We start from the raw sequence: 72,089 nt of genomic DNA, 5'->3' as shown, positions 1-72,089 counted from the left end.
ATTTCTTACCTCTTTTTTCAGATCCTTTTTTCTGTTATTATAGTACAAGATGATGTAAAAACACATCATCTGCAAGTAGAAACAAATTATTTTAATCTCATCTTATGTTTTGACTGGTGGAAAATCGGCCTTGCTGATTGTAAATGTAGTCAGAAAGCTCCAGGTTCTTTTCAGCAATAATTAAGGCCAGTTACAGCTGCCAGGGCATGAAATGGTTCTATAATAACATTCGAATTTTTAAAAGATGGCCACCTCATCTTACATTTAATAAGATGCCTATCATAAAGTGCAATAAATTGTCAACAGTATTATAATAACAGCCCTTCCAATGATGTCCCACACTCCACTGTGAAGCATTGTTACATAATACAATTCCACCCCACGTGTCTGCAATATTAACAATCAGTTTTATTAAGCAAATGTTCTGAGTCCATGATGTTTAATGAATGTTATTGATTGATATTGTAATCAATTCGACTAATTGCTCCTTGGCACTTACAGCATGCCGTTGGCTACAGCTTCCATCTCCATGTTATGTAATCAAGTAAAAATTATGCAAATTGTTATGGTAATCAGAGAGCCGGAGGCCTGTGATAGCAAAATCTTGAGACGCTAACCTAATTATGTGCCTGTTGTTCTGTCAACAAAGTGTTTGCTAATGGATCGGCGGCAAGATGATAAACAGCTGACCAACATCAAGATTGTGGATGTTAGTGTAGTTATTTTTGCAGTGTGTGTGTTGCGTACGTGGGAATGTGTACTTCAGAGGAGCAAAATGTATTCATTAGTGTGTATGTGCGTGTGGTCTCAGTATTACTCATGTTGTGGGGACCTAAATATGTTTGCACAGTCACATTACAGGGACAAAAAGCAAGTCCCCATAATGGAAGTCATTAATTTTAAGGTGAGACATATTTTAATGTTAGAGTTTAGGTTAAGGCAAGTAGTTATGATTAAGGTTAAATTAAAACTCAGAAAATGAATGTAAGTCAATGTAAGAAGGTCATGGAGATGTGACTGTGTGTGTGTGTGTGTGTGTGTGTGTGTGTGTGCATTAGCACTTACTAAGCTCCAGTGTATATTTTGACAATTAGAGTGTGTGTACCCAGGTGTGGGGGAGGGGTATGGAAAGTGAGGAGAAATCCTGTGAGACAGCAAAATGGCTAGAGGAGGAGAAGTGGGAGCTGCTATTAATCTTGATTTATTTTCCTTGTTGGCTCTAATGAGAGTTCACTGTAAATTATGTAATGGTGTAATTGCCTTCACCATCCACTCACCAAACTAAATGTTCATATTGGATGATTCTGCAAAGCTCAAGAATTCAGTCAAGATTTTGTACAGTCAATGCCAAACTTTTCAGTCCAGTATTGCTAGTACAGCTGTGATATGGTACAGATGTCTAATACTACATGATTAAAATAAGGAAAATCCAACAACTGACACACACGCATTCACCCCCTGACCTCCACACCCACATTTTCTGCTACTTCCTGTAAGGGATGTAAATCATTTGCATGACAATCTTTCAGTGCAGACTTAATTCCAGGAAAGATGTCTCATTTTCTGTGGCCATGTGTGACATGTGTGTGCATTGATTATGGCTTGTATTTACATAAGCAAATCCTGCTTGCACCACCAGCAGGTTGCTGTTGCATGCTCTGTCCACAGCCTGTGCAGCACAGCGCTTCATCATGCACTGTTATAACTGGGTGTGATCCCAAGATGCAGTGTCCTCCTAATCAGGTTCACGATATCATTGATGCCCATTCATATTATCCCTCTGCAGTGCAGTTTGGACTGCCTGGCTTGATATTCTCAGAGTTTATGTTCAGACACATTCAAACCATAAGAAAATTGTTTGTATAATTAAAGTTAAATGTTGCTTTAATTTCTGGTTCTAACAATCATAAGACTGCTGCCTTTTCATGTTGTTTGTGGATGTGTAAATCAAATTTCCTTTTATGATGTGTGTGCCAACATGAACAGAAATTAGTTTGCATCCCGCTGCAGGCAGGGAGCTAACCCAAAGCCTCTGACTTCCATGCGTTCCCTATACACTCAAACATTTGGATATCATAAATCCTCTTTTGCATGGGTTTTAATGCACCACTAATTTACGCTGAGATCTACAGTGGCTACAGATGGTTTTTACTGTTTTTTGGTGGATGATAAACATTTTGCTTGGGGGGGAAGAAAACATGAGCCAAACCCTTTGGTTCCATCACTTTCTTGCTTTCTGACTCTTTCTCAGCGTGTTTGCGCACGCAAGTTGTAAATTAAATTACATGAATAATTATCTGCTACGAGGAAACTCCCTCACAGAGTTTAGACCACGGTGTTTGTGAGTGTATCCATCTGTTTTTTTGTGGTTACTTGAGTGCGTGTGATGCTCTGTCAGGCGTAACTGCTCAGTATAATCCCAGCTGTCAGATTAAAGATCGATTGAGGTAAACCAGAAATAGTCTGGTGTTACACGCTGATGACATCATGGGGGGTTCTTAAGTGCCAAGGAGGAGAGGAGGTGAGAGGAGATGAGAAACAAAGAAGGAAGGAGATAAGGAGAGAAATAAAAGATAAGCATCCGCACTAAATTGTTGCAGTGTGTGTTTTCTTCTGACATAGCCTTTTGTTAAAAGCACGTAAAACCATCATAACTTGACAGATGTTGCCTTTGCAGCCTCAGGATGTCACCTGTACCACAGAGTGAGCAAGTGAGAGGAAACTGAGGTGTGAAGTTTTTGATCTTTTTTTTTTTTTTTTTTTTTTTTTTTTTTTGTTCTGGGGGTGGATTTTTCACTGAGCTTCAGGGTGTGGTTTTTAACTTGAACAGAGCTTCAACTTTGGTAGGTCCATGTGTTCCATTGGTATGTGACTCATTACCACAAATGAGGTTTGCGGTTGTGTCCAGCCATAATGGGTTCCATTTGCAATTTTAACAGATTTTCTGATCGGTTTTCTAAAGGACTGGTGTGATGGATGAGAGTTTAACACACATGCAGGCCTGTTCCAAGAGAACTTTAATGCTGCCACCAGACTATGGCCAGATATACAATGGAAATCTATTTCATATTAGTAGGCTTAACACATGCAGACAGAATGAATGTTTACACCATGATACAGCAACTTATGAGGAAAATATATTTGTACATATCATATATTACATATATTCAAATGAATCACACATAACGTATTGTGAATCTTTATTAATTAATGTTCAGAAATGACTAAACCCACAGTTCAATATTAATTTTAGTTTTTTTTTTTAATTCTCTAAATTTCTCAAGAGTCTAAATTTGTTCTCATCATATCTATGTGGGACAGGAACCGTTTTGTCGACTGATTGTGTTTTTTACCCCATCAGACAATTTCTTTTTAGCATCTCCCAGATCTCAGCAATTAACCAGGTGATCCCAACATTATATATAAGGAGTTCTTATTTCATCAATTACATTGCTTCAATTAATATTAACATCTATCATTAGATGAACATCAAACAAACTTGAAATGAATGCATAAAGTGCGTGCTGCTCATACTTTATGTGTGTGTCGTTGTCGTTGTATGCTTGTAAGTACCTGTGTATAAGTGAGGAAGAGTATGCATGTGTGGCTTTCTTCCTCTGTCTCAGACTTATTGTAATTATATGTAGCTGTCACTATCCTCGTAAAGTGAATGTATCTGTAGTCAGGGCTGCGCTGGTTCATCTTGCACAATAACAGTAAGCAGGGAGTGCTCTTCTTCATGCTCATTCTGTTTTCAGTTATGATCTTGGTGCACCTCTTCACCTGATCACCTCGCACTTATTAAATAGATGTTGTACTTCGTACTTACTCCTACTGCACTGATGCTTAAGTGTCGTCCCTCACTTGGCAGTTGCTGTGGATTAAAATGTCTGCCAAATGAATAAATGTAATGTAATGCAATCTTCTTCACCACGCTGGAAGTTCTCTCTGATGATGAAAAGCGTTGTTGACTGAAACTCTCATCTTTTCCTAGAAAGCCCCAAAATCTGTCCACTCTCTCTTCCTTTGGCATCTCCATACTGTCTAATACCTGGTAGTCTACCAGCTCCTGCCTCAGCTTACCTGCATCCGGCCTCAACTGAGGAAGCATGCTGCCCAGCCTTGACACTATACACAAATTTCCAGCACATTTAGGTTACCTTGAAGCACTGAATGGGTCCACTTAAAATCATATGACCATTTAATGGGTCCTTAAATCCCAAAGCAACAAGGTCAACCTGTTTCAGTAGAGAAATCAAGACGAGATGTTGGTTCACCATATCAATGTAAAAAGAGATAATATGTCAGTGTTGTTTTCATAACTTGTTTACTGCCCCCAAGTGGCCAAAAAAAAAGTTATTAACCGTAGCTTTGTCACATCATGAAACAGGTTTATTTCTCAACAGTGATGGTTTTGTCCTGCTGACAGCTGTGTCAAGTCAGGAGAGGCGTGTATGTGTTGTACAAAGGAACAGTTACACATGACAGATATGAACATATGTTGTGCTTACCCATCTCCCCACAGGGCTCCCTCAGTGTGTTCCTTGCTCTGCACACCTGATCAGGTCTGAGAGCTGCTGCTAACCCCACCCGTTCTCATTAGTGCCTGAGTTATTGTAAGATCTATCATCTAGTTGTTCTTTATTGGATTGCACCTGCTTTCCTGCCTATCTGTTTGTCTCCTGTTTGCTACCTGTTGACTCTGTTGTGTTTCTGCTTTTGATGGCTTGGCACAGCTTTTTTTTAAATTATTATTATTCTTTTATTATCCTGTACTCATATCTGTGTGTAAATGTTCTTCTCTGCTCAGAGACTTTTCTAATGGCACCAATGTGATACTGATCTTCTGCTGATTTATAATTCAATAACCAAGGCAATGATTAGAATATCATGTAATGTTTTGTACAAATAATTTACTAGCCCAATATTGGGCAAGGCAAAAATTATGTAAATGCACACCACATCAAACTATATAATGTTATATTATATAATATTGTATTATGTTATGTTATTATACAAAGAGGAAATAAAAGAGGATCTTTGTCAATCTGATTTACAGATCGACATCTATCTTTTGAAGGGAATCTGAAAACTAAAGTTAAACTAAACTAAGGCTTGGGAGTCTTAATTTGGCTCTTTTATTTGGATAGTGTGATCAGCTGCGGTACTTCAAGATGAAGTACTGGAACGATTTCCATGTCAAGTGAAAATTGAGGAGCAAGGATTGATCAAATGAGGGAATTGGGACATATTTATTGTCCCCCTCTCAGGTGTGTGCATTTGTTTCCTGGTAAAATTTTGGGAGGGTGTCAGTGCCAAACAAAATAAACAACAGAAACATAATGATGTGAAGAGAGAAAGGTGGTAATCTATAAAAGACAGAAAAAGGCATGCAAAGAGAGAGACACACAACGTAACAGGACAGAAGACAATTCCAGGGAAGGAAAACGCAAGAATAAGATGTAGACAAAGAGCTCCATGGGGGCAAACCACACAATGATTAGAGTCCTAAGTTTCTTCTCATTAAAACCTAATTTAAATTTTCATTTTTCCTTTTTTTCCCAATGGGTTGCATGTTGTTATCATCAAGTGGTCATATTCATCCACACATCCCTGTGTCTGGAGTCCCCAAGGTCTCTTAGTCTATCTCATTCTATTCACTTGCAAAATGCATTACTGAAGCATCAGGAAGCATAATTTATCCTCGATAGAAAAACTCAGTAATTGACAGGATGTTCTGTTTCTCTCAGGGTCATTTCTATACTTTGAACTCTCTCTACCTGGTAGTAAGAGATGGTATGTCATTGGAGAACTGTCTAAAATTGGGTCAAATATTTAGCCTCCTTCATCAGATGTATGTACACACACACACACACACACACACACACTGTGCATCTAAATAATTCACCAGAAACATAACAAATGCAGTTCCTCTCATATAGGGAAAGGGGAGATAACTGAATGTTTTAATATAAAAAATGATGTGAATCATCTACAAGGAGCTTCACAGGGACCAGATTTCAAACCAGCATGTATGAGATTTTTCAGAAAGATAAAGTAGCTACCAAATTAGTAACTGTCTTTCAATAACTTTAAGGATGTGAAGTTCTACACTGAACACTATGGCTTGCTGTCTGTCCAAATCAAACTTTCAGATTAGGTGAGATACTATTGCCATAGTAACAGTGACAAGTCCTGAGACACATTTCACAGTTTTGGCAACAGAGCAGCTTGACTGAGCCAGTGTAACCATGGAGTTCAGTGACACACAACGACAGAGAGAAAGTGGGACAACTGGCTGGATTGGTATTTGGGGAGACAACTGGGTCCAGGCAAACTGAAAAGGAACAAGCAAAATGTGTCAGAAACATGCGGGAGATATTCAGGACAAACACAAATACAAAAATAAAAAAATAAAAAAACTCCCTACACGAGAGCCTTTTTGACATCGCTGTTGTTTCATATTGATATCGGATATGGGTGACATCTTGGAATAAGTATGAGCAGTTATCCAAAGGAAAAAAATCAGTTGTGAGGGACAATGTGTAAACTCAGCATGAAGTCACAACCAGAGACATAGAGAGAGGAAGGTTGACTGAGGCAACAGTGAATAAGTGATGGGAGTGGAGAGACGGAGATTGTGTGACATGCACAGACACACTTAAATGAGTGGCTGTGGGTGTGCATGAAAGACAGCAATTGACCAAGAGAAAGAAAAAAGGAGAGGAGAATGAGAGTGTATATCACTGCCAGCTAAATGACCTCCAAAGAAAAACCGAAATGATCAAGACAGAAACTGCATGGCTTTTACATGAAAACGACTGATTTCACAATATCTCAGTTTTCAAGCCCCTAAAATGGAAACTTTTGGAAACGCTGCTGGCTGCATTTTAATTTGAAAACTCCAGGCCTGCAGTTTAGTCTGTACTGGCAGAAATGCAGACTTCTGGAAATGATAATGGCAGATACCCACGTGTGCTCTCTGATTGGGACTCATCAGTCGTCATACTCCTATCACATGATCCTTTTCCTGATGAAAGCAGAGATTCTCATTGTGTTTTCCATCTTTCAGTCCAAGCAAGAAATCTAGTCTTACTTTTCACCATTGCTGTTTCCCGTTCATAGTATTTTCTGCAACTGAGCAACCAGCTGTAGAGTAGACAATGTACTTCGTATTTACACCAGCAGACACACCAAGGGCCATGTCATAAGTGTTTTCAGGCATGTTAATATGGATGGAGAAAATTTCTGACACCGAGCTAAAACACTCGACGGGACTGAAATTGTTTCAGTTTTATAATTAAAACATATCAGTGCGGATGTATCTTAAAATGCATCTCATACCAACCATCCTAGTTTAGTGTGTTAGCATACTAACATTTTCTAATTAGCACTTAACACAAAGTCCCGAGGCTGAAAGTCATTAGTTTTCAGGTATTTGGTCACAAATTCTTAACTTGATGCAGATGACATTAAATGAAATGTTGATTGTCACCCTGATCTTTAGGATTCATCTGGGAACCATGACTGTATGTACTAAATTTCATGGAAATCCATTCAGCAGTCTGGAACTAAGTGGTGGACCAACCAACCGCTAGCGTGGCAAATAAAAACTTTGAGCTGCAGTGTAATAACGTCTGTCTCCTTTGTTCATGTTTGGTGGTTGACACAGTCATCCATCCGACCGAAGCAATCCGGAGAAAGATGGGACACACTGGCAGTGGTCTGAATGAAATATGATAATGGATTGAGGCTAGACAACAAGGCAGACTATTACACATGCGCACACACACACACACACACACACACACACACACACACATGCATCCACACATGTACACTGAGTGGCACAAAGTTAAAGAAGAAGACTGAGAGAAGGAGCAGGGAATGCTGGGAATAGGCTGACCCACTAAATGTCATTTTGCGTCTGAATGGACTGAGACATTGAACACAATTGATGTCACTCAGCAGACAGACGTTTCGTGTCTGATCTGAGACAGCTGCACTGAGGGGTCCTGTTTGCAAATTGGATAAGTTATAAAATGACCCTTGGAATGAAACTGAGACCGATATTTTGGAACAGATGTGAGCTTGCTGCACTGAGGGACCTGCGTTCTAAGTGGGCTGCAACAAAAGAGTCCGCAGGGAGAAAATAAAAAAACATTTTGGGTCTATAGTCACCTACACGCAATAAAAAGTAATGTTTCTGAATAGGATCGGTAGGAAATCGGCGTTAAGACATGGAGCCAAGTGCTTTTGGGTCTCATAGATGGTAGTTTCATTAAGTGATGGATGAAACTGTCAACCAAGGTGATTTTGGGTGAAAGGAATCTTGGTCCTCAATGGAACCTGCAGAGAAACCAATTTAAGGAATGGGACAAATATATAGGAATTGAGGGTATTATGTGAGCTCATTTCAGTTTGGGACACATTTTTTTAAAAGGGGGTACTTAGAGCAAATAAAATTGAAATGGAACTAATAAGCAGAATGAAGTATACCTTTGGGTAGCGCAAAAACTGTTTTATGGCCTGACCGACAGCAATATCCTGACAGTTGTGTCGTACTTTGTTTTATATATATTTTACTTTTTGAGTTGCGTTAGTAGTGATAGCAAAAATGCTCACAGATACAGATCAGGCTGAGATAATTTTAAGTCTATGTAAAAAGAAATACTGGGATGAAACATTTCCAGAGAGACAAGGTCTGACCAGCATTTTGTGTCTGATTGGAACCACTTGTGGCCAAGTGATAAGTCTGCCTAAATGGAGAGACAAGCATTTATGCATGAAACAACCTAATTGCACTCTCAGTGGTGTTTCTGAAAAAGAATACCAACAAGAAATGTTTCAATGGCCCTGTGATGAGTAATAAGACTGAGGAGATATAGAGCTGATCACAATAATGTATGAGCTCCATCTGTTCTGATGAAGGATCCAGGTGTTATTGGCAGTCCAAAGTTACTTTTATACTTAATTGTTCAAAGTCTGCGAAACTTTCCTAAGAAAATTGAATCATTGCCTGGTTCTTTGTGTCAGAATGAAGAAACAGTTGTGCTGCAAGTTCTGAATTGAAAGACTGTTTCAGAAAGTGAGATGAATAGCATTAACTTTAAAGAGAGAATAACTTGCAACTGATGTTACAGCAGACATGACTAATGGAGAGAAGCTCTGTTGTAGATGCTCAGGGTGGAAGTTTGTGAGTGTTAAACCAATGTCTTCATATTTTAGAAGAAGAAAATGAAATTATGATCACTTGCAATGCTGTCCTGGAATATTTTGCTGAATTTTGGTGTAATAGCAGCATGTATTAGTTCTACACAAGGACTTAAGTGATTGTGTCAGATAATTGTGTGGACCAGACGAGTATTAGTGAACAAATGCGCAATAAGAAATTTTATACACCAAACTTTGCGATAAGATCTGAGTCTAACAGAAGTCAGTGTTTTTGAATAGACTTGCTTTGACACAGTCTGGCAGAGAGAGACAGACAGAGCATATATTTATTTAAGAGTATGTGCTACACAGACAGACAGGCATTTGTCAGAGGAATTTACTTGTCAGGCTGTAGACACCCAAACAATCTGCGGCTTTGTAAATGGAGCGAACACAACAACTTATCAAGATTCCTGCAGCGCTTTGGACAGAAGGTTAAATGAGACAAGGTACTGAAAGTGTGAAGAAAAAGCATGAGATGGTGATTGCAGCCACTTTTTCTCAAAATAGAAGTTGTTCTGATGATGGTGGAGACGTATTTGCTTTTTCTGAACCCTGGTAAGACTGACCCCAAGGATTTATTTTTATTCAAAACTGAAATTACTGGTCCAACAGCTACGTTTTTGTGAAGTTTGGTTCACCCAAAAATCATAGAGATTTATTGGCAATGTGGACTTAATTGTGGGGAACTCTTATGAAAGCAATACCACTGACATTATGTTCTCAGTAATCTTGGCAAGAGTCTTGTGGAAAAAAAATCTGGTCTCATAATAATTTTATTATGTCATAAAATAAATTCAATAAGCTGATTGAGAGTATAAACCCTGCCGCAAACCTACGTAAAAACTCATTATTTGTGCCAAGATGTGTTTGTGTTGTTGCCTCACACAGCTGTGCCACAGCAGCTGATGAGTGTTGCCACCTCTTGGTCACTGGGAGACTTTGTCTATTTGGTGCTTGTCATTGGTGGAATTCTTAGCCAGTAAATGACTCACCGTTGGAAATGATCATATGTTTGCCTCCCATGCAGATTTTCTTTTTGGCTCTGTAGTCCCTGAGCTGGACTCATTTTTAAGAGATCCACGATTGTAGATTATATTTTTGTATGATAACCACTGTTGAATGGGTACTTTGACACTATAATCAATCATTGAGGATAACTACTTTCTCTCGAGTAAACAGGACCCAGGTGCTGGCGCATATCTCACCATATCCCAACCATCAACATTTTTATAACATAAGGGTTAACATCATTTTGAAAAGGCAGGTGTTTTAGCCCTACTTGTCTGAGAAATGCAATTCTCAAGTGAGCTCTTTCATAGAGTGTACATAAAAATGGACGTAGACTCCGGGTCTGAAAAGTGAAGCCGATACAGAAGAGCCTTAAACCTGCATTCTATCTACTGACCATCAGTCACCTACACGCAATAAAAAGTAATGTTTCTGAATAGGATCGGTAGGAAATCGGCGTTAAGACATGGAGCCAAGTGCTTTTGGGCCTCATAGATGGTAGTTTCATTAAGTGATGGATGAAACTGTCAACCAAGGTGATTTTGGGTGAAAGGAATCTTGGTCCTCAATGGAACCTGCAGAGAAACCAATTTAAGGAATGGGACAGATATATAGGAATTGAGGGTATTATGTGAGCTCATTTCAGTTTGGGACACATTTTTTTAAAAGGGGGTACTTAGAGCAAATAAAATTGAAATGGAACTAATAAGCAGAATGAAGTATACCTTTGGGTAGCGCAAAAACTGTTTTATGGTCTGACCGACAGCAATATCCTGACAGTTGTGTCGTACTTTGTTTTATATATATTTTACTTTTTGAGTTGCGTTAGTAGTGATAGCAAAAATTCTCACAGATACAGATCAGGCTGAGATAATTTTAAGTCTATGTAAAAAGAAATACTGGGATGAAACATTTCCAGAGAGACAAGGTCTGACCAACATTTTGTGTCTGATTGGAACCACTTGTGGCCAAGTGATAAGTCTGCCTAAATGGAGAGACAAGCATTTATGCATGAAACAACCTAATTGCACTCTCAGTGGACCATCAGGGGGCAACTCCACTGGTTGTAAAAAAAAAAAAAGGGCAGAAAAATCTCTACTTCTCACTTGATTATTACCTCAGTAAACGTTTTCCTAATGAGTTAATGTTCTCAATTTCTACTTTCAAGTCTTCTTCAATACAGCATGATGTTCATTTTTTTAAAGTATAGTACTATTTAGAGGAAAATAGACGATAAAGCAGGGTGTGCATTAGGGCGTGGCTATCGTGTGATTGACAGACTGTACTACACATGGCGACCTGCCTGAAAATCAGAGCAGGTCGGATTCATCCCTCCTCAGCTCCACTTTGTCCAAATATGGTTTCTCCTGATCTCAAAAAAACAGGATGGTGATGGCCAAAGTACAAACTCTGGGCTTCAGAATGGCAGTTCACAAACCAATGGGTGATGTTAAGGTGGGTTGCCACTTGAGCCCTGTACAATGTCTGACACACATTTTTGCACAATGTTGTCTTTACTATAGTCAAGGTAATACCCCAGATAGAAAATCCAAAACCTGCAATAATCATGAGACTTAAATAATTCAGGAAATGTGTAATTTAACCATAGTATAACATTGTGATGAGTGATTTCATGACTTTTTTCAAAGTTTCCGACATGTCTATATGCAATGGTGTAACAGTCATTGTATCACTGTCAACAGCACGTTGTCCCATAGGTGAAAACACTGTTTTCCATACATTTCTCCAAACAATTTCAATATTCAAAAATGTAGTTCTGTTTTAAACAAAATTACCTGGAGTTGTTTTAATGTATCCTAACATGCTGTAAATGTGTGTCTGTATTTGTTGTGCGCTCTATATGTCTTCCACAGCCCCCGCAGGTTTAATCCTGCCTGTTGTATGTTTATATTTGAAGAATGTTTCCTTGTTCAGCTGCAGCCACTCAGTCACTGACATTTGGTTAATAGAGAATTAAGATATACATCCAAACATGTACCCAAAGCAATGCTGTCTTGCTGTTGAATAAAAATGCCACCAGAGCAGATCCAATTTGCATCAGAGGGTGGTTAACTACATAGCCTTATTGTAGTGATAAAGCTGGCTCTGTGCAGTGCTTACCAATATATACAGAAATATAATCAATCAGTGAACCCTTGGGAATTACTTGCATTTACATATTAATTTATCTTAAATATGGTTAGGTCTTCACCTAAGTTACAGATTCCCACGTTTATCAAGGTATCTTACAGGACAATGTCAGGATGGCTCTCCACCTACTGAAGCTCAGTAGAAGTTTGCTGCTGCAGCAAGACAATTACCCTAAACATCAAAGTACATCTACTTCAGAATGACTTCAAACAAAAAAAAAAATCTACTGTGGAATCACCTCGAGACAGCAAATTAATGCAGAAAACCGGGTCATTCCAAAGGGTTCATATACTTTTTATTGTCACTCTATATTATACTGAAAAAAATATAAGCAGAAAACTTTTGTTTTTTCCTCTCATTTTTCATGAGTTGAAGATATAATGATTTTTCTATACATACAGAGGGCTTATTTCACTTAATTGTTCACAAATATTTTTAAACCCGTGTTAGTTAGGACTTCTCCTCTCCCAAGATTATCTGTCCACCTCATATAACACAATGGAGCAGATGTAGCTTGTTGAGGGAGCATGCAATTGCCTTGCTGAATGTCCAACAGAACAATAGTCATTTCACTACCATAAACCGTCTCCAATGTTGTTTCTGGGAATTTGGCAGTACATCCAACTGGCCTCACAACCACAAAACACATGCGACCAAGGACCTCTACATCCAACCTGGGACCAGCCACTGGGACAGCTGATGCAACAGTTGGTTTGCACAAACAAAGAGTTTCTGCACAAACTGTCAGAAACTGTCTCAGGGATGCTTATGCACATGCATGCTTGTCATCCTCACTAGGGTCTTGCCCTGACTGCAGTTTGTCATCGTAACTGATTTGAGTGGGTAAATGTTCACCACAGAAGAATCCTGGTTTTCCCTGTACCAGAAGGCAGACAGCCTGTATTGCATTGTGTGGGTGAGCGGTTTGCTAATGTCAATATGGTGAATCGAGTGCCCTATCGTGGTGGTGGGGTTATGGTGTGGGCAGGCATATGCAGAGGCCCTTTGTTGTACCATTCATCCACTGCCATCGCCTCATGTTGCAGCATGATAATATGCGGCCCCATGTTGCAAGGATCCATACACAATTCCCAGAAGCTGAAAAAGTTCTTGCATGGCATTCATCGGACAACACAAGACAACAAGCAGTAAAACTAAATGTACAGGAACAAACTCCTACATCAACAACTTTATCTTGTTGTCAAAGTGCTGCACAATAAGCAATAATCGATACAAATTCCAATAAAAACAAAAATATAATAATGATAAATAATAATAATAATAATCCTAAAAAGGGGAAATGATAATTATACATATATACACATTGTACATACAAACCTAAGATCAAGGTTTGTCTATACCAGGGACATACAGCATATAAAGGACAGGGACAGAGAGTTTGAATCTATATGACTCTGTTTTCTTCACCTGATGAGCAGCGTGTACGACAGTGTGTTCCACTTCCTGCCAACATCCAGCAACTTTACAGAACCAATGAAGAAGAGTGGGCAAATATTCCACAGAACACAATCAACAGTCTGTTCAACTCTGTGCAAAAGAGGTGTGTCGCATTGCATGAGGCAACCGGTGGTCACGCCAGATACTGAGTCCTTCTCTGATCCATAACCCTCCCCCCAAAAAATGCACATCTCTCCAAGTCACGCAAAATCCATAATTCAATGCCTAATAAATGTCTTTTTTTTTTTCAAAATAAAACTGCCCATTTTAAAGGGACCTTTTATTGTGACCAGCCCAAGGCGCACCTGTGCGATAATCATACTGTGTAATCAGCATCTTGATATGCCACACTTGTCAGCTGGGTGGATGATCTTGGCAAAGGCGAAGTGCTAATATGGATTTAAGCACATTTGTGATCATTATTTGACAGAACAAAGCCTTTTGTGCCTTAGAGCTTGTATTTCAACTCATGAAAAATGGGAACACGTTGTGTTTATTTTGTTCAGTGTACATCCAGAGGCATATTTGTTGAACTTTGACCCCCAAACTTCTCAAGTGTAAATTTCCTGTGCTACTACATCACTTTTTTGCTGCCAAGGGATACAGCTAGACTGATCTCAATGTTTCCTACAGCTGAGGCAGAAAAAAAAATGTTGTCAACCGAGCTTTTACAGCTCCCTCAGTCTCATTACTAAATAATATATAAATCTCTCTCACACCTCAAAATCTTAACCTGTTTGGCAACAGTATTTTGTTCAACAACTAAGTTCTAGCAAAGTAAAATTCTGCCATTTCCAGTGTAATGTGAACAAAGAATAACTGATCAGGCAGGTATAAACCAGTAAAATGCATACCAAAACATCTCCAGGTCATCAAGAGTCAGGAACAATGGAGAGGATGAGGGAGGAAGAGAAGGGGAGAAGAACTGCACAAGTCAGGCTGGAGGCAGACTGCATCTGGGACGAGCCGACAGACAGACAATAAGTCAGTGCCAGTGGGATTAGGGGAGGAGGCGGAGAGTAAATTGGTAGGAAGTGAAAGAGTGGCTAGGGGAAGAAGCTTTGGATATTGTCAGGCTTTCTCTCAAAGTAGGTGCCAAACTGTTTGGCAGAAAGAGAGATGGGAGGAACAGGGCTGGTTTCGAGGTGGAGGAATGGATTTACAGAGGATGGGAGTGGTGAAATGTTGATTGCAGAGGTAAGTCTCGCTATGGCATCAACCATGATGTCTTAAGCAGCAGAGACAGATGCAGAGAAGGACAACGGAGACTGAAAGTGGAGGATATTTATCAAACCGTCTTCTCCTCTGCCTGCAACGCTGAAGGCTTAACAACATTGCAGGCAGTCAGGGGGTGAAGGAGTAAAGGACAAGGTGCAGAGGAGAGGGGATGGAAAAGGTGAACGACAGGAGAGAGAAACGTGAAAGTACAGGTGTCTATGGAGAGAGCGAGAGTTCTGTCATACGCACATCAGACTGAAATGAGAAACTCTTTACCAGTTTGCACCAGATGTAGGATTGAAGAAATATATCATTTACTGGATCAAAATGTGTACTTGCTATAGGAGCAGCTCTGCATGGATGCAATATTTAGGAGACAGTGTTGCATCTTGATGTTGAGAAACTAAGTTCACCTGAGGGTAAAGAGGAATATCTTAAGAATGAGGTGTCGCTGCTGAGGAGAGGGTGTCTTGAGCATTAATTATGTAATATATAGTGAGGATGGACCGCAGTGAACACATAGAGGTCATATCAGAGAACAGGTAGACATAGAGCACAAGGAAAAACTTGCTTCCTAAAAATGAAATCATTTGTTGCACCGCCATGGCTAAAACAGCGTGCGGCACAGAGAGCCTCAGGTGTTTGTGTGCGCTCTGGGTGATCAGTAACTCGGAGACGGCGAGGGAGTGCAGCGACAGCAGGGAGGCATGAAGCGAGAGGAGACAGGAGTAGCTTTCGGAACAACTGACTGATGATTTCTCAAACAGGATTTTATGGCATTAGGAATTTTCACATCTTTGTCAACTTCTCCTTCAGCTCATTTAAATCAGACTCAACCAAATAACCCCAGGACGTAAGGAGACCCAGAAACTAAATATTGAACTGAAGTCCTGTTGTTGTTGGCTTTTCCACTGCATCTCTCAACAAATACATGAACAGGCTTTGTTATAGACATGTGTTTTTTTTTTTGTTTGTTTGTTTGTTTTTGCATGCAACAGTGATGACAGAGTTGTACTATTCTACTGATGGTACCACCACAGGCAGGGAAGATCCAACTGCAGACACACAGGCTGACTAGTGCAATGAAGGATGAGGATTAGAGGCAGACAGGTGGACAGGCATGCAGGTAACCAACAGGCAGCATGTAACAGGAACAAGAAATGTGAGGCAGGTGTGTAAGTAGGTGGGGGAAGTTCCAGTGACCGGGAAAGGGAAACCGGTGAGCAGGTACATCTGGGAGCAGGAGGAAAGGTCTGAGGACATCTGGTGGACGGGTGGAGTAGTCTATGACAGGAAATAACTGTTTGTACTTTGCTGTCACATCACTCATGGCTGCACAGGTAAAAAAAAAAAAAAAAGGAGAACTTGATTTCAAAGAGCAGTGATCTACCAAATGTTTCATTTCAGATTTAGCACATAACTAGCCTTCATGTTGTCTTGCACCCTGAGGTGTTTATGTCATTTTTGAAATAAAAGTTTTTCAGAGCTGGGAAGTTTTGAATGACTTCACTCAGTTTCTTCTCCACTGTGCACATTATCATGGCCTTATGAAAAAAAAAAGCACAGCAGTTGAGGAACATGACAGTGTGGAAATCTCATTTGCTGTCGCTGCTGTGACCATGAAAGGCTCAGCTGTGCCCAACTGTCCTTGGCCAACGGTTTTGTTGACTTGCCAGTCAGGCCGACGTCTGTCCTTTCCTCACCATTTATATTCCCTCTATGGAAATTGAATGGAATTCTGGAAACTGGATTGTTGTGTTATTCACAGTTAGAATGAATGGTTACTGGTGGATCTGCATCATTACTAAAGACCTACTGGACCATAAAAGTTCTGGACTGAGATCTCATCAAATGAGAAGTGAGGGCAAATGTGTGAATGCAGTTTTCCTTTTGTTTTGTTTTTTTTGGCACACAAGTTGAAATTGATTTAAACACTATTACACTCAATGCGTGAGTACACACCACCTCATGCTCACAGTCATTACACACGCCAAATGCCCACACATAGCAAAATGCTTCCCATTCTCATATCCAGTCAATCACCTGTCTTGTATGGCGCCTAACCCCCAGGATTAGCTGTGATCCCAGCAGTCATTTTCACAGCATTAACGCGGATCACTGGTTCTGTTTGGCCTGAGCTGTGAACTGACTGACCTGGGAACACACACACACACACACACACACACACACACACACACACACAGGAACACTTATATCCAAACAAATGTATATTTGACTAATCTGACTGCTCTCCTGGAAGTCCCCGTTGTATTAGGAAGAACATGACATTTTAAGACTAGAGAAGACAAGATAAAACTTTATTGATCCCTGTGAAGTGAAGTTAGTCGGTGCAGCAGCAAATGAAATATCACTGACTGAGGAAAAACAAAAACAAAAAGATGGCAGTACTTAACTGGAATTGACTAAAATGACTATTTAGAAAGTAGGAACAAGTAAAAGCCATTCAATTTGGTTATGTACACAATACAGTTAAAAAAATAATAATTATACAGAAGTGGGAAGTAGATTTACAGTAATTTACTGATTGCATAGTTTTGTATTTATACAGATACAGTTAAAGAAATACAAATTAAGCCTCATATAAAACATATTTTGCAAATACAACACTATCAAAACATGTATAAACAAATAACATACCGGATTTGCTATTTTGTATAGATGTAATCACTGTATGCAGGGGGTAGATTCATTAACATAATCATATGCGCAATACAATTTACAGTTTACTAGTCAATATCCCTGTTATGAATATCTTTGTGAAACTCAAATTACATTTTCAGATGCTATTATTACATAATGAAGAATCAAATACGGGGGAAGTCAAGAACAAGTGCACCCCAGCAAAGTGAAATGTAATATAATCCAATTAATCTTATGTGTGGGTAGCCTTTCAGCAGGGTTATTGTATTGCTTGTATTTCTCCCACATCATTCTCACACCCGTACACATGTAGATTCTTATTCACCATCACCTCACAGTATTTCTTACTATTCTTTCCTAATAATTGAGGTTTGCTTTTATATTTTTGCATTGTGAGCTCTTGTATTCAGTCACCACACAATGTACTGTATATTTTTTCTAATTTAGTGAACCTCTAACTTTGCCTCTATTTCTTTTCTTTAATTTTTACGTCTTTATTACTCGCCAGTTCTTCATTGTCATGGCTGCACAAATGGAGGGAGGAAATTAAAGCCTCACTCAGAAGGACTTTTACTATGATAATGCATTTCCAGTGCGAAATGAGCTCTCCTCCTTTTTCATACAATAGGCCTTTCTTGCATCCTGCTGATTTGTTTCACTTCCAAAGGAGTAACACACTCCCGTTTTTTATTGTGTCTTTTAATGATTGTGTGGCAGTAATTGTCTTATTAAACGAAAGTTAGCGTCCACATGTCCTTGCATCTGTGTCACCAGGAAAGGGTATCCGCAGGCATTAGCAAATTAAATTAAATGCTCTGCATGACCTTTTTAATGCTACTTTTCATGCCTTTAAATGCCACTTAGGGCCCTGATTAGATACACAGACCATACCTTTGTTCGAGTTAAAGTCAGGAGCAATGATACACTTTTTGGCACTTTAAAATGTGTTCTCATTTATCCATTTTAGTATTCAATTATTCTATGACACGAATACTGATATGAATGAGATATTCATTTATTCATGGAAAATTATTGTCTTTTTGCTCAAGATTTTAGTTTTGAAAGAACCCAATATAAACCTAAACTTACTAATGATATGAGATTCTTATATCCAGCCCAGCACACAAACCCTGTACAACTGTGGAAGAGAATTGAACTGTGAAATTTTATTCGAAAATGATTTAGGAAATAGGAAATCACCTTAAACTCCATCGTCTAACATCAGCCCTGTGTAGTAAATCTTCCATCGTGCATTTCATCTCTGACAAGTTGAACTTTCTCTTGAACCCTATCACTGATGAGGTCTGTGCAGCAATTACGAAGTGACAGAAGGGTTTTGGATGATTTTAACACCACTCATGTCTTTATGAATGCCGGCCACTTCTTAATCAAGCACACGCGTTTTCTTATTTGGTTACTTGCATGCATGCACACATGCACAAAAGAGCTTCAATACACACTCCTTTGCACTCTCTCTCTCTCTCTCTCTTTCTCTTTCTTTGTCACACACTTCTCATCGCCTGCTTTCCCAGACTTGAATTTAACTAGCGTGCATAATATTGTGGTAAAAGTGACGGACTTGGTCAAATTGGCGGCATTAAACCACAAGCCTCACCGATTAGAACCAGATGACGGGTGTGACTCATATATATCTCTTCATAAATCCCATGAAATAAAATGTAAACCCAGGCTACTAAATCAGTTCTCTGTGACTACCTGTCATCTGTCTTTATGTGGAAGGAAGTTAAAGATCACCACTGATCCTGTGATGAACTGCAATATAATCCTTAGTGATAAATCACATGGCCAGACTGGATGTGGCTGTGTGAGTCGTGGCTTGGCCTTCATAAAACATCAAGTCAAACTCAACCATTGATCTTCCATTGATGAGAGACGTAATCTGTGTTGATAAATCACCTCTTTTTATCTTGTTGGGGAGGATAGAACAGCCCAGTCACATCAATATTGGCAGGATGCTGTGGTGGTTACTTTGTTCTATCAATTTAGGCTTCTTGCCATGGTTGGTGTCTATATATTTATGATTAGACCTTGTATTATTGCTCATTTTATGAGATTTTGACTGGATTCCAGTGCCACACTGGTTAAATGGATCCATTAAAGAGACTGAATCATAACTGAAAAGACTTTTGTGTTTTTTACCCCAACATTATTTTCTCTTCAGACTGTGGTCTGTGCATGAGGTGGCAGGCGTTATTAATATGTGCTTGGCTTTAACAACGACACATATAATGGCAGAAGATCGATGTAAATTATTACAACACAGTGCAAACAGTCCTGCAATAGGAACTACCTTATCATTAAGCTTTACTTTTTGAGTGTGTGTGTGTGTGTGTGTGTCAGAGACGGGCTGTATCACCTCTCTGTTAATTTGTGGTGTATTGAATTGTGGTATAACTTCGGTCAGATAAATATTGCCAAAGGAAAATCTTCTCTGCTCCTCAGGGTTCATATTGAGGACACAGCCTTCCTACTATGAAATATCATCACTTGGAAAAGTAATATTTTCTTACATCGCTGCCTTCCATTTTCTACTGGTACTCAAAGACTCAAATGAACTTGGCACTTTCAAGGAACATCACAGTGATATCACAGCATTTTCTGTTCCTAATGAGAATGAATCAAAAGAGACATTTTCTCTGCTTACCCTTCCTCGAGACACGCTGAGTCTTTTCACAATGATGTGAGCTTACTGTTAATGTTAATGCATCAATTAATGACAATTGACTAACTTGCTCATTAATGCACTCGCTCTTTGTCACACTCAAAGACAGCAGCTCAAATATTAATGGCTTATATTCAAACTCGATTAAAAAATAAATTCAGTAACTGTTTAATCATACAATATACAGCTGGGTAAAAACAGCATCAGTGCTGATTGGCATTTATTGTACCTGCTGATGGGATGAACACCTTCCGAAAAGTATTCACTCATTGGTTGTTTGATGGCAGTGGTGGAGGGTATTTTGTAACTTGTCACTTTTAAATCCCCTTTTAAGTGTTCGAGGTGAGTTGAGAGGTGTTGACTGTGAGGCTGTCCTTTCCAGTAAAAGCAACGCCATCAGGTGTTTTAGCAAATCTCCGAAAACAACATGTGCTTGCTTTCAAGTGACAAAGCCCTGCAGCGGCTGTAAGGAATTATGACTCTTGTCTCTCAGGACCAGAGAGGGAAGCAGTGAGATGTTATTATAGAGCCACAAAATCTGCAGGAGCTGGTTCTTGCAACTGTGACAGTGGTCATTCTTGTTTAGGGCTCTCTTACCTTAATGCAATAATTTCATTTCAAACCACGATCCTCCCTGAACTCTAACATAAATACATGCATACATATTTACAATATATGAATATCAATTATGAGCTCATACAACCACTGAATCTGAACCTGAATCTTTATTGGTGAATGTTATTTTCCCCACCACACACACATACACACACACACACACACAATGTTGTGATCTCAGTCAGCAGCGGCAAAGTGTCTCCTCCTGTCCTCTGGCGCCGTGCACACACAGGCAGGTTGATAACCACGGAGGAGCCGGAGGGGAAAACAGAGGAGGAGGTCTGATATTAGGATATATTTTTAAAATCTCAAAAGGAAGTAACTTGAGCCACTGGGTAATGTTGTTTTTTTGAGTTTGCTCTAGTTTGCTTGCTATTCTTAAGGTAATTTGCCTGCCCATAAAAGTTTGCTAGCTGGCTAGGATAGCAGCAGATAAGATAATCCAGCTGCTATCCAAACATAGTCAGAAGAATGGCAACATGTGATTTGTTGACAGCGTGAGACATTTCAACTTGTGAGCCTTTCTGTATTATGTTCCATTAAATTTGAGATTTTCATCTGAATTTTGTGTTTTTCTTTACATAAATTAAGACATTTCCACAATAACATGATGCAGAAAAGGGACAAACTGGTGCATAAAAATTCACCATAATGCTGGAAATGAAGTGAGCACACACAAACACACACACACACACACACACACACACATACATATATACACACACACACACACAAGATTGTTATATAATATTTTTATACTGTATAAGTTGAGAAGAGTATTAGTACTTTTTACTGTGTGTACTGTCTTCCCATCAAAACCTATGCTGTAGCAAAGCATGGTTCAGGAGGTGAACTGTTCTCCACTGAATGGGATTGAGAAGAACTGATCTGAACTACCACAAAGCCTTTTCCCTCAAGTGCCTCCCACCATTTCTGTTTGAGACTATTTGAATGAAGCCAGGAATTCCTGAGGGATTTGCCTGTCGGTGAAGGGAGGACATAAGTCTGAGATCACATAGAAATCCCTGGCTTGCATACAATCTGCCAAGCCTCTATACACATGCCTTTCTTTACTGCTTCTCTTTTCATTTGCACAGGCATTCTTTGTATTTGTAGACTGCTTCATTCATCTCTGTACAGCTTGTACAGCACAAAAGCAGATGGCCATTTATCAATACTTTATGACTCATGACTGTGCAATCTTTGGGAAATTTGTGTTCATGGACCAAAATCTTGGATGTGATGTCTTTGAAATAGTTGCACCTGTCCAACAGAGCCAGAGGAGAGCACTTCCATTGTGTGGTTAATGCAGTATAGCAGGGTAGGAGAGTGAGGAAAGTCTGATGCTTTGGAGCACTGACCCTGATGCCATTCTACATAAATGTATTTTTTTTTTCTTTTGCAGACATTCCTTATATCATTCTACATTTTCCAAAGTTTTTAACAGTATTCCCTCAGCACCCTCCACCCAAGTTCAGCCTCATTGAGGAACTTACACATTCATCCTGATGTCTGGATGCCAGCTGATTGGTAAATCACTGACTGTCCCTGCTTATTTCAAACAAAGTTTAGAGTCATGTCACAGACTTTGGACAGCTGGTCGATTGTAATTTTATTCCAAAGAATGCAGGAGTATTTCTCTGTTGCCATCTGGTGACTTATCTGTGTGAAGGCGATCCCACTTTGTGGATGGCAACAGACATTTTCTATAGGGACCTCTGTAGGATTTGTGAATCTGCCAAAGATACAAAGTGAAAATAAATTGGAACATTTTAAATTGAATATGTCAACTTTTAAATGGTTTAGATTTCAGTGTTTATATTGCAGTAAAGAGCCGGAGTCTGGTAAGGGCCTGATAAATTGGGAAAATATTTTTCACCAACACGTTTGCTGAATAATATCTAAACATGATGCCAGAGGAATGGTCATGATGGCACTTTTAAAGAATAAAGAGTAAAAAGCAGTATTTTTTTTTTCTCTAAAAGTTATAATATGTAACTTTTCCACATGTTTATATTTTTGAGTGGTGTACTTACATTATTGCAAATGTTTCCAGCAATTTTAAGACCTAGAGAAATACATAATTTTGCATGTGCATGCGTTGGTGTTGTGGTCACCTGCCAGAAGCATCACTGACTTTTATCCAGTTTTGAGCCACATTTTGTGGATTCGCTCCTTTGTTGTTTTCAACTATGTATTTTAACCTGATGAATTTTAGCCATCAGATGTGTGGATCTTAAGTTGTCAGAGAAAAAAGCTGGACAAATGTTGGGCAGTTGAAATCCCAGCCGCTCCAAGACGTCCTGTGTTCACTGAACTGCGTCAGTGAATCTCTGATTTCTAATGTGACTCTTTATTCCTTATTATTCGGTTTCAATCCCCTGGTCCGTTTGTTTTGGAGAGGAGGACACCTCTGTGGATAATTAGGTTTCTGGTAAAAATCTCCTAAACGACTAACACTGAAGGAATACAAACGGGGAGAAGCGGACAGCAATAGTGGTGAAGACAACAACTCCCATGATTCCATATTACGTCACGATGTCACCAAACACTGTCTTTTGTTATTGTTTTGCTTGAGAGTCCCCTAGTGGCAGTAGTCACATACTGTGCATTTAAATGAGCAGCCAGTGTGACTATCCATGTACTGTATCTCCACTTCTTCAGCACAGAGAGATCTAAAAAGTGGAAGTGTGTACCATTTTGCTTCCCAGCTTTTGAAATGTCCAATAGGTGCATTTGAAATCAGAGTTCACCATATTTTTGTCATGTTTAACAGAAGAAGAAGACTTCTTAAAATTCTGTACTATTGGACTGTGATGAATTTGTAGAGGGATTTTTATTGTCCCCAAACAAATTACACAGCTTAAAACTTTTAATGCTGCACTATTTTTTAATTATACATTTTAATTTTCTGTCTCTTTAATAAGGCTATGTAATGAATTGAGTCAGGTCTGCACCATAGATTGCCACATTAATCACTCTAGTCATAATCAACTAGAATGAATGATAATGGCCCCCTAAAATCTCTTTCCACTTAATTACAAATCACCTCTGACACAATCTACATCCATCACTGAAAGGGCTAAAACACTCACTCAACACCAAATATAACACATAACATGGATCATATTGTCCATGCCCAACAGAAACTTTGTATTTGTTTGACTGGCATGTTTACAGGTGTAATTACTAATCTGGTATTTGTAAAATTCTTCTTAAATTCTTCTATCAACGGGATTCTGGCAGCAGGAGGGAGTCCATGCTGCTCGCATCCCCGCTGAGGTGATCCTCACCAGCAAGCAAGCAATGAAACATTTTCAGTACCCACAGAGCAATAGTTAGAAATGGTGAATTACATTAACTGCCTTCAAAGCATAAAAAAAAACATCAATAAATACTGAGCCTTGTTGACTATGCTCAATACAAAGCCATTTGAGGCTTGTAGCTAAACACGTTGGTGGGGATAAAACAATCTGAATGCAATTTGAATACATGTTCAGTTAGATATAGCAGAACAGGAAACTGAAGTAGACTATAACATATGCAGTGTCAGACATTCATCAGATTCCACTGAGCTGAACATGTCAAAATGTTCCCCTTGCACATGAGATCTCACAGAAGAAACACGTTTTATTTTGATGGCATCATGACTGTTGTTTTTCATCCGTTGGCAGCTTCAGGAAAAATGTGACACAAGGCTGACAGTCTGAGAAGCTGTCACGTGCTCACCAAACTACATGGCAAGTCATCCATTAGGGTTTGATGAGGTTTTCGTGTGTATGTGTAGAAGTGGCATCTTTGGTCAGTTGGTGCCACCACAGGAAAGCTTCATCCTTTAGGGAGCATGATTGTGTTCAACAGATTAATGGACTGCACTAGAGGAGAGGTCAGAGTTGTCACTGCAAACTCTACCCTGGACACCAAGAACATCAATACCACCTTTCACAGGAAGTTCCAGAACAAGATACAGTATCAGGACAACTTGTGTTTTCACAGTTTGAAGGTCAGATGTTGCCAGTCTAAACTCCACAAGGGGTTTGCAGAAACCGTGGGAAAACAACGTTTTCTTTTTTGTCTTTATTTCACTCCTCGATATGTCCGGTAGCAAGAACATAAAACACATCCTATAATTCAGACATTCTGTCAATAACTTTATTGATCTCTGCCTTTTTGCTTGCCTCGGGATTAAGGTTGGCTACAGAGCAGCACATGTGGGGCAGTTAAAGCAGGTTTGTCGGATAGCTTCTAACAAGGAGAGGTCTGTGTCCGACCATTTCTGTAACTCTCCAATGATTTGACAATCAATCACACTTCATGCCATGATTGGCCAAGCATTGTGCATTCTTTTTTCAATTGTTACACACTAATTTGTGGCACTTTTCATGCGTAAAACAGAGTGAAACACTATGAATATCTTCCTGGAGAGACTGTCTGAAGATGTACACAGTTACATCCATTTTTAAATATTGTCACGTCTCCCCTCACTCTGTAATGACCAGCTTCTCACTCCACCTTGGTGTGGCCCCTATCAACCAAACTTCACAATAAAATAAGATGATTAATATCTTGGTTGAGCATCTGTATATTGAAAGGGTATGTGTGCCTCTGTATAAATGTGTCTGTGTTTGTATGCACTTTACGTGAGTACTCATTGATGGATTCAGCTCAGTTCTTGGTTATGATGCCTCAGCACTACCTGAATGATATTTTGAGATATGACCTCACACTATACATCACTCAGCACCCCATCTATCTGACTAAAAAGGGAGAATTCAGACATGCGTCTGCACATACACACACGCACACACACACTTATCCTGCACATGTTCTGTTAGAATGAAATGTGTGTGTATGCACGTATGTTTGTGTGCCCTGGGAACACCACTATATCTACAGTTTGGCAAGAAAATGAAACATTCATTAGAGTAAGCACAGATGGACAAATAGAGGCTCCATGCTAGTAAAAAGTTGAATTATTAATTAAAGCTTCTGTGGCGCTCATACTGAAAAATAAGGAGCACATAGTGAGAGGGCACAAGGGCACAAAGATGAGATGCTGTAGCACAACATGCAGAACAGTGGATAATAAAGACTACTGAGTCGTCATTAATCCTACAGCGTGTGCAGAACGTATGTGCATAATGGTGATCAGCTGGTCATCAGCTGCAATCTCCGTGGTGTTGAGTACAATTTTTAGTAGAAGGCATAAGATGATGCATCAGTCAGTCTTCTGCTGATGGTTCTTTAAGGTTGACGTGTGTGATGGATCATTCTGCTTTCTCATAGCTGGCGTCTTAATTTGGTCATTGTTTCCGTTAGTGAAGGGAAGACAGTAGCATCACTACAACAATGGAGCAAGAATCAACTAGACCATCATAAAGGTTGTAAACAAAAGTTCAGCCAGATTATATAAGACACTTTATTTGAAGAAAAACTGGGAGTGGATGCACCAAAAATATTTGCAAAAACTATAGGAAAACTGTGTGCAATACTACACCAAGTATTTTTCTCTTCCCAATAAGTCTGCATCACAATTGTGAGAGTGGAGAAATGCAAGTCTGTGGAGGTGATTAAAAACCATTAAGTGTGTCACAAAATGGAAAAATCTGATGTGGAAAAGCTTTGGCTGAAGAGTGAACTCACCCATTTGTGTGTAAAAATATATGCACATTTAGAAAATGCTTTCCCCCTGTCTTAGTCCACTGAGGCACTGACACCTAACCTGCACATGTGTACGCTTCGTTTCTCTCTGTCACCCTGTCTAGTCTTCTCACACACACATACACACACACTCAGATACAGGGACGGACCCATCTCTCTGCATCTGTACATGCTTCCTGCCACCATGCAAGATTTATTGGATTTCATATTTCCACACACCATAAGAGGCAGGGTTCAATATCCAGTGCATGTACAGTGTGGATGTTATATGAGTGTGAATGATCATGAATAACTGGTTCTTCCTTTCAAACACACACACACACACACACACACACACACTAAGTTTTCACATGTCTTGATGCAACACATTGTTAATACTTCCAAAACGTCTCATCCCCAAAGTTTAAGTCTTTCACGTGTTTGTTACTATTTAATGTGCCTTTACCTGCGTTTCATTGTTTACACAAGAGAGTGAAATAAATTAGGTCAAGATGTATAAAACATTCATGCTCAAATACACACATACACATAAACATACACACATTTGTGCGTGGTTGAATTATTCAAACTGAGGGAGGCAGAATTAGTCAGACATTAGATCTACGAATGACACACAAAAACATTTCATGAAATATAGAAGAACCATGGATTCAAACACTCATAACTAGTAAGTGATCTTGTGAGGTGTTTCAGTATAACAGAGAGCAGATTAATCAAGTGACTGTGTGTGGTATTCATCACCTAGATCCATCATCTTGTACTTTCTCATCATGAATCAAATTAGCCTACCGTTGTGAGCTGTGAGTTTTAACAGAGCATTTCACAGCAGAATTCCCATGAATTTGGTTGACAAGAGGTTTTAGAGGGGTGATAGAGAAGATTAAAACTTTATTTTGAAGGCTGGTTTAAAATGACGGCGAGAGGTAACAATTTGCATTTTAAAATAAGCAGAGGTCCCAAGTGAGATCAATACATGAGTCATGTGGTGATGACACTGACATAAGACTTTTGTCTTGCTTTTGTCTTGCATCTACTTCTATCCCTGCAAACAAGCCAGTCCCAGTCCAGACTGTTCTCATCTGTGGTTCCTCAATGGTGTAACAAGCAACCAACACTTTCAGAGCGGGGGCAACCCTCTCTATCTTCAAGAATCTCTTGAAAACTCATCTCTTCTTAAAGAGCACCTCCTCTCCCAAACACCTCTAACACCCTAACATGCCAAACTACTGTGCACTTTCAGTGCAGTTTTTCGCCTGATCTGATTTGCACTTTGCTGACCAGACAGTGGAACTAACACCAAGGGGCCCTACTACACTGAATCTTTAGTTTTGTCCCTCACTTGTAAATCAGTTTGGATAAAAGTTACTTTTGTTAAAGTTCAGTTCATTAATTTCATTATAAAATCCCTTTCTGACCCTTGCTGTAATAATAGGTTTGGCATAATAACAGTATGTAATTTATTCTATAAGCCTACTTTAATTAATTTAGTTTTATAATTAAGTATGACATGTTCCTAACGGGACAAAAATACACACAGTCTTTGCCATTTAATTATTTTACCAAATGACTTTTGAAGACAAAACATCTGAAATCTTTGAAACTTTTTGGTAAAGAAAAGCTGAAAATAAAGATTAACTGTAACACGACATTTAACACATAAAAAAAAGTGTAGAATAAAGGGCAACCATTTCTGTTCCATCACAGAATGTAGTAGAAGGTAGGAAGATACTTGTATTCATGTGCTTGTATGTGTTGATCATGCCTCTTTTAAGCGTTCAGTCCACTTTAGATCTGATGTAACCAAACTTTTCATCATAGCTCAGTTTTTTTTTTGCAATGACAGCTTCAGTTATTTTCTCAGCACACAAATAAACCTGCAAAGCTATGAGCAAATTCTAAGCAGATGCACAAAGGCCACGTACTACAAGCACAGGCATGCACGCGTGATTGATTCCAGTTTCAATGATGCACACACACAAACACAGAAAAAAACTACACTTGCTCCATATGCAGACGTGCGTAGGCCCACTCACTATGCTAAAACTAAGCTGTGGTACTGTCAGTCATCCTGGTAGTAGTTTTTCTTGATTGTATGCACCGCAAATTCCGACTCAGTGGGCTCATTCACACAAAAGACATTATACTGACACTCATCAAAATGACAGTGTGAGGTAGCTGGTGGGTGGTCAGTGTCTTGCTGGAGATAAAGACGGAAGATGGAAAGTGAGGTAAGAGTAGCAGAGGGTCTGGAGTGGATGAGAGGAGGGAGAAAAATGAGAGACACTAGAGGTAAAAGGCAAAGTAAGTACTGTCTTAGCTTACCTCCTTAGGCTCCTGGAAAAGTTCTGTCACATAATGTCACATCTATCTATCTATCTATCTATCTATCTATCTATCTATCTATCTATCTATCTATCTATCTATACTGTGTGTGTGTGTGTGTGTGTGTGTGTGTGTGTGTGTGTGTATATATATATATATACACACACACACACACACACACATATATATACTATATTATTTTTTCATCTTATGCTCGGTCTTTATAAACTGCCTTGATTTAAAAAGACAGTTTAAAAAGACTTTCATGGAAGCCAAATGTGAAGTGTTCTGTTCCAGGGTGAGGATATTAAATATCAAGGCCTCTGTGTAAGTATGGATTTATTGGCAGGGCAGAAATGAGCTGAATAGAGCAGGGCAGACACACACACTCACACACACTCACACACACTCACACACACACACACACACACACACACTGTGATTGTGGGTCCAATCTTGGCATCTCTCTGCTTCTTAATGAAGTAGTAAGTCCCTGTGCTCTTCCTCATAGGCCAGCCAATTAGGACACAGGCCGCTGGGTATTGACCAATCAAGTTGCTGGCTTTGGGCATTTAGTGCATGGCCTTGACGCCAATATAGCTAATCAGTTAGCGTAGAGAAACTCTGCACTGCGTGTGTATGTGTGTGGAAAGTCTTCCAAAGCTGCTGTAGGGTAAAACTATGTTAACAAGTATCGATTCACTGCTACTAAATTGATAGAGGTTGGAGGAGCAGAGAAGGACAGAAATGGACAGGTGAAAAATCGGAGAAGAGTGTGACAAGAAATAAAAATGAAGGAAGAGAGAAGTTGGACTGGAACTTGCAAAGTGCTAAAGACATAAAAGAGTAAAGGCTAAGATGAAAAGAAGAAGCGAGTTGGACACTGAATGACATTGGCGGGTGGAGAAAAGTAGGGGAAAGATAGAGTTAGGCAACACATAGACAGATTCCTCAATCTAATCACCAGTGAGCAGACTGGGAAGCCACTTTGCTTTTGAGATATTTAATCGACTCTTTATAAATGAGGATATTTGGCTGCAATGCACAGGCAGTGCCCTCTTCTCTCCCCCGAGACTGATTATAATTTTCTTTTCAGGGCCTGTTATCAGATGGATCCTTGTCCTTGCACTGCAAAACATAACAAGCTCTGATTTACAAAGTTTTCCCGGTAGTCGGACTAATCCAAGTTCTTGTCCAACTGTTTCAAGTGTTGTGTGAACATCAAATGAATAAATCTCAATCACAGCTTGAAAGGTCTAAACATAGAACTTCTGCTTCATTTTATTATTTGTTGCTTGTACACATGTTTTTTTTTTCCTGAATGAATAAGAGATAATGCTTGACCAAGCCTCACAACCCTGACGCTAACCTAAAATGCCTCAGAGCAAAGCTGACCCAGATTTTAGGGACCTAATATTTTGCAAGCTAAGTCAAATATAATTTGTAATGAAACTCTTTAAACACATATTTCTTAAAGGCAGAGATGCAGTTTAGATAGAAATAGCATCATCAGTTCAGTTAAATCCCAAAACATGGAAGTTTAGATAATCTGGTGATTACATTCTTCACCCAATCATTTTTTTTTCATCCATTAATCCAACTCACTGTTGTGTTTGCTACAGTAGGCAGAGCAGTCTTCTCTCTAGCAACAACTAGAAGCTGCAATATCTCCAGAATGTTCTAACGCTGCCTGGGGGTCTTCTGGGGTGATCATGCCTGGAATACCTCTGAAGGTTGGCAACCAAAAGGACACTTACCATTGCTACTGGGACTTGCTCCTTTAAATGTAAATAAAAAGAGGCTCCATATTATCCTGTTGAATCATTGAGGTTCTCATGTGGAGCGACACCCTGCACCACAGGTTCCATTGTTTTATAGGAACAACAGTTCCAAGGTTGAGGCTAGGGGTCATGTGCAATGTCTGGTGGGTCTGCTGTACAGTTGGGGTAGATTTTCAAAAGGTACTATGGACCTTGGCAACAGAAACTGGTTCTTGATTCTATGTTTCAGCTTGTGCATATTATTTCAACCCAGTTTCGGTGAGAAATTACATTGCATTTCTATTGCCTCTATCCTATTGTCCTTTTATGCTACTATAATGCATGGTGCCAGCTCAACTCAACTTGACTCTACCCCTGTTTTTTTGGTTTTCCATCAGGCAAAAGTTATGGATAGTACCCGGTACCTGGCACTGTTTTTGATATCATCTCCACTAAGGTTCTGGGCAACTGAGACCACTGTAGACTACTGACTGGTAAGAGAATGATCACTACTGTGTCATCATTGTGTAAAACCTGATGTTCTGAACCAACTCGCCATTGTAAAGCCATCAAATCTACACCTCTCATTGTAGTTTGTTACATTTCTGTTAGTTACTAAACTAGACTTTTAGTATGGCAACCCATAAAACCACATGGGGGTTAAGGAGATGCAGACATTTTTCTGCTTCTCTAGTACCAGGTAACAAAGACCAGTAGAATTGAATAGAGTTGAGTAGAGTGGAGTCAAGTTGAATCACTACCATACGGTGGAATAATGCTATAAGGCAAATTAGACCCCATGATTATAAAACAATATGTTATGTCAGTCAGCACTGCAAACTCTGCCTTAAGTTCCTGAACCTTTGGAGAGTACATCCCCTGGAGCAGGAACTTTGGGGACTACCAACTGGAACTAACATAAAGGAAAAATGTAGTCCCCAAATGGAGGATTAGTTCCTGAGTTCCTCAAAAGCTTCTTGGCTCCCTTGGGAAAGTTGCTGCGATGGAAATACTTTCAAAACTGTCATCTGAACAGCAGTGACCAACTCTTACAATCAACAGCTTCATCAAATAGTTAGTGAGGAGGTTGTTTTCCTCTATTAAAAGTTAAGTTCACACTTTGCTGCTGTAAGTGGATATTCTAGTTATCTACCTGAGTATTTTTATCTGTTGTAAACTTTCCAGATGTCCAGAAGAGAAAGTTAATTACTAAAATTAATACAAACATGCCAAGCTGTGTCACTAGTGGTGTTAATGTTCGGCCTCTCCACCTGCTCTATTTTTGTTAATATTGTTATTAATACAAAATCTCTTGCACTCCGTTCACTCTGCTTGGCTTTATTTGAGTTGGATCTTCTAGAGGAGGCCACTCCACACCAAATGTGGTTTGTTGCTGATCATATCTCCCTTGAAAGATGTTTTTTTCCGGCAGTGGCATGGTTGAATCATCATTATATCTGGTACAAATGTTGTTAGGGCAGAATTGTGTGAGTTTCTATATACTTTTTCAATGAAACCCTTCCATACTACATGTGGTGGAAACTTGGTCAGCTGGAGAGAAAGATGGTCACCAGGCGTTCAGATGTCTCAGGCAGAAGTACTTGTTGTAAGCTGGGCGCCAAGGAGAAAATGATGAGCAGTACACAGTCAGCATATGAATCAGAGTAGTGCCACTTCAAGTTGTGAAGATGACTTGTCTGACCATAGCTATATATTTTCAGGTCTCACACGGTTGGAACATTTTACGGCAGCTTATCACATATAAGGATAAACTTCATCCTAAACATTCACACTGTCACATGTTCTTACCATAATTAATATTGTATGCATCTTGTCCTCTCCTCTACTTAGGTCATCCTCGACACTAACTGGATTTGAACAATATTTTCTAAGTTTATGTTTTCCCTCTACCTCCTTATCTATAAGACCTCAGGTACCCTATCTATGGAGGATAGTAGTGGCTCCAGCTAGACACAAACTGTCACAGTAGAAGCTAAACAATGAAACACTGTCTGTCAATGTGAAGGTTCTTATGGCCTGAACTCTTGGAGTGTTAGTGAGAATTAGGAAAACAAGAGGAACGCTGGAGTGAGAAAAATCTCCTTCACACTACATATCTCAGTGAGCTGAAAGTACATATGGAAGAACATACATCCACTGTTCCATAGACCAAACTCAAACAGTGGTTAGAAAATGTAACATCCCTTTTTCCAAGTGTGGGATTTGTCATCGGCATTAGCGTCAGAAAGTTCAGCCAGCACACTTACTCATCAGGTACCGCACACTTGGGAAATAAAAGCTTAAGTTCCAACTCGATGTGTATTTCTTTGCATGACTAAGACTGTCACAGTGCTTGACGGAGATGACAGTTTTGCTGTCACACACTCACTTTAATTCCAGATGAGAGGTTGCACTGCTTTGTCTGTGTGTGTGCGCGTGTGTGCCTGTCATCCACTGGTATTTAATATGAAATGACACGATGTTATTGTGCACTGGTATTCCTGATATCAATGTTGGGGGTTTCTATTATTAGGAAACCATTCTGCAGAGAGTGCCAAAAAAATGGTGCAACCTTTTTGGTACAGTATATAAATGTATAATTCATTCTAGTACAACGGCACCTCTACGCAATGAATGCTAAATCATTAAGCCCTGTTATTTTTGTTTATCTATCCTGCTTTCTTTTTTCTGGCTCTATTATTAGTTTAATGTATGGACACATTTAACTATATTTTGTATATTTGTATTTCTATCAATAATAGTCTCAAAAAACAATACAGAATTAGATTGCATTGAATTGCATTACACTATGCTGGGGTTGTTTTGTAACTTAGATACCACCTGTGTGAAGTTTGTGTCCAAACAACCATCCAGCGAGTGATGGATTACAGAGAGGAGTGAATTCAACTGTGGTCTGAGTGTAAATGTGGTCGTGCGCGCATATGATAGTGGTTTGGATAAATAGTGCAGAGCATTAGCGAAACACTTGTTTGATCACAGTTCCCAGACTTAATGATAGGAGTGAGAATGACTCAATAATGGCTCTGTGGTATTCAAGCATGTACTCTTGTAGTTCAGTCTTTGTGAGGACCACGTTGAGTTCTAGATATCGAGAGAGAGAGAACATTTTTGGAAAGTGAGGACATTTTAGCCGGTCATTACTTCTTGAAAGGGCTGTTTGATGGTCAAGACTTGATTTTACGATTAAGGGGAGGTTTTGGTTAAGAATAAGGTGATGGTTGAGGTTAGGCATGTGTGGTTGAAATGGTTTAAAAGATCATTGTTTCACTTTTTATCAGTTATTTTAACAATGTGCACATTGAGTTAATTGCTGGGATCTGGTAACACTCCAAAAACACTAAAAAAAGATGCACAGAGAGGCAAGAAACAGAAAGAGTTAGACAATCATACAAGGTCAAACAAAGGAAAACAGAATACTTTTGTAAACATCCATCACAATTTCCTGGTTAAGTTTTGACCAACCATACTTGAATACAATTTCCAGTGTAATAAGGTCTAATTTAACCACATTGTGGATGCACTTGCTTTTGCTTTGACTTGAAACTGTCTGCTTGTCTGATTGTCTGACTACTGTGTCTTGCCTTGCTGGACATTGTTGTATTGTTACAATGTTGCTGTGTCCCCAGATCTCAGCAATTACTTTGATGAGTACAATGTAATCATAAGTGACAGAAGAGAAAAACAGACTCAAACATATATGTATGTGAAAGAGAGATAGTGTTGTGAGAGGTGGATGTAGGAAAGTTTAATGTGGAAAGACAGATGCGGAGCAGCAGAGCGAGGCAGCATCGTAGGCATGAAGGCAGAGAGCAAGAGAGAGAGAGTAAATTAAAACTCTGTATTTTTTAACTGAGCTAGTTATCAAGAGAAGGTGCCAGTTATTGACTAATTCTGGGCAGCAGATGAGAGGCTCTTTACAGACCTGGCACACACACACCAAACCACAGAAACACACACACACACACACGCATCCATGAAATCACTCCAGCGTACTCATGCACACTCTCACAAAACCACACTGACACATATAAAGGCCCACACACATATTTAGCCCCTGAAACACACATGTTCAACACTTCCACACACACATTCCTCCCTCATAATTATGCAGCCGTTTTATCCCTTCTCTGTGCCCTCTCCGACAGAGCATCTCTGCCAGCGCTGTCTTCACAGAGCTGTTTTATTAGCATACCACTATAATCACAGCTCAGCGCTTTATAGTGTGTATAAATGGCATTGCCGCATCGTTGTACGGGCATATGGTTAGCGTCTTTCTGACACCACGGTCTTATTTGCTCACCGAATGTCACCAGTAGAGAAGATTGTCTTGTTTTTAGCTGGAGGAGGTGGGGAGAAAAAAAAAAAAAAGAGGGACCTGAGTTGACAATAGCAGGGAGACCAGGAGAATAAAGGGATGACAGATAAAGAGGGAGGTTAAGACGTGAAAAGAAGGGAGGAGAGGGGAGCTTAGATATGACAGGGGAGCAGAGGAGTTGAATATGAGGTGAGGAGAGAAGGGAGAGGAACGTCACCTGGGATATAGAACATAAGACAGAAGAAGAGAGGGGAGGAGCACTTAGAAAGGGAGGAAGAAGAGGTGAGAAAACAGATAAATGGAGACCCCACTAAAGGTGATCATTCTCCTCATGCTCTCTTCATGGATGACAGGAATGATGATGAAGGAGGAGAAAGTGAAGGAGCACGGCAAGTCTAAATTTATCCTCACATCCTGCTGTTGACATCTAAAACATGTCAGCAAGCACAAACGCGCCAACAAACAATATGTACATGCGTACAGTTGGACTTTGTGTGTTTGTTTGGTCATCAGTTATCATAGGTTATGATACACATTATTCACCAAGTTGGCAACTTTGCGAAAAGAAACTCCCACACATCAAGAAACACAAGCAGTTTGACAATCCTGCAGAGACCAGCAGGTTATCCAAACTTCTCCAAACCAGCCATTATAGTTTATAGATGGACGCCCTGGTTGAACTTGACCTACCCTCATACTTGCTGGAAAAATTTGCTGACATTACATGTGCTGTCACTTTTGTAATTTGGCTAAATTCTTGGCTTCTTTACAGCCTTTTGTCCTTGCCCCTTTGGGCTTGGTTGTGATAATGTCTGTATGATCATAACAAACACACATAATGGTTAACCTACAATAATAAGACCAAAATTGTAATAAAATGGATAATTGTTCAGTGATGTACAGGTTAAAATAACCCATTTTAGATTTTTACGGCCCCCCTGGTGTTTCATGCAACACCGACTGACAGTCTGTGGTGGTTGCTGCAGTGTTCTTGTCTGGATTTAATGGTTTTCATGTGGTGAAAACCCCATGTGCAAGTTATACAATGTACTGCATACACAGGCTTTAGAAAGTAATCAGACTTCATTTTTTGAACATAATCTATAATATCATGTTATAGATTTGGGTTTTGCTGCACTCAATAACCCATCGTGATAGAGTGAAACTATGTTTTCAGAGATTCTTGGCAAATTTACTGAAAATTAAAAACTGAAATCTCTTATTTACAGAAGTATTCAGACTCTTTGATGTGGCACTTTAAATTGTGGTGAGGTGCATCTGCTTTAATTATCCTTGAGATGCATATAGAACTTGATTAGAGTCCAGCTGTGGCAAATTGAATTGATTGGACACAGTTTAGAGAGGCATAGACCTCTGTTTAGAAGGTCCCACAATTCACACTGCATGTCAGCGCAAGTCCAAGCAAGTCTCTGTAGACTTTCACAATAAAACTGTGGCAAGGCATAGATGAAGGCAGGGGTATAAAACCATTTCTAAAGCTTTGACTGTTCCCAGTGGCCAATGAAATGGAAGGACTCTTCCTAGAGTTGACTGTCCAGTCACACTGAGCAACCAGACAAGGACGACCCTGGTCAAGTAGGTGACCAAGAACCTAATGGTTACTCTAATACGCTTTTTCCACCATAATTAACACATAAAAGCAGGTTTTTTTAAACGTGGGTAAACCTGCTTGCCGATCGACCTCTTTTCCACCGCCAGTCGAATCGTTTTCCTTTGTGTTTGAACTGAGGACTCAAACACAACTACAACGAATGATGTTATCACATGCACTTACAGATCACTCCTAGAAAAGCAGTGGAGAGAGAGTGAGCTTCTAGCTGCCGTGGAATCTGGTAAAACAGATCTGTCACATCTCATCCCCGGGTTGGTGCTCCTGTGAAAGTGTCAGGGGCCTCCGTGTGAGATTTGTGATAACGTATTTTTGAAACTTCAGTTTAAAGCTGCGCTCACTCTTTCATCCCAGCGTGCAGAGGATCTGCAGTGTTTCTGGTTTAACAGCACCATGCTGGACAGGTGACAGGTCTGTCTACAGTGACTGTGCTCCAAAAGAAGTTAAAGCAGCAAAGGGGTAAAAAGTAGCAGGTTCACCCGGGTGCTGTGTTTATATCAATGCCAAATGGAGCTGATCTGAGGCAGAGCCAATAAATACCAGCATGGGGGGGGGGGGGGGGCATCCCAGTGACAGGGACAGGGAGACAGGTGAGAATTGAGGTTGGGGTGAATGCAGAGCAGTTCTTGCAGAAAACTTAAGTGCATGTGATCTGAGCCAAGACAATGACGTCTCAGACTGTCCTTAGGGGCCTGGCCAAGAGGATCTGTCAGGAAGTTTGGGATAAACTCCAGGAGTGTAAAGCTTGTAGAGATGTGCCTGCACTTGAATTAAAGCTGTGAATATTTTTGTAAACAAGGGATAAAAAATTTGTAAAGGAAGTTTTACAAACCCATACTTCATGGGTCCTAAAATCTCTTTGAAGCTAGCATACATGCATATAGATGAGTACATATGGTACATGATCACATCATATCAGATTATAATGTCACATACAGTGCACATATAGAGAGCAGACAACGTGTATGTTATCAAAAAAAGGCGCAATTTAAAAAAAATAAAAAATAAAAAATCACAGAATGGTTAAATGCACAGACGTTCATGCATGCATGTATACTGCACACATGAGTCCACACAGACACATAAGATAAAGACAATGACATTCCCAGTATCTAAAGCTTTACTGCCATTACTCCTATCCAGGGAATGTGATGATTTATGGAGGTTGTGTGTGAGTGTGTGAGCCACCGAGATGGCCTAGGACTGCACTGTGACAGTGAATATATGCCTGAACCTCTTCTCCTTCTTTTCTCTTTGGCCGCTCTCTAAACTCTACTCCATCATCCTTCCTCTTCTTCTCGTTTCCTCTTTGCACATCTCTAGAGTGTCTAAAGTCTTTATAATTTTATGTCTCCTCTTTGGAGAATATTTTATGTTTTTCTCCTTCTCTTTTTGTTTCTCTTCCCCCACTCCCAATTTCTTATGATCCTCCTTTCTCTTAATATGATCATTTCTTTCTGCTCCTTCTTGTTTTCTCATATCTGTCATTATTGACCGATTGTCTCAGAGAAGTGTCAGAGAAGAAAAGAGAAGAAAATCTTTAGATAGGAGATAAGGAAGATGGAAGACAAGAAATGTGTAGAGGCATACAGTGATAAATATAAAATGCATCATGGGTAAATCCTTTTTGTATGTGACCCATCCAACCATGTCCCTGCTTTGCCAAATGTTCACTTGCATTGCAATATGCTTTTTTTTTTTTTTTTCTTTTTGAGCTGGTAAGTTAGGAAGAACAGTGATTAAAGCAGGACATGTTTGTATTCATGCTGAAATATTTATTTCCAATGGAAAAGTAAATGATGATTTAAAAAAGGAAAAGAAACTATTAATTATTTTATTGTGCCCCAGTAACACTGACATCTACATTGAAAAGCCACAGATTTTAAAACACACAGCCTGAGGCATTGATTTCTTTTTAATGGAGGGTTTCACAGACAGTATCATAACAGCAAATGTATTCATAAAAAAAAAAAAAAAAATTGAAAATGTATGCATGCACTAGCTGACACATCATCTGAATAAAATATCACATTTTGCAGCTTATTATTTCACCACTGAAATAAAACTCCATTCAGACGCAGCTCCTGCATCAGCCCATTGAGCTCCTTTCTGTTGTAGAGATGAACAACTCGGCAGATAAACAGCTGCTTATACAGACAGAAACGGTACTCAAGTAGCAATACATTTTCTTCAGACAGAGGTGCTTCAACAGTTGAAGTGCAAGTGTTTAGATTGACAACAGAATATACCGCCAATCAGCAGTGCCCAGCGGCCTCACTGTATCCTGCCTGGAAGGATGACATTATTGACATTTTGTGTGCGAAAGCCTTCAGTCTAGTGTTCAGCCTTGACGGTGAGAACCTTGTGCAAATTTTTTTTAAATGATGCAGACCCGTGTTTTTCCATTGCAATTTCATTTCCCGGGCCTTACCAGAGACCTTAGTGATCCAAAATTGTATTTCAGCATGTTCATCTGATCACCTGTGCTTTGATATTGCACTGTTGTGCTGAATTCTCAACAATATATCAGGTTGACTATGTGTAATGAGACAGGTGTTGCTCATAGCGATGAACACATGGAGAACTTGTACTTTACGTTGCAGTTCCGAGGAACATTTTAGCATCATTGGGCTCATTGTTGTTTCACAGCCTAAAACTTTACTGTTTTTGGTTTAGTCTCACTGCTCCCATCCATCTTGTTTCCAGGCAGCTGTTTTCAATGAAAAAGCTCTCATGAACTGACTGTTTGCTACCTGCCCAGAAGTAAATGAGCGAGTTAGTGGCTATAGCTGGGAGAACATGGTGCAGCATTTGGAACTAAAGAGATTTTTTTTTTTTTTTCTCAAGAGCTGGTTGGGACTAAAATAGAGTTAAAAGGGGAGTGAACACTGGACATAGATTCATAAGGTAGCCAGAAATACAACCCTGAGTAAATGATAATGTTGCTCCATATCTGCTGGATGTGTAATTAGGCAGGTGTTTGCTAACCTATTAACATATTAATGTATCAGTGCTGCCAGTGCCCTCTGTATCATTATATATCGCCAACTTGTACTCATTAAAATTTGCCACCTGAAGCATCAAGTGGGGACTTAAGAATGTATGTGTGCCTTACTTAATTTAAATGAAATTTACATTTAATGTCAATATAATTCAAGTTGGGCCTGAGACCCTGGTGGGAGCACTGAGGCTGAGGGGTACGCTTTATGGCCCGGTGGGCACACGCCTGCCTGCCTCTTTTCGTTCCCGTGCCTGCCTCACTGCCACTAGCTCCAGGGTATATGTGTGTTTGTACATGAGTGTGTGTTGGCATGTCCACAGTTGGCTTCGTCCTCTCTCCCCAAAGTGCCGTTAAAATGAGCCACTCTGCGGAAAGTGATTCATGTTCAATTTCACAGAGTGCAATCATGATCCCCTGCTCCCCTTAATGCTCACCCATATAAAGGAAGAGAGAAAAAAAAAGATTACAATAAACTGCTCTTTAAATATTATATTTCAGCAGAAAAAAAAAAGTTTTCATCAGTGGCTAAATTGCACATTTATACAGGAGATTAGATTCTAAGATCGGTGCAAAGTAATTTGTGTGACCATTCAGGTGTTTGTATGGTGTTTTTTCATTGTTTTATTTCCCATTTTATTATATTTGGGTTCATTACTGTTGTGATGCATTGACTAGAACTAGAGAAAAGGGAGGAGAATAGTGGAATAGCGGAGGAGAAGGGGGGGGGGGGGGGGGCACTGAAAAGAAAAGAGGGTTCAAATCAGAGGGCATCACCCGGTCACATGAACGGTCATCTGTAAACCAACCTGTCAAACAATCCCACTGCCATTTAGCCAAGTGTTGGAAAGTCATTCAATCAAGAAAACCAGTGACTCATTTGCTCAATCAGAGAGTCTAGGGCTCAGTCTAGACAGCAGCCTGCAGTAGTGATTCAGTGAAACACATTTGGCCAGAGAGCCAGGAGACGTTTACCGTTTTATTCAGCTGCCAGCCAGAGGCTCGGCCCACCATCCTGTCACTCAGCCTATACAGTAAGTTAGTCAACTAGTCAGTTATACAGTCCATTAAGTCCGATTGGAGCCGTCTAGTTAAATGGCTCTCTTCACACCTCATTTCTCCCCTCACTCGCTTTTCTCTCATTTAGAGGCAGCAGTGAGACAGAACAAGTGGAACTGGGTCAGAAAATTGAAAAGAAGGAGGAGAAAAATTAGTGGCGATATTTTCATGTTTGAGAACGTTTCTAAGGGTATTACCATTCTTTTTTTTCTTTTTTGTTTTTCTTTTTTTTATACCATGTAAAGCTCATTCTACCTCATTCTTTGTCTCCTGTCTCACATCCTGTCATTTGCTCCTCTCCTGTGTAACAAATGGAAATAATTTTGATTAATCCAAAAATCATCTTCCATTTGGACATGGTTTTGCATCCAGTTTGTGAACAGACTTGGAAACAATAATTGTGTTGTGAAGAGTAACACTGGGTAATGTGACTCAGTTGACAGTAGGTTTTTTTTACCATCCTGAAATGTCCTTGAGCAAGGCACTAAGTCTTTATTACTTAACAGAGTTGCTGTTCTGTAGGTGACCCATTAATTTTGATAGGGTATGTTGTCTCAAATCAGACACTGCTGTTTGACAATACTAGAAATCCAGATTGTCGCCTGCTAAAATTTTCTGTCGGCTGCTTTGGGCACATGGCTTAATAATAAACATTTTGCTCTCCCAAGTGTACATCCTGTTTAATGTGACATGGAAATTCAGCCGCCAAAGGTGCCAATGACATTTCCTCCTTACGAGTTGTAAACTTAGACAAAGCGAATAACTTAAACTCAATCATCATTATCTGTAACTCATTTCTCAAGAAACTCAAGACACTTTGGCATCAATAGACATTATCATGAGCTGCCATATCAACATGATACAAACAGCTCTCGAGCCACTACGGGATATAATAACTCTACTGCGAGCCTGTAAAAGTACATTATACTAGCTGTAATCTGGGTATAAAATATGCTATAATTACACCACTTGCAAAGTCTCAAGTGGCTGAATATAATAAAGGCTTTATTGAAAAGCTTTCGGTGAAAACATGAGCTTTGCTGTAATATCCCTAAAATGGAAGGCACTTCTCTCCAAACCTCTGTACTCTATAGCCACAGACATCTCAATTGTTATTTTACTGCCAAAACATTATAATTATAAAACTATATTAATCACCTATATTTAATATGAAACAGTTAACTAATAAGGAACAGGTCTCTACTATTCAGAGGATAACACTGAATAGATAGTTTTAAGTATTCTGAGCGTTATCATTTTATTTTCATCATTGATGTAAAGATATACTCAGGAGTGGCTCAGTATCCATGTTGTCCATCCTCTTTTCTCCTCTTTCTTTTTTCTCCTCTTTTTTGTTTGTTGGTTTTCCACAGAGGACACACTCTTCCCTTCTTGTCAAAACACGAAGTGTGTATGTGTGTGGATGTGGGTCCCGGTAGTATATCTTTAGTATCTAAATGGGACAGACTACCAGAAATACAAGAAGAATATATAAATCTTAATCACTATTCCCTGTGCAGTAACGGTAAACACACACACACTCACACCACAGTGATATATTTCATGCATGCAGTATAGTTTCCACTCACACATGCAGCACACATCCACAGCTATGATTATCCCACCATCAATCGACTGCATCTCAATCTGTCCTGTCTTCTTCAAATTGACTTGCTGACTTAATGATCTTAAAAAAAAAAAAACAAAAAAAAAAAAAAAAAAAACATTGCATACTCCACAGGCATCCCATGATGCCTTTTGTGATCTTCATTTTCTTTGCTTTGTTTCTTTTAATATTCTTCAGCAGTGCTTCACAGAAAATATACCACACGTAAACATCTTCACCCTGCCACAGTGTGATTGTCTCCTTTAACATATAGAGTATGTGTGTGTGGTCGCATGCTTGCAAGGGTCATATGTGTGTTTGTGTTCGAATTTATTTTTCTCTTTTTCTCTCTCCTTTGACAGTCCCTCCACGCTTTCCTTTGTCCTCCAGTTACTCTTCCCCTGCCTTCTTTTAAATCCTTCAAAAGAGTCTGCTCCTACCATACAATGAAACTTTGGCAGATTGTAGCAAATTATAGCCTCACTTGAAAATAACAAGAATTATCCTTTAGACTGCTCTGGCTCTCTGCTCTGCACCTCAGTATGGAAAGAGGTTTAAGGTTTGAGACATTTCGAATTTTAAAGCCTACAAATCAAGTATTCAACTTCAATAGCTGGATTCAGCAAACTAAGGAAGCTGCTTTAAACCAGATGATATCAATGGATAGAAGGAGGCATTTACAGGGGCTTCAGAAAGTATTCAGGCACCTTCACTTTTTGCACGTTATTATGTTGTAGATTCAATAGCTCATGGTCACGCTCATTGACACATTATGACAAGTCAAGGCAAAACGTGTCTTAAGAAAATTTTGCAAATTTAATAAATATCAAAAACTGAAATTTCTCTTTTTCAAAGTATTTAGACCCTTTGCTGTGGCAAAGTTGGGGTCAGAAGCATCCTCTTTTAATTTTGTTAAGATGTGTCTTGCAAAGTGTTTCCATCCTGTGGGCTGGAGCCCACCAGTGGGCCGTGAAGGTATTGCAAGTTGCCCAACAAATCATTAGCAAAACAGTAAAATTTTGGTGAAAAGATGCATTAAAAAAAAAAAAAAATTACTCGGCCTTTGTACTGTTACGAGGTCAGATGTGGGCCACCGATGTTTTTGAAACTTTCAAGTGGGCCATGATGTGGAAAATTTTGGGAACCACTGGTCTAAGAGTTGATTGGTGTCCACCTATGCCCAAACAATTTAATTGTTTGGACATAGTTTAGAAAGGCAGATACCAACATATGACAATTCACGATGCATGTCAGGACAAAAATGAACTCGATAAACCCCAACAAACTCTCTGTGATGAAACTGTGGTAAGGCACAGATCAAAACAAAGGTCTCAAACCATTTCTAAAGCTTTGAGTGTTCCCAGGGGCACAGTAGCCTTAATAACTGTGAAATGGAAGAAGTGTGGAACCACCAGAGCTCTTCATACAGTTGGCCATCCACCCTGTTTTCAGAAGTCCTCTGCAGAGATTGGAGAACTTGCTGGAAGGATGACCATCTCAGCAGCACTCCAACAATCATTCCTTTATGGTATTCCTGTGGTCTGATAAGACAAAAACTGAAACTTGGGCAGAATTCCAAACACTTTGTTTGTCATACATCAGGCACTACTCATCATCTGGCTAATACCATCACTACAGTGAAGCATGATGGGTAGCAGCATGATGCTCTGAGCTTCTCAGCTGCAGGGACAGGGAAACTGGTAAGAATTGAGGGGTGGGTGAATGCAGCCAAATATAGAGAAATCCTTGAAGACGTGCTCCTGAGTGTGTGTGACCTGAGACGATGGCACAGCATTGACCTGGAGCTTGCAGCCAAGGAAATTAGGGACACATCTCTGACTGTTCTTGAGTGGCCCAGCCACAGCCCGGACCTTAAGCCCACAGAACATCTATGGGGAGACCTGGATAGCAGTTCACAGACACCTCCCATTCAATTACGGAGCTTGAGAGAATCTGCCCAAATCCAGGTGTGTAAACCTAGCGAATTATCCAAGAAGACTTGACACTGTAATTGCTACCAAAGGGATTGCTACAATTTACTGAAGTCAGGGTCTGAGTCCTTTTTTTTATGTGAAAGGTTTGGCAATTTAATGAATTTGCCAAAATTTCTAAACATGTTTTCCAATGTTATCAATTTGAAATTAAATCTACAAAGCAATAAAGTGTGCAAAAAGAGAAGGGATCTTTCTGAAGCCTCTGTATATTATATTGGTGAGTCCAGCTCTCTCTGGTTTGTATTTGTGCTTATCTTTCAGTTTTTTGCACTCATGAATGAAGTGTTTCTGAAATCAAGTAATTTCAATGGATCTGTCACAAGACAGTCCCAAGTGGAGTTTAACCTTGGTGGACTGTGAGACATGACCTCGTATTAACAGGTGACAGTGTTGAACTCAAGAGACCCAGAGAGCACAAAAGAGCAGAGGGTCATGTTAGGTGTGTTGCACCTACCAATGTGACAGTATGTAACCCTGTTCTGCTGTAAAGTAAAGGGTTTCATAAAAGAGAGTCCTGAGATGGCAGTAAATGGTACGAATGTGTTCCCTTTAAGTAACAGTTCAAATTAATGTCTGGCAGCAGCCAAGCTAGCTGACTTGCCAACTGTGAGTTAGCCCTACTTGCAGTCACTACATCACAAACATTTCATCTGGATATGCAGATCTGTCTTCTTTAATGTAGCCATGCTTTGTGATTTAGGGAAATATGATGGCTGTTCTCCTACATATGTAGGCTACAGTCTCATCTAGTAGCCTATGGCTTTGAAATATGTTTTCCAAGTTCAGCACGAAGAATGTCTTTTGTGACTTGACAATTTCATCATGGCCTCTCCTTCCTCTTTCCATTAGCTGTCTGTCATTTTTTTAAAATCATTTTGTCTCTAGACATTTCTCCATAGTGACAATATATCAATTTGTCATGTGCTCTTCTGTTTCTATTCCATCTAGTCTCTATACTTCCTTGCAATTCTTCTCCACAGATGTCCCTCCATAACTATAACAATGTATCTTTCTGTCCTTTCCCTGGCTATCATATGTCCCTGCTGGCCCTTCTCTAACACCTCACCACCCCTCTGTCCCTCCCTCTATCCAGGCTGTCTCCTTATCTCACTTTAATATCCTTCATTCCAAAGCCCCCATCCATCTCCAGTGAAAGAAAGAAAGAGGGAAGAGAGGGGCAGACGTGGCAGGGGATAGGAGCATTATCAGTGGTGCCATTACAAAATATTTACTGTAATCTTATTGCAATAAGTTCAAGAATCACAGTACAGTCATTTCAAATTGCTTTTTCTTCTTGCATCCACTGGCATATACCCATCCCTCTCAGATAATCTGCAAACTGATACAAAAACAACAGATACATTTGTAACGATTCGATACACAGCAATTCAAAGCAGATTTGTTACAATTTATATCAGCTGGGACTTCACACTTATTACCCGCAAAAAAATTCTGCAGTTGCCCTTAGCTCTTCTAAACTTTTTGGCCTCTTCAAGCTTTATGTTTTGGTTGTGCAGCCCACAAATTCCAATGTCAAAAACATTTTCAGCTGCATCAGGCAGCTGTATCCAGCAAAAACTAAATTCTGACAGTCACTCTGCCCTGCCTGCCTTACACAAATCAGCAGACAGCAAAATTAGCAGCTAACTAGTGCACATGGTGAAGGATGACCCAGAGTATTTTCTCAGGTGTTGGTTGAGACCAAAACAAAGAGGAAGTTTCACTGAGGAAGGCCCTTTCGGTGTGGAGAAACTTGACTGAACCCAAACCCATCCAACTCCTGTGGCACCACTTAAGCCTGGTTTTATTGTCTAACATCAGTGCCCGACCTCCCTCATGCTCTTGAGTCTGAATAGGAGCAAATCCCTGTAGCCAAGTTCCAAAGTCTTGAGGAAATCCAGGCCAGAACAATGGAGGCTGGCATATCTGATAGTACCGCAGCATGTTAATGCCCCTGGTTTTGGAATAAGATGTAAAACAGTTACATAGTGGTGTAAAGTTTGGGTGTCTACATACTTCTGGGCATGAGCTTAAGGCAGTAATGCTGTATGTGTCAGAGGTGTTAGCTTGTATTCTTCTGCACCTAGGTTACCAAGAGATTTTCAATTCGATATAACTACATTAGGTGAAAAGTGAATAACACAGGACTGTCATTCAATTTTTATCCTTAAACCATGACCTACCCCCAACTCTCCTGCTGTTTGCCTAGATAACACATACATTATTCAGCTTTCAGTCTCAGTTTCTCCAGTCTGGAGACTTTGGAGCTTGGTGGGAGCTCTCTGACTACTCTGCCTTTAGCATGGTCAGAGAAGAGACACTTGAACTGTTGCTGTTAGAGATCCTGAGCTGTGCAAGCCACTGGGTTAGTATTCTGTAGCTGAACCAAACTCTTGTGGGGCCAAGAGAGAAACAAAATTTGACTGTTAAAGAGAGCAACAGCACAACATCAGAATTTTCCATCATGCTTTGCTTCATGCAGTTTTGTCTTGTTACCTTATTGCGCTTTCTCCGCTTCCTCCCTCCTAGCCTATTTCTTATATTTTATCACTCCCTTTGCTTATTATATGTGGCTGTAATGTCCAATAAAGCAGAAATGCAATAAAAATAATATTAAAAAGTGGTCATGGAAGAGGAGGTGGACAGAGCCAGGGAATGAACACAAGGAGGTAGACAGTAAGAAGTATTTTCTCTTTGTGCTCTTGGGAGAAATAGACACACACACACACACACACACACACACACACACACACACACACACACACACAGTCTACATGTGCACCGGAGGCACTCAAGTCATTTATGAAAACAAAAATATTTTTCAATATGGGAAACGAGATGATGTCTTTTTCTCCCTCTTCTTCCTCTTTTTTTTGTCTGTCTGCTTCTTGCTCTTTCTCCCCAGAAACTATAAGGCTATATTTTATCAGAACTGTTTTCCTCTTCCTTCTTCCTGTTCTTTATGTTTAGCTGCTTCTTTCCCACGCACTGTTTATGTCATCTTTTCCTTTTTCTTTTTTGGTTTTGTTTTAATTTTCTACTTTTGATTCTACATATCTCTTATTTGCCATCTTCTACCTTTGTCTCTCTTCTTCATATTATAGTGTTAGTTTGTCCCTGTTTCACTGGGGTCAGGACATACACACACACACACACACACACACACAGCTTCCCGTCTATCCAAGGACGATCCCTAGATCTAACTGAGAATATTGGACACTCCTCATCGAACCGAGAGACACGGGACAATTACACATGCAAACAAAATTAAATATGCCCCACTCCTCACAGCACTTGAATATTGAGAAATCACTGTGGTGAGAAAATTCATTTTACAAAAATATCTTAACTGTCACCATGTGTGAGAAAATATGCACTAATTTTCTTTTATTTCCTGTATTTTTGTACACACAATCTCCCCATTTCTCAACTCATGAATTCCCTGGTCAGATAGGTTCCAAGCTTGTGAAAGTTTTAATATGTGACCTGCTGCCTTGTAGGAGGAAAGTTCATGTGAAGTTTTTGTGCAAAAAGGTTATTTGTGTACATGTAAGAAAGACTGTAACAAAGACGCTAGTAGCATGTGAAGTCCCATAATGTGTGTGTGTGTGTGTGTGTGTGTGTATTGTTAACATCAAGCATAGCTGTGCAGGATCATCATTTGATTTTATGTTCTGTTTGACTTGTACTGGCACTGAATTAATGGGCATCATAAAACTAAAGCAGTTTAAATAGGTGTTAAGGCTAAAAGTGAATATAGTGTATGTTAATTATTTCAGGATGTATGTGACTGTGTTAATCCTTGATGGCAGCCAAAGCCATGGTTAACAAAAGTAACTGAAATGAGCAATTAGAATAAAAGAAATTAATACAAAAGGATCTTGGGTTAGTCTCTATAAGCTTTGCACATCTGGATTTGGACAGTTTATCCCATTCTTTCTGACAGATCCCCTCAACCTCAGTCTCTCCACAGATGTTTTATGGGAATTAAGTCAGAGCTTTGGCTGGGCCACTCAAAGACAATCAGAGACTTGCCCTGAAGCCACTCCAGTGTTATCTTGGCTGTATGCTTCCGGTTATTGTCGTGCTGAAAGTTAAACGGTTGCCCTAGTCTCAGATTTTTTTTTATGAAGTTCTGTTAAAGTGACCATTGGGTTCTCAGTCACCTCCCTTACTAAGACTCTACAGTTTTATCACAGGCCTACAGCGAAGCAACAGCAAGGTCTACAGCAAATTCCTTGGATTTCATGGTTTGGTTTCCACCCTGACATCCAGTGGGACTTCACAAGCACACGTACTCCAATCAAGTTCTCGACACATCTCAAGGATAATTAAAGCAAAGAGGATGCCCCTTACCGCAATTTGGAGTGCCACAACAGAGGGTCTGAACACTATAAATGAGAGATTTCAGTTTTTGTTTTTTGACAAATTTACCAAAACATTTTTCATGTTTTCACTTTGTCATTATAGGTTATTGAATGTATCCATTTAAAATGAAATATACATCACAATAAGCCACCGTAATGGATGGGAGGGCAGAAAGAGTAAATTAATGGTATATGACAGCTTTTATTTATTTTTATGCTTTTGCCAGCACATTTTCCTTTAATACAAGTAAAACATCTTGTGAACAGACCGAGATAGGGTCTGAGTAAAATTCAGTATGCAGTACAGTCTGTTAATTTATGGTCCTTATTATTAAGTCCCAAATGTCACATTGTTACCCTTGAGTTTTTCCTTTCCTACTTCTTTGACTTATGATGAAAATAAAGGGGAAAATGCCTGAGGACCAATTGTCAATCTTCTGCCGGAGGTGTGAATAGTTTCCAGTGGAAATGGAGAGGGCATAAAGTGGATTTATGCCGGGAATGATGCTGAAGGAAAGACTGAGCGACTGAGATCTCTATTAAAGTACTTGTCTTTTACTGGCTGAATCTGCTTTTTATTTTATTTTTTTTTTTTAACCTGGCTCTTATGTAGTAGATTATATTGTCATGACAGGGACATTAATTGAGACCTGGCTGTTATTGTGTTACTGTGTTTTTGCTCTGCTCAGTCCTACAGTTATACCACCCCCATATTCTTCTGTCATTCTTATTCTTCTCTTATGCTCTAACCAGGCATCACTGTTTCTTCTCTCTAGTTCCACTCTCAGTGGCATGTCTTTTACGTTATGTAAAAATGGCCATCACAATTATTTTAAAAACAAACAGGGTCAGCATGAGCACCTGATTTTTTTTTTTTTTTTTTTTTTTTTTTTGTTTCCTAATTCTTTTCTCTACCAGTTCTACCCTGTTGGAAGTGTCCTCACCAGGATAACTACAGTTTCACTCATTAAGCTTTAAAGTGGCCTGTTGTGACTGTCTTCTGTCAGAAGCTGTCTGTCTGTGTCTGTCTGAAACACCGAACACTGGTCGCAGACCAATGCTCAGTGTTGGTTTCTTTTCATTGTGTCGTTTCCCTAACCTTTTTCTCAGCTGCTGAAGGTGGTTTCTTGCCAGGAAAAGGTGACAGAGATTACGGCCTCACAAGAGAAGAGGTTATAGGCGTGATGGGGCGGGTTGCGACTATCTAGTTCGTAGGTTAACTTCAGTAGACAAAAAGAACTGATAGGGACAACTTTTGTGTTTCTTTCCACTGCTGGAGACAGCTTTAGGTGAGTAAAGGAAAGAAGTTTGATGCTGAACACATAACATTTCTTCAAGACTGCTAAGTGAACAGTTTTTATGGCTAACACTGGCTGTGTAGCGACAGCAAAACTTACAATTATCTCCTTCCTTAGGTATTTATTTATGATCACTAAGGTGAAAGTTTCTGAGATGTCACTAACTACTAGTCACGTTTTTTGTTTCAAGAATTCAGTGTCTCTGTGCCAGATATTACCAACCCACTCCACTTCCACCATTTAGAGCCTCCATCTTTAAGTGATCCTGCAGTTTTCTACACTTAATCACAGCATCTCAAAAACATGTCCTAAATGACCTTACTCCCACAACACTTTCCCATATTTCATAGCATGAATGGAACTACATTAATATGTCTCACAGTGTTTTTTTCCCCCCTGCTCTTTCATATTAATTCTAATTGCTTCATCATTTATGCCTATTTACCATAAAAGCCTCAACTTCTGAGTTCCACAAAAGTGACATCAGTGTTCTTTGCTGCAAATTATTGCTTGGCCACAGCTAGTAATTCAAAAAACCTTCGCTCTGACTTAAGATTCACATGTATTTAAACCTTTGGCATCCCCCTTCAAGGATACACACATAAACATAAACACCAGTGTATACATCTGTTTACTGGATCTGTAGTACCAACATGTCTGTGCTGAAATATTTCACTTTTGATACGTACATTCACAATGTCAGATTCCATTGGTTATATGTGTGGGCCACAAACAAAGTGATAAACCATTGCTGAGGTGGAAGCACACACTTCCCCCCTGTGTTCAGTTTGCTTTGAAACATACCCACACACATATTACACACACACACACACACACACACAGAGAAAGCAACATGGGCTGCACATCACCAGCTAGGGAGCCATTATGTAATATGCCATATATCAAAGTCTCCCCTTGAGCGACTTCAGGGATAATTGATACAACAAAGGATCACACTGCCTGAGCTGTGGGAATCACTAGGAGTGACTGCTAAATCACAAGAAGCCAACATGACACATTAAGACTCACTTTGGTTCACTGTGTGCCATTTTAAATCATTTGGAAGACAAACTGATTCACCAAGTTTGCCAGAAAAGAGTTATGTGTGAAACCCTTTTTGTTCAAAACAAGACATACAATAGCATGCACGTGTGTGAGTGATGCACAGCAACAGTAACAACATATACTGGAAGTGTTTAGCCTATTTAGACAACAGAGTAATATTTGAGAAGACGCCACACAATAAATCTTATGTATGGAGGAAAAGCATTGATGCGTGGAACAGACAGTTCTAGTCTGTTCAGTAAGACTTGTCTTTGGGCTGTAGCAATTAATATGTTTAAGAAGCAAAACATGGCTCTCATTGAAGTAAAACCCAGCCCAACAGGAGAAAATGTTGATTTCTTTAGAAAAAGAGAAGCAATTTAGATTTTTCACTGTTTCCGGAGGGCATGAATAAGGATGTCCCAATTAATATTATTTGATAGAATTCTAAGTTTTAATAAATTCTTGAATTCTAATTTCATTTACACTATGGTTTTATATGTGTTTTAATTTTTTTAAATAGATGGTTTGTAGCCAGCAGCATGGTTTTAATGATGACAAAAGATCCACACACTGTGCAAATAGTTCCCAGCAATTTTAAATGAACCATGTTTTATTTATTTGTTCATGATATTTTTTTTATTTTTATTTTTTGGATAATGCCACTGATAAATCAAAATGTTGCTCAAAATTGCTGGTAGCTATAAGCTCAGTGTGTGGATGTTTTGTTTAATACTTGGTTTTAGTTTGAGTTTCTAATCTGCACCTGTGGAATTTTCTTTGGATGTGCATGCTCTACACCCTGCTTTAATAATGCCAGGTCTGTCAGTCACTCCACCTCTCTGGTCCAGTCAAAAATATCTCACCATATATTGGAAGGACTGCCATTAAAATTTGTTCATATCTTCAAACTAAACTAAACTAAACTAAACTAAACTAAACTAAACTAAACTAAACTAAACTAAACTAAACTAAACTAAACTAAACTTTTTTTTTTAATTCTCCTTTGTGACAATCACATTGTGACATTACAGTTTTTTGCAATTGCTTAAACACTTATTGGCTCACACAAGCCAAATGAAACAGCTGGACATCTCACTTCTATGTCAAAATGAAACTCTGCAATCAAAACCTGACAATCCTTTTTTTTTTTTTTTTTTAAAAAAAGGCATTTTTGGAACAAAATGATACACACATGCATCATTCAAAGCATCATTCATCTTTCAAAGCAGCAACAACACACTGATGAACTTTTTTTCAGTTTTTCTGAATTCCTAAAACACTAAATCCCATTCTCTGAACCAAATGCTCAGTGGCCTGAGCCCATGTTTTGAATCAGTCACTCTTTTGGCAAAACCACAAACAATTTTCACCCAGTTAGACACAAGTTGCATATCTCATTTCACCCTTTTGCAAAGCTTGAAACACATTTTCACTCACTAAAACACACTATGCACTGTGATGCACTCGTGATGCATAATGGTAACCACAGGTAGCAGAGGTTTACACAATTACAGCACAGATGTCATAGCTAACACACAACTATTCAAAATTGTTCACACTTTTTGCTGATGATGTGACGAAACCAATATCAGCCCATTCAGAATGCACAGGTTATTGAAGGTTGAAAGACACAATGGAGGAAGAAGAGGTAAAGTAAGTCTGGTGTGAAAAACAAAGAATTACAATGTCTACATTTTCACACAAAGATGGGGCTGGGGTGGGTTGTGTTAAATAGGCAGAAGTCCCCACAGACACCACCCACAGAATGGGGACACTAGTGCCTAGTGTCACATACTGCTTTGTCTGAGTGTATGCATTGGTAAGACTGCATAATTTACTGCCACTTACTTGCACATATTCATGGCAAAGGTCATTCACTGCTTCATCACAATTGGAGTTGATATACTGAAAAGTACAATCTAGTAGAAAGTTGAAGACAGACCTAGATGTCTGTATTATGGATGCAACTGTGAAGCGACTAAGGTTGGGCTGGACTTTCTGCCAAGCCCTCCTCATTATCAGACCATTATTTATGACATGGTCCTTAAAAGTGGCCCTAATGTCATCTGAAATACGTGTCCATCTAATGCCAGGTCTTCTTCGTTCTGGCCCTCCACCTCGTCCCTGTCTACCTCTTCCCCTTCCTCTCACTCTCACTGCTTCCATGTTTGCAAAGTTCTCACAAAAACTCACCTGAGGTCTACATGTAGCACTAAGGTTCAGACTAATTGGTGTTCAATTTCTGTGTTCTTAGGTATGTGGCTAGTGTGAAATCTTAGTGTGTTTTTCAGCTTGAATAGATGTGTTTTCTCATGATAGCAAGATTTAAGTCTTGAACGAAGTGTCTAATGTAAGAAAAAAATGTTAGTATTTTGCAGATATGTGTTGTACAACATGAAAGCAAAAAATGTGATGTTACTTCTGGTTCCTTTGTTTAAGGCATGAAGTTAAGATTTTGATGCTTTAGTCTCAGCATTCACTTTTAGCGTGTAAGCAATTGCAAATAAAAACTGTAATCAGTTATCTAGGAACAACACCTCTTAAACTGCTTCAGAAAGTGTCCCAGTAAAAATAATGTATTTGGCTGAGTGTCCTGATAGCCAAGTGGTTAGAGTGCACATCATTTTTCTGAGCAGGGAGTCTCCAGTTGGAATCCTTGCCAGCCGGACTTCTTTCTGTATGTCATACCCCTTCTCTCAGTCCCTGCATTTTCTGTCTCTCTACACTGTCCTGTCAAATAAAGGCCCAATAGATGCCTAATAAAATAACTAAAGCCTGGACCAATGGGGGATTTGGGCATTTTGCACTTGTGTTGTGGCTTTTGCATCTGTTATGTGGCTTTTTGACTTTAGAACTGAGAAGACCTACAGATGTGGATGATAATTTTATGTGGGTTCATTACTACTAGTAACATCTATTCCTTTCATCCATTGTATATCTAAAACCATTGATTAGTGCAGTCAAAGCCTGTAAAAATTGAATAGTCAATACATCAAGGTGAAACCTCAAAGGAACATTAAAAAATGAACTGAACAAAGAGAGAGGAGACACAGACAACATATCAGACTGAGTGAGACACAATTCTGTCTTTGATCAGAGGAAATGAGAAGATAAAACTCTTTTTCTGAGGAATCATTGCATTACTTAGATATTTGTTAGGAATCTTTTCTGATTTTTTTTTCAAAAGACAGGATAACACACACACACACACACACAAAACAAAAACTACTGACCACACCAAATTTAAGAGATTCAAGAGAGGTGACAAAGAAAGAAAGTAAAAGCTAGGAAGGCTCTGTCTCTTGAAATCCTCTGCACAGATTCTATGAAAAACTATTCCTAGGATGCATTTTTAAACAATATTTGAGTTGCTGCTTTACTTTCAAGCACAGGTTAACATCACTTTGAAGGGCACTGAAGATACTACTTATTAGTTTGTACTCTATTAGTGGTGAAGTTAAAAGTTGTGGTCATGGTTAATGTAAGACAACCATCCAAATTCTCTGTATGATTTTTTTCAGAGCCCAACCCTAATGACATTGGGGAAAAAAGAAAAAAAAATCCACACAGCAATTACATTTTCTTATATATTTGCCAATTCAAATGAGTTCTTTATAAACGTAATTTATAGGAGACAGAGTTAGTAGGTCACTGCACTGGCTAACAGGGTGACAGGTCTTTTGGACTACAATCAAAAAAGTCATTAACCTCAATAAATGCTCCCTTTTTATATGCAAGTCATACAGTCTCAGTACCCTTCATTTAGAATGTAATTAACCTGAATGGAGGATGTCATAATGGCCGAAATGAGCAGACATTTTGTAGATATGACTGCTTTTGTGAAACAAAGGAATTTCTGATGAAGATATAACAAGGTAAAGAAAAGAAGTGCATAAAAAGACAACTTACTCAGCTAATAAGCAAGATATTTTATAACTTTGACTGAAAATACTGAGTAGATGCCTTTGCCATGTGCTGTGTTTGTGTCGCATCCCGACCTTTTGGTCCTGGCTCATTCCCACCATCTGCTTCCATCTGGATGTCTGACAATTATCAGCTGAGCTACTTGGCTGAAAACACATCATTCTGAACTAACTGCTGACCAAACAGTATCGAGCGTCCTCTCAGTCTCCCTGTCTGCTCCCCCAGCACTCTTTCCTTCACACATCGCCCGTCTTCACTCTCAATCATCTGTTTCGACAATTAATACAGTCAGCACCAAACAGAACAGAAAAGCCAGGCTCAGCTACTGCATGGCAGGGTTTTGCGACCCCAAATCATACAGGAATGAAGGACAGTCAAACCAGTAAAACATTCAGATGACTGAATTATGTTCAAGGGAAATGCTCAGACTAGTTAAATCATTTATTTATGAGGAAGGAAGGAGTGTGCAGGAGAGAATCATGGACCTACACACTAAATGAACTAACTTTGGGGTGAATTTTGTGAAATTAGTTGCATATCCTCTGAGGCCTGGGATATTCATTTTGAATGTTTCCAGTGTGGCTTATTGTACAGTGCCTCATATTTGGGATTTTACAAACTGGCATCAGTGATTCTATTCAGACATGACTTAAAATAGTCACAATTATTATTAGTAGGTCTGTTGCGTCATGCAGAATATAGTGACAGTACACAAATGGTTCAATGCCACTGAGACAAATCAATAACAAGTAAACAGATGTACCTAGGGAAGGGATTAAACTTGTTTACTTGCTCAGGCAAAGGGAGCTAGCAGTGTTTGTTTTTCTACTAAGACAGTTTCTACCAATAAAAAAAATATGCCTCTATTACCACTGTATGTCATCATGTTGTTACATAGTATGTCTCTTCAGCTCATCCAGTATTGTAATGCAGTTGGACTCCCTGCCATTCTATTTATAAAAATGTAGAAACAATTATTCAAATGTTTAAAATTAGAATAGAATAAAGCAATAAAATAGCCAATAAAATAGAACTAAATATGTAAAAGTGGCACTAAATAAGAAATGAAAAAGGAAAACTAAAGCTTACAAAGAGATATACAGCTATTTATAGACAGATGTTATGTACATAAACAATGACAAATTAAAAGAAAACCCAACACAAAGTGCCTTTGTTGGTGTTACCAGAACTTGAAGTATCTGAACTCTAGCAGAGGGATGAACACCATTCTTCCAGAACACTTCATTTGGTGTTTTGATGATATTAGTGGGGAGCGCTGTTTAACACGACGCTCACACAGGTGTTAACTTGAGTTGATATCTGGTAACTGCAAAGGCCGTAGTATATAATTTGCATCATTTTCATACTCATCAAACCATTCTGCGACCCCTCGAACCCTGTGGATGGGGGCATTGTCATCCAGGAGGAGACCACTCCTATCAGGATAGAAAATGTTAAGGTGATCACTCAGAACAAGTCTGTATTGATTTGCTGTGGTTTTTCCCTCTAAGTCAAGCATTCAGGTCTGTGCTGTTTCAGTATACGCCACACATGCACTCGCCCACTTATCAAGAATATGGCGATGACTCATCTGTCCATATCCCTTTTGCATTCATCTCTGTAATGAGTGCTTTATGCACTGCAGCCTTACTGTAATGTCCCTCTTAATGTAGCTGTCGACGGACTATTCTTACTGATACAGTCTGATCACGTCCTGCGTTGACATTCTCAGTCACCTGCGGAGGACTTGCTCTTCTGTTTTTCCTTACATATCACACTAACGCATGAGCATCACAGTCATCCAATGTGCACTGTCGACCACAGTTTCCGACCCTAATTACTCATGTCTTAGATCTAAACACAGATGTCACTTTAGTAGCTGTTCCTATTAACACTGGGCAATTGAGACTAAAGCTCAACAATGAAGCCTCTTTCAAAATCATTTAAATCTTTAATACTTGTCATCTTGACACAAAATCCCAATCAACCGGGCCTGCTCAGCGTTTTTATACATGACACAGAGCACAGAGCACTGGATGATTAATTTACCATGTAGTGCACCTGTGTAGAAGCACACACAGTTTTCCTCATTGCAAGGGACTTATATACTGTACGTTTTATATGACGAATGTTGAACAACGGAAAGCATAATGAACAGAAAAAATAGACCTTAGCATAAACTTGAAATAAAATCACTGAATTTTTTTTTTTCATTGCTCTGCCCCCCTCTGTGTGTGACTCACAGTGGCAGAAATGATCCATAGTCCCTCCTCAATTTCACTGTCACTGGAAAATATGGAAACATGAACCAACTATAGATTTTTTTTTAATCCTGTAACCCCATAATAGTGTTGAAGACCTGCTGAAACCCCTGTGATGCTGTTGCCACGGCAATAGACTCAACATTGTGTTTGGTTAATGAGTACACAGCTGCTTTGACCCCTAAAGTGTTCACCATAAAAACACACATAACCACACACACACACACACACACACACACACACACACACACACACACACACACATACAGAGAGAGAGAGAGAGAGAGAGAGAGAGAGAGAGAGAGAGAGAGAAGTTTTTTCATTGATGATGAGTGTTCTGTGTGTGCCTAGGGTACATTACCGCAGCCAACCTATTAATCAGTGTAAATATAAAAACACACACAGAGAGACACACGAGCACATAAAAGACTTGCACACAGCAGAATATGACCAAAGAGCAGCCTGCTGTGGATTACCCTGGAGTATATTACAGTAGGAGCCATATTAATCAATATATAAACAGTTGCCTGCTGGTGAGGGGGACAGCAGCAGGGGTTGAATCAGGGCTATGGTGTGTGTGTGTGTGTGTGTGTGTGTTTGTGTGTGTGTGTGTTACATACACTTGTCTACAGCAGGGTGGAGATTTGATGCATTGGCTTTATATTGGGCCTGCAGTATAATACTTTACAGTGAAATAATAATAATGATTTATATTTGATGGTTTTACACATTTGATACTGCAAGCTATGCCATTTTTTTCTTACAGTACACAGTCATCCTTTATGATTCAACTCCCTTGAACTTTATCCGCTTGTTGTGATGTTACAGCCCGTATTTGAAGTGGATTAAATTTGGTGGATTTTATTACTTATCTGCGCATGGTAGCTCATAATGTTAATGTCTCTGTTTTTTTATTTTTTACACTTTAGAGATAAAAAAGTGGCCTAACAAGTAAAGAACCTCTTTGAAGTAATACATTAAATGTATTTAAGCATCCACTGAATGACCTTGAAATGTGACTACAACTTAATCAGAGGATGGATGCTTTTAGAGAGAAACACACTCTGTGCAAGGGCGTGGGTTTCTTTTAAAAACTGTGTAAAATATTGCCACCACTCCTCACACTTTCAGGCGTGTCATCCAGTCCTAACATTGCAGTGCTATAAACTGAGGGTTACTCCCTCAAGCAAAATCTGCATGTTTCTGGAGTTCTGGAAAAGTGGTTAAAAAAAGGCTTAAAGAGTCCACAGGCGAGCCCTCAAGCACTTACTAATTTTGCAGAGGTATATCTTTCAGCATGTGAGTCCATGAGGGCCAAGAGGGCCACTGGGCATTTTGTGATAAGCTAATATTTCGGTTGTGATATGTTTTTCAGAGGCCTTATTTTTTTTTAGTGTTGTGTGAATGTCTAGTGAAAATGATTATCCAGCCCTGCCCTGCAGTATATGGTGGACACAAGTTGCAGCACAATGCAATGTGAGAAACTACAACGAGACAGTTGAGGGCATCACATAATGATTTTCGCCGGATGTGTTGTACTCAATGTGCCAAGTACATTTATACTCTGAATTTATACTAGAACTGACCTGATTAGTGCTAAATTGCTTTTTCTTTCTTAAGGTGTGACACGTTATTCAGCCCCCTGTAGAACTGCTTATATGGTAAATAAAAACTGTTTTTCACTCGGTGTTACTATCCGGGCTCCTGCCCTGCACACCTGCGGCCCATCGGCCCTACTTCAGCACTCACCAGCTGAGTCACATTACTAATTTAAAAGTTTTTCTTTTGCCCGTCTGGTCTGTGCACCTTCTCATCTGTCTCTTATGTCTTTTTTTTTTTTTTTTTGTTTTGTTATTTCCTTTTTTTTTGGATGCCCCGTTTGAAGCCTCTGAGGAAAGATGAAGTGAATTGAATCAGTTTTTGTAACAGCCACATTGACGGCTTATTGTCTTATTGTTGTTTGTAGTTACAACAATACAGACATGCACAGATCTTACGTTCTTCACAGTCTGATGTCACCAGTTATCTGTCTGCGTACATCTTGGGACATTCATAAGTACAAATGCATTTTCTTGAACTTCTTTTTTGGGGGATTTTAAAGCAGATTATAAAACACAGAATGAGAATGTCTTAATGTTGCTTTTAAATGAAAACCTTAATGGAGTGAAGTTGGATTTTAGGGAGTGTGACAAATTAATGATTGAAATTGAAAGGTCGTAGAAACAGGAAATACAAAAGACTGAATTTCTTCATTTTCTTTAATATTTACATCACTGTCTTTGCAACTATGTGTGTGTTCTCTGCTCTGGTCTTCTGACTCACTCAGCTTCACAGTTTCTCTTTTTGTTTTTTGTATTTATTTCCATCCCTCTCCAGCCCTCTCTCTGCCACCTCTTGAACTTGTTCATCTGCATTAAAAAACATGAAGCATACTGGAGGGTTTGATGTTCGTATCTCAAGTGAATTTCAGGCTCAAAGCAATATATCTGAGATAAGATGGCAAAGTGGCCAGTATTATATTGGTATGCATTTGCATGTTATCATATGGCTTTGTGTAGGGGAATTACCAATGGGACTGAGACCTCTTTGATTTTCTGTGTGCATTGCTGTTAAAGATTAGGAAACATGCCTCAACCAGATTTTTGAATTTTTTTTTTTCTTTTTCTTTTTCTTCCTGCTCTTAGATTGTTGAGCTACTCTTTGCATGATTTGGTGATATAGAGAAATACTCCAGTTCAGTCTTAGTTGGAGCGATGTGTACTATCCATATTCTTTTTTTTTTTTTTTGACATATATGACAATAGCCTGGAAGTCAAATGCCTTATGCCTAAAATGACTGTTGATGTAATAATGGTAATAAGACCCCTTTTAATTAATAAAAAAGGGGGGTCCTGGGTGGTTAAATTAAATTAACAAAAAAAAAAAAAAAAAGTTCTCCCAGAGAAGAAACACAATACAAGTGTCTGTTGGCACCAAATCCACTGTTGCCTAATGGAACTACTCAGTGGTTTAGTGCGAATGTGAAGCAGGATTACATACATCACCAGTCAGTGCTCTCTGGGTGAAAATAGGTGCTGGAGTAAGGACTGGACATCTAAAACACCTGTCACAGCCATGGACAATTAAAGAGAGGATCCATCACATCTGTCCTTTTAGCACAATTTATTCACTACTATTATTACCTGCTCCATCACAGCAGCACAACAGCTTTTAGGATAAAAGCATTGGACCTATTTATCATGAATATACTTCTCAGCACCAAAATCAGTGAATGGTACGAAGGATGTTCACTTAGGCACTTTTACGTACACGGATGTGCATTATATTCAAATCCATATTACAATAGTTGAAACAACTTCTCAGTTCTGTGTATTCATAAGTTAGTGGTTGCAACTATCACAAAAACATAATTTAGTTTTCTCATAATTTATTCTCTCTTAATCAAATATTTAAAATAAATAAATGAATAAATGTATAGAGTGCTTGTGTAGAGCAGTGTAGTTTTCCATATGCTGATATACAGTGAAGGGTGGTGGACCTTTTGCCCTGACACACCAAACCATCATCATGTTTATCTATTAAGCTCATATTTTAAATTATTTATTCATTAATGTAATTTAACAAATCCATATTCACATTCATATGTATCACATAATTTGACCTTGACTTGCACAGCTGAATATAGCCACAGGATGAAAGGACATACACTTTGAATATTTTGACAAAAGTCTTAAAAATTAGATTCTAAACTACTGAGAAATAATAAAGATAAAGTGGATTTATGTATTTTAGTCTATCAAGACATGACAACACTTTCTCATCACAAAATAAAAGCCATATGGCAACTTTTGAATTGAATTGTAGATATTTTTAGAAGCTGTAAAACTTTCATTTGGATTTGTGATTTTGATAGCTTGCACATTTAAAAAATAGTTATCTTTTAATGTATTATCCAAAATTGCAAACAGCTTCATCCTTTGAGGTTTTGTACAACGTGTTAGATTTAAAATTTGGTTGAACTTTACCTGCAGTGAGCACTGAGTGCTGATGTCAGTCTGTGTGAAGTACAGTGTTTGTTCTTATACCCACATGTTGTTCATAACTACATTTACATTTTTAAGCTCTTCCACAAAAATGATACCCGATACTTAACTGCTACTCAGATCAGAGGACACTCAAATGAATTATTTTTGTAGTGGCCACTTGGGTTATTTGGAAGGTAACCTACATTAAAGTAAAGTATAAGGATTTGTTGCATTAGTCTTTGAAAAGTCAAAATGACCTACTGTTATCAGTCTGATCTCTGATCTCAGTCCATCTGCTTTCATTTCCTTTGACACAAGTGAATTTTTAGAGGAAGATATCAGGTTTTTACAGCCAACACATGATTTTCTCCTGAAAAATGGCCACTGAATAAAGTGAGACACCATTCTCCTTAAAATGAAACAGATAGCAAGTTTACTTTTCTCTCAGTTTGAGTTTCTCATTAATTCCAAGCATCAGTGTTTCTTCACTTTCATCCTATGATATGCAGATGTAGCTTCACTATGTACACACACTGACAACCGCACTTAAAAGTTAAAACAAAAGCCAGAAACTATGATATAAACATATAAAAAGCCAAACAGAGAAACAGTATCACCAGAAGTTTGAGCATTGAGTGTTTTTGGGTGGGCAGAAAGTGCCTGGTGCTGCCAAGTCTCCCTTGTTTTCAGAGCTCCATGTTGGCAGGTAATGTACTGTAGTTTTGTAGCACAGAAGCTGAAGAAAGAGTCGGCCAAAACATCTCCAGGGCTAAAACTGTTCTATAGGGAGCTCTGCTACACTCGCCATTTGGGTCACAGGCAGAAAATAAATAAGCTGACTCACTGATATACTCATAACAAGGCAATGGGCTCTTTATATTGTGGCTTAACCAACGTCTAGTAAGCTGGTGTTTGCTTTAACTGCATTGCAGTTGAACTAAGTTTGCCTAACTCCTCCTTATGGATGCAGGAGTCCATATTGCAGTAGACAAGCAACAATGTTATATGAAGTAATAAACATTCCACCATCCAAGTTGTTGATAGTTTCCAGTATGGCCCAACCCCATTCAGGTGTTTTGTGGTACTATTATAATGTTTTGCTAGAGGACAGTTGTTCCTCACATTACCACAATCAGTTGAAAACATTCATTTGAACACACAACCAATGCTTTGGTGAAATATGCTGAAATGCACAACACCACACCAGGAGAAAGGGTTAATGAGGACACAAACTGATGGGGAGACAAATGAATGCTACGTATACAGTTTGCAACATAAGCTAATGTAAAAACTAAAAACAAAAACCTTGTATTTTAATTGGGCCCAAATTATCTGGATCTATGTTCCAGAGCAGTCTGTAGTCCATCCTGTCTCCCAAAAACAAAGCACAACAAAAGAACACATAATCACAAAAGTTGATGCAAAGCGGGTTGTTGCCTCACAGCTTCTGTCTGTTGATGAAGCCAAAATGAGGAAATCATGACTCAAAAGGAAGGAAGGCTTGTTAGGCCAATTGTATTATAAAATCCACCCCAAACCCCGTTTAGTACCTTTGATGTTAGAATTACACAAACACTGGCTCATTTATCCATATTTGACTGGCTTATAGTGTCAAGCTGGGTCAGTTTTTGTTTTTCTAAGCAGTGGTTTTAATCCATTCTCTCATGTTGTGAGCCTGTTTAACTAACCAGGACTGGATGTTTAAGATTACAATAAAAACAATTCATTCAAGTTTTCAATGAATATCCAACAACAAATTAAAACAAAATAATTTAATTAAATTTAAAGAAAGAGAGAACTGGATGCCATTCAAACAGGGAATTTAATGACTAAAATGTGATCTTTACTGGTGGTCCTTGTGCTAATGATGCCCAACACTATGTAAATACCCAGGTGCATTAACTGATGGGCCACTGGACCTTCATCATGTCATGATAAAAATAATAAACAGTCCTGGATAAATGAAACAATGCTGGCTTTTGGTTTCACACTGGAAACAAACAGCAGCCTCCTGCGTGAAAGTCCTGTGTTTTGTTGACTTATCCATCCACTGCTAATGGAGACTTTGTTGCTCCATATACTTCATCACCTGACTTCTTAAGTAGTACAGCCACTACAGGTCACCTAACAATTAATCGTGTCTGCTTGCACAGACGACCCATGGGGTCTTTTTTTTTTTTTTTTTCCTTCAGGAGAACAGTCCCTTTTCAGTGCAGCGTGCACTGAGTGAGAACGTAGTCTTTTCTTTTTCCAGAGTACAATGAGCACGAAGCCCAGAGGACACAGGAAAAACTCCAGGAGAAAAGCCTGGGGGAATGGTTAGTGTATTGTAATAATGAAAATGGAAGTTAGGTCTGTGGAGGAAAGAACCTGAACAACAGCTGGAAGAGCAGGAACACAAAATAGATGAGAAAAAAATAAGGTGTGTTGAACAACAAGGGATTTTGAAAATGGGACTGGGGATAAAAAAAAAAAAAAAAAAAGGATGGATGATGGAGAGAGGCCTGGGAAACTGAACTGCATGTAACCAGAGAACTAGGTAGACTAGAGGGGGAGAGAAGGAGAAAGATAGTACCAAAGGAGAGAGATGAGTGGAAGAGCATGCAAGACAGATAGGTGAGAAAATGGAGGACATAAGGAAATTTAAAGTGAAGGAGAAAGGGAATTAAGTGAGGGGACAGAGGGAATTGAAAAGTGTAGAAGAAAAAAAAGATAGTGTGGGGGAGGAATGGAACCATTCTCACTTTCAGCTCCTATAACTGGCAGGCAGTGTGTGTGTGTGTGTGTGTGTGTTAAACAGTTTGAAAGCAACTAAGCTTGTAATAGCAGGTACTCTTCCATCTTATTCTCTTTCTCTCTTCCTCCCTCCTAACCAACCGTTTTTTTCCCTCCACTCCCGCTGCAGTGACCAGTGAACAACCCTGCTGAGGAGTGTTTCAGCATCAATAATGATGAGGGAGGAAGAGAGAAAAAGAAATATAGCTTTCCCTCCCTGTGGCCTAGGGGAGTACAGCACAATGTTCAGTACTTCAGTGGCTGCGCGTGCGTGCACACACACACATAAAAACGCTTGATGTAGGCCTATTTAAAGTGCATGTCAGGTATGCTTCATCAATACAAATAACTGTTGGGAAGAGCTTCTAAATACAAATGAGAATTGCTTCGGAATGAAAGAGATTAGCTGCAGAAATAACAACAGGAGCACAAAAGGGAGTAAGGGAATGAGAAAAAAAAAAAGTGGGGTGTTGACAGGTATTGTAGCCAGGGCAGCACCAAGTGGTCAGCCAGTGACAATGAATGTGAGATAATAAATAATTATGGAAACTATTCTAAATAAATAAATGATAATGAGAAATGTGGTGTGGGTATTTATTGAGTGGTCAGTAACCCAAATGGGATCCCATCTCATAAAAAGTCTCTTTTGGGGCATGACTTCCATCCATTCAGATGAAAAGCTCCTAATTGATCTAAAAGTGACTCACAAACACAGTTTGTTCACTCTCCGATATAATTCCACACTGAGCCCCCTGGAACCTGGAGTGTGGACTAGTTGAATTTAATGGTGTATTTCCTCAGGGCAGATAAGTCAGTGAGTGGACACCAGTTTAGGCTTGAGGGTATGAAATTGTAAATTGGAACTGGTCCACGAGCATCACCCCGTTATTTCACACATTTCTCTGAGACTGGAATCAAAATAAATGTGCTTGATATATCTCACGGTTTGCTTCTCTGGCAATGTGCGCAAAGCAATGTCAGCCTTTACCAAAGATTAAGTGTGGTGGTATTTTATATTTATCTTATTGTCAACAAATCAAAACCAAAACCAACAATGAATTCATCCTATTAACAAGAATTGCCTGTGTAACCAAAGCCTGATATAGCTTATCCATCTGTTCCATAGACTTATACTGTTGTTCAAACACTGTTTAAAACACAGTTAGCCCATCATTGCAATGGCTGTTCCTTCATTCCAATGAACTCTTGTTTATTTTGAATCAGTCCTAAAATGTTTAAAACTGAAACTAGATAAATGAATAAATATTACAGAAATACTCCCAACAATTCACCATGTCCTTGTGTTTGAGTAATATTTGCTAAAAACTACAGTTCCCAGCTGTCATAGTAAATTATTTATCCTATTTTTTTTAAGTAAAAGTATATGTTTTTTAAAGCCTTGTATCCTCAGAAGGAATGAATGGGCTTGACGCTGAGGGCGACAAAGAGGCATCAGAGGTTGATTATAATTGTGAGACAGACTAACACATTTTTTATTTTTTTTTGTCTTTTCACGGGTTATGTTGGCAGTAACACAAACTTAGACTATCACCAGCTTTACCCTTTCAAAACCACAATGTGCAGAATAGAATTTAAAAATCTCCAGCTTTCACATTGGAGCCTTGAGAGGAGGAGGTCTTCAGGTGAGGTTCAGTCTACAGTGTTCGGGCAGTCAGATCAAGAAGAACATCTGCATAATGCACATTCCTATTTAAACTAAAGTACCGCATGTGCACAGATTAGAATCCACGCAGCAGAATACAAGCAGGTCTATTGTTTTGTTTTTTTCTGATCAAACCATAATTAAGGCCAACACATTTTACGATAGTGGCTATAATATATACTGTATCATTATTGTGTAACTGTCCATTAGACAACAATCTCCCTCTTTCCATTGTGTGAATATTAACAGCAAACTCAGCAAACCATGCTATAAATAATTTCTGGTCGTGTTTCATCTACAGACAGATCACGTGCACTGCCTCATGATGCTTTTTGACATTAACGTCATGGTGGTGAAATTGACTTAAGATTTTTACACCTACGAAGCATCCAATGAATGAGTCCATTAGGTTTGTTCCATCTTGGTCTTCGTATGCACATATATCTTCATAACTGCAAATTAATTTTGTGGCCAAATGGAGGAATATGGAGTCTGTGATGGCGAAGCGCTCGGTTGAGACTAAATGTTTAATGTGCAGTGCGTACATGTGTTGGGGAATGTATGTGTGGTGTGCCTATGTATATGGGTGTGTGTGTGTGTGTGTGTGTGTGTGTGTGTGTGTGTGTGGACTAAATGTTTAATGTGCAGCCTCCGCTCTCCATTTTCTACATTATTAATCAGCCAATAAGGTGACTCTCGCTCTAATCTCACTGGGAATTATCTTGCTTTGCTCATCCACCATACACACACACGCATACACACACACAGATATATGCAAATATGTACATAGGTGCGTATGTTAAAATACATGCACTGACAAGCACGGTGAAAAATGAGCTCACTGACAAACTGCAGCAGTAAACCTCATTTAATTTAGAGCATGCAAACAAGTGCACGGAAAGGATGCTGCTGTGATATTAACTTTAATTGCATTGAGAATTGTATTGGTTGTGAAACATGCGCTGCACATTTTGTAGAAATAGACCTATCCTATTAGTCTAAATCGCAAATTGTGACTGCAATCAAGAGCAAGGTACGCATTTCCACAAGCAGAGACTCTGTATATCTATCTAATTTACCCCAATGAAATTATGGTCAATTGCCCAGACTCTAGAAGCCACAAGTCAAACCTTGAGTGTTAAATCCAAACTACCTCCTAAACAGCTCTGAGTGTGTGGTCTTTTGCCTTTTTTTCCCCCAGCGATTTCATTAGGCATAAAGCTGTGAAATGAGCAGAGATAAACAATATTCATTGAGGTTAGCAACATAGAAGGACTTTGGCAGTTAGACTCCATCGATGTGAAGCCTCTTCATTACATCCACATGAAGATAAGAGATATGACAGGATCCCCTGGAGACTAGACGCTGGTGCTGGTGGAGTAAAGGCAGCAGGTGGTTGATGGAAATTGCCTTTATTTGACAGTTCGCAGACAGACAGGAAACAAGAGTGAGCAGGGGGTGACATGAAAGAAGATCCCCAACTCTACCATGGTATGTATCTTATACTGCTTGGTATAGTATCTTATAGAAAAAAAACTTCTATGGGAGAGCAAAAACCCAGTGGAATAGCATCTAACCTGGGGCAAGACTTCAGTTTTTTAGCCTTGTATTAACCATATGAACTCTTGAATCATGCCCTCTGCTGTTTTCTTACTGCTGTTGTCAGTCTTGTTCTCAGGCCTTGTCAGCATCTTAGCTTACCACACATTGTGTATGCAGATCCTCCATGACTGGTCTTTATAGAGAAAGAAAATAACATGTGCTACTTGGAAATACTTTAAACAAAGGAGAGGCAAATGGCCCTCAAGTTATCAAATATCAATATTCTCCAAGGTTCTGTATCTTCAGGCCTACAGGGGAAAATCCCCAGCTGTCTAAACCCTAAATAGTTCAGATCGGGAAGGATCTGTCAAAGATTTTTCCTCGAGGACACACCACAGCCTTATATATACCTCAGTCTGAAGTGTTCCCTCAACCTTATCTTCAGTTAGGTATTGATTAGTTTCATTACAGCTTTAACAGCAGCTCTACACAGCAGGGTGTTTACCTCCTAGGTTGCAGGGATATGGAAGAAGAGGGAGACATGCGTGGGTCACATAATGAATGATAAATTAAACAAAAAGCATTGTCAACTGTTGCATTCATTCATATTCCACATACAACTATATCTTGGTATATTCCTCTGAATTTCACCTGTCCTTACTTAATGCTAATTGCTACTCAGAGATCCATGCTGCCAGCTTGGCTAATAATGTAAAATGCATGAAAATGTATTCATTTAAAAAGATGTTTACACATGTGCTGAACTTGTGTAAGTGTTGTGTTTGTATATATGTATATCTTAAGTGGCATGGTTGCTGGTAGAAAAGGTCTCTTAACATATTTTGAAGTCTACCCAAATCATGTATAATAATGTACCTAAAACATGTATAAAAAAATTGTACATATATACCACAGCTTTCTGCGCTCTCTGTCCATTTCATGTACTTCACTGTAGTTATGGTGCTTAGATTCAATACATACACTGAGAAGTGGGCACTTGTGTTATTACTTCACGTGATCAAGATTCAGCACATTTAGCGGACAGTCTTCGCTGTAGAGGCACGGTTGATTGTCAAGTGGCACTTGAATGACCTAAAATCCCAGCATAATCAACATGATATATTCAACTCAACTAGTCACACTGAAATGGCCAATAAGCCGGCCACTTCAAGCTCTGCTTGACACTTCAACCCACACATGAGTAAATGTAAGTCACCTATATCTCATCAGATGCTTTACATGGGTAACCTTAGGTGTGAATGTAAAGTTTCTGTCATACTGTATACTTGTCTTGAGTTATTATGATAGCCAAGTGTGTTAACTGGGTCATTAATGATCCTAAGAGAGGTATTAATGAGGTAATTAATTAGGGTAATAAATTGAGGGCATTAATTAAGGCAATACATACATTCACATTAGCAATATTCTGTCACACAGTATGTGTTCCTCCATAACCAGTGATTGTATTTATAACTCCCTGAAATCCATTATGTACAGTGACTATGATAATATATTGGTCTTGTGTTAGTGTCAATAATATTGAATAAAAGCACATTTTATTCTTATGTACAAGATCATTACATGATTATTGTGCGTATGCAGCCCTAAAAGAAGGAAACAGATGAGAGAGGGACGGAGTAAAGAAAAAGAAATGAAGTAGGCCTACAGAGAGTATCACATTATAATAATTAAATTCAAGTGAAAACTGAAAAACAAGTTAAGGCATGAAATAATGTCATACAATAAAAGATTAAATTACACTGAAAAGCAAGACCAGACCAGCCAAAAACTCTTTCTGACAAGTGTGAGATTTGTTATTCCTATGCATTTTGAGATTGTTCTTCATCTTTGTGTAATGTAACTTAGACATCACTCTCAGTAACGACTTTGGCTTAATGAAGCGCTCAGCAAAGAATCAATCATCTGTCCTTCTCCATCTGAAGCTTTGGCTCTTGGCTCCGATCCTTTCATATTGTATTATATTTCCCCACATTTCTCTATTTGCCATTTAAAATTCAAAAGAAAACCTCCTCCCTTTTCTCACTCCACTCATAAGGCCTAAAAAATAGCATTCCTCAACTAAGTCCGTTATGACTGTGTGTGTGTGTGTGTGTGTGTGTGTGTGTGTGTGTGTGTGCATTTTTTTTTTCTTTTAAATATGGTTAATGTAGTTTTCATTATTAAGGTTATGGTGAAGAGCTTGTCTTTGTAATCCCTCCTGTTCTCTCTTATGCACCATATAATAACCTCACACTATCCTCTCATGTTTGGAAAATGAATAAATATGCTCTGAACGCAGCCTTGGCACTTGTATGCATTCAAAAAATCTAAAATTCGGGGGAGGAGGAGACTGCGAAGCTGGTTGCCGCCAGGAAAAGGAAGACAACATGAAATGCCAATTGCGCAAAGTGAGTTGGAGGTTAATATGTTTTTAGCGATAGCATTTTGCTGGCTCGCCAGTTTATTCATGTTATAGTCAGATTGCTTGGTTTGTAAATGTGGACCATAGCAGCTGTCACATTGTAGAATATGAATTCCAGACACATTTCAGACTTTTGACAGAGCCGGCCTTCTGTCAGTGAAGGTCTAAATCAGCCACAACCCTGAGACCAGTTTCCCATATGACATTGTCTAAAATAATCACATACACTGTGAATTTATTCAGCTGGTTTAGAGTCTGCTACTTGGAAAGTTTTAGATTTTGCCAAAGGAGTATTTTTGCCACATTAATGACGAAGCTTAAAAAAATATTTTTGTCGAGCAACAGGCTGGTGGAATATAAATGACAGCACCATTCGAGAAAAAGGAAAGAGAAACAAAACATTTGCTGCTAAAATACAGAAAACATACACCTGCTGTATCTGTTTTCCTGCACAGACGAGGCTGCCAATGCTGATGTGATTTTTCCCTTCCATTAACTCATGCTGCTAAAATAAATACAGCCACATGTAGACATTAAGCCCGGTGCATCAGTTTGAACTGATAAATGGTGACAGCCCTGGATCTTAAGGCTTAAATAAATTCCCTGGGAACTTCAGAAGGCGCTGGAGTTGTTTTGAATTTGGAGCATTGCTGTGACCACTGCTCATCCAGGGGTGGAATGGAAAAAGATGCTCCCAGGGTTGTTTGTCCCTGGCCCTGTGGCCTTGACAACACACTGGCATTATCACCCCCTCCAATGTTCATCATGTTAAAAAATCTCCTCTCCACCTGATGCACTCAGGAAACAGGGAACCAAAAATCCATTCCATTGAATTAGATTTACACAACTTACACTGTTACTCAGAAATTCATTTACTTAATATTATTTTAAGCTGGAGGAGGGCTTGCACTTAGTGTTGTGTAGCTGCACAGAAAAAAAACAGCTGAGTGTAACGTACAGTATAACACGTCTAAAGAAAGCTTTTTCCAGCCAAAATTAACATTTCAGTTGTTTTTCTATTCCCCTTTGTCACTAATGCTCTTATGGTATCATCAGGTTTTTTTTCCATGTGAAAGACAGATTTGAAAAATAAATATGACCATGGAATGACCATGAGACAAGAAAAGGCAAACTAAATGTGACAGGAACAGACGCAGAAAGACAAAATACTGACAAGTAATGGGGTTTGATGTCGGCTCTTTTCCTGGTGAGTGAATCGATCAATCCTTAGTTAATGTCCCCATGAGGACCATCGTGGACCACAATCTGTGAAGATATAGATTGTGTCCAGTGCACAGCCAGAGAGTTTTTAGGGTTGTGTTCCCCTATCCTCAAATGTAAATTTTGGGATAAAGTATCTATACCAAAAGGTATCTCTATCAATTAGAATTACAGCTGAGTGGATATAATACGATATTAATTCTCCAGTCTGTTGACAATTGAGCTAGAGACAGAGGATAAATTACTGTGCAGTAACTAATCGTACACAAGAGATCAGATGTGTAATTGTAAATAAAAGCTGCAGTATATTATGTCTGATTGATCTACATTGATAATTCTTCACTTGTGAACCTATGCACAACAACAGTTGAGGCAGCAGCAACTGTGTAACTGGATTGAAATCTCGAGTGATCTGCCCAGAGGTGGTAGGGTGTGGGCGGTGGCAGCCTGAATAGACATATATCTGGTCTGTTTCTTCTTCTCTTTTCACCAATGACTTTTGACTTAGCTAAATACCTCTTGTGGAAACCATCCACATGGCATATGTTTGGTGATTTAAACATTCAAAGGAATTAGATTTCATTTTCCTTAGTTTGGTCAAGGTGGCCACAGATTGAAAATCTCTCTTTTAGACCATCTTTGTGTTTCTGAGTCATAAAAAGGACCTTAAACTAGAGATCCATTAGACTTTATTATTCTATTATGAGTTCTAATCCCTCTGCTCCCATCATTGAGAAAAAGTCAAACTGCAAACACATTCACACTTGGGCTTAACACAAAGAAATCAGGCTGGAGCAATAGTGCAAAGGAACAGCTCCCGGTACAGTAATTTAGATAAAACACACTGACATGCACTCACAGAATGCAGAAGCCAGAGGACTGGAGAATGATCCAGTAACAATGGTAAAGCAGAAGTGCACTAACACATTAACTGCACATACACTGCAAATAAAACATACTGTATGGAGATACTATGCGATAAAACATGGTGCGACACTGACCTGACATCATGAGAGTGGACATCAGTGAGTGTTGAGGTGCTGCCACGACAAAATGACTCGTTGACACTTGGCCTCCAGTGAATCATGCTGCCCTTGGTTCAACTTTTCTTGGATAACCATGACCTGGATGACTGAATCTTGCTCAGGAACTAAAGTACCTGGATTGT

The sequence above is a fragment of the Trachinotus anak genome, unplaced genomic scaffold (genome assembly GCF_046630095.1).
Source record: "Trachinotus anak isolate AG129_WGS33_773 ecotype Australia unplaced genomic scaffold, CSIRO_AGI_Tana_v1 ptg000028l, whole genome shotgun sequence".
NCBI classification, from domain to species: Eukaryota; Metazoa; Chordata; class Actinopteri; order Carangiformes; family Carangidae; genus Trachinotus; species Trachinotus anak.
Note: the sequence above shows the minus strand (reverse complement) of the source record.